Raw genomic sequence first — 60,948 nt, forward strand, 5'->3', positions numbered from 1 at the left:
TCGGATTGTTACTCAGCAGCTGGTCCTCCTTGATAATATTGACACAAGGAGAATTATCCATATGTATAATAAGTCTTCGTATCCCAAGTGTTCTTGCCCGTTTCAAACCAGTAAGAAGAGCTAGAAGCCCGACTTTCATGGACGTACATGACCCACAGGAAAAATAGAATGCATTAATAAAATTACATGTTTCATCTCAGAAGATTCCACCACCTCCAACTGGACCCGGATTACCTTTAGAAGCCCCATCTGTATTTAGAAGAACCCAACTATGAGGCGGGGGCAGCCATCTAACAAAAATTTCCACATTTGAGGGTCGTGGTTGCGGTATAAAAATATCGAATCTATCAAACGCCTTCTTACTCGATTCGAATCGAAGAAATAAAAAAGCTCGGGGTTCAATAGGATTCTCATTAGCGCACCTAAATACCACATTGTTTCGCCATTTCCATATCCACCAACAAGTGATAGCGAATAGCATCGGCCAATCCGTCTCGTTAGTAATTACATCATTACTAGCACTCTTTGATAACCAAGCAACAAAAGGAGAGTTATAAAACGATATATTGGAGGAATCAATACCAACCAATTCCAAATTTGTTTCGAAACAGGGCACGAGCGAAGATGTTCTATGGTTTCTTCAGCTCTTTCACAACGCGGGCAATGAGGATCATCACCCATATTTCTTTATCACCCGATTTACATTTACCATGAGCCTACCATGGGCAGCTAACCAAAGTAACATTCGAATTCGCTGCTGAACTGGAAGGCGCCAAATCGTCCTCCACACAAGGGACTCGGGTTCTGTAGATGGGTCATTCCCTCGAAGAAAACCGAGAGTTGACTTGAGGATAAATTTTCCAGAAGACGTTAGCGAGTCTTCCAAATCCGGGTCAATTATTAATGAAATGGATGCTTTTTTTTTGGAGAATTTCTTGTGGTACAAAATTAGAGAAAATATGAAAATGTGCATCGTGGGATGCCGTTTACAGGATAAAATATATCCATTTCTTATAATATAAGCTTTCCCTTATGAGCAAGCCTATATACATCTGTTTATATCAATGGTGTATGCATCAAACAGCATGAATTGTTTGTTCATCTACACTTTCTTCTCCATCTGAATCTGGATCTCCTGATGAATCATTGATGGGTTCTATTACCATTGCAAGAATAGTATCATCCGTAGGTTCATCATCAAGAGAAATTATCAAGCAAATTATACTGTCAAGGAAAAATGGATGATAACACAGTTGAAAATGGATTTACAGTAACGTGGAAATTTCCTTGTGGACATCAAAGAATCGCTGATTTTTCCAGTTTCTAGAGCCAAATACACACTCCCTACACATTTACCTTTTTCTATTCGATTTTTGTGTAGAAATTTACAGTACATAACCAATTCTTCAACAAAAAAATTACAACAAAAAAAAGAAAAAAAGAAAAACAGGCAGCTCGTGAATTGTCCCATACTCCTTTTGAAGGAGGCCTTCATTTCTTTTCAACAAACAATAAAGAATATAGTCAGCATCGAAGTTAGCGTGTCTATTTTGTGCTTTTAAAGATATTCCAATCTCTACGACGAAAAAAGCCATCCATAATATTGCCTGTAGAGTTTTTCACGACGGTCAATGTAGCTTTTGTACCGTCACCCGGGTCTAGACCCGACGACTTGACAGCCCTAACATGTTTATCATCAGCAGAATCGTTTTCACTGCATGATTCTTGTGAAGATTTTCTGTCATATGGAGATTCAGAAGAAGAGCCATTGGTATTGGGGGTGAAGGTCAGAGATTCAACATCATTAGCACTTGTGGCTAAGCGGGAAGTTGAATCGGTCTTTGATGATTCACACCTATTTTCATCAGCAAAAATATCAGATTTATGATTTTGTTGGCTATGATCGGGAGTGTTTGCGTCAGCATGAGATGGTGACTCTTCTGGCGGTTGAGGCAATTGCACGTCCTTTAAGGACTCCATTATGGCTTCCATGACCATCTGCAGATACAGATAAGATCATTAAGAAACAAGTGAAACCAGACATGATTTTTTTTTCTCCACGGGAAATAACATCACAAATACGTTTAGCTTGCACGAGAGGTCTTACATGTTACACCAACTGATCAACCATATGTTTTAAATAAGGAATATAATATATAATCTGGGTTGGTGCATGAGAGACCGTCTCCTACAAGACACTGACAAAAAAGAGCATGTGCACATAAACATTAATAAGTAGTTGGCGCACCCTTTCTTCGTCCTCAAAATCACGAGGAAAGTCAGTTGATGAGTCAAGAGAATATTCGATGTAGTGATTATCATCAATGGATATAGGAACATGAGGACCATAGGGCTGACCGTTGGCCAGCTCAAAGTTGATCATTCTGGAACTTGATGAAGGAGATTCATTTCTGACAGCCTCAACCTCGGCCTGTGGCAGATCATTGTGTTAGCTTAATGCAATTAGATTCCAAAATTTCAATATCATAATGCATTACAAATGAGAAATGACCATTTCAGATTTGAACAAAACCAGAGTTTTGCAATAAGATAACAATGTTTACGAGGACCGTGGATGTGAGAATCTTTGCAGGAACAACTGGTGGTGACGTAAGAAATAAAGTGACTGAAGGGAAGGAAAAGAAAAATGGGGCAGAGTTAGCCTATATTTTATTGAGCGAGTAAGCTACCTTTTATAATCTATTATGCATTTCTTCCTTTCATATTACTCTCATCCCTCCCTCCCTCCAAATGTGCCGTTTCACACAGAGCCTCAGATTTCCAGTTGACCCCACCAAATATTATTTATTAACGATCGGTGAAGTTGTGAGAAAAAATTACTCCCACTGTTTCAGTCAATAAGCCACATCTGCCTCCTTGTGCCTTTTTTGTGAGGAGGATTTTGAACAATTGGGCTTAGTAACTGAAATGGAGGCAGTAACTACAATTATATATCCCTTAAAAGTCAGAAACCATATACCTTTTCTTCGAGTAGTTCATCTCCCTCGGTGACAGTAGCTGGAACCTGATAAATTGATAATCGAGCCATACATCAACAATTCAACATAACATACATTTACCACATAAAAAAAAGTATGTTAAAATTCAGCTGTGTTTCATATCATCACACATATTTTCCACTCTATATGAGAACATGAAAGCCTATGACTAATTCAATTAGTATGGAGAGCGCAGATGTTTCCTTCAGCTACTATTAGAATTTATACGCAAGGCCTGTCAAGTGTCAATCGTCACTCACCTCCATACGGCTCATAGGCCGTTTGGAACGAAGTTGCTCTATAGCATCCCCGGAGCCACTTGCGGTAGGAACTGTAGAAAACATAAGCGATAAACAGTGAGCGTCAGAAATTTTGATAAATATGTGGATCAGAAGATTAGCATTCAAACACATGCAAGGAAGAAAATACAAAATCACGCCTTTAAATGCACCTGAAGATTTCCTTCCCATATAACCTAGTCCATGCAATGCATTCCAAGTGGCCTAAAGATGCAGTAAAAAGAAATTTATTTGCTTGTCATCATACCATAGATTAATAAATACAAAACTGTTGTCTACCTTGTCAATGTACTCCTGCACTGGGTCATATAAGCTTACAGGAGCTTCGTCCTGTGGGGGTTGCAAAACATTGTTGAAAAAAATGCTTATGGAATCAAAGTAGAATTGAGGCCTTGGAGAGTTATGGTCGCCCTCAAATTTGATGATATTTTTGTCTCCCTGTCAGTCATCATCATTTAAGAATATAGGAGTGACATTCAAAGACCATTTTTAGCACAAAGCAAAGATGACAATAAATAGGTCACAGTAGTAGTCAGCACTAGAGCTGGCAAAATTGACCGTCCGAATGACCCGATCCGAATAACCTGACCTGACACCCAAACTGAGAACCTGAGATTGACTTGTAACCCAAATTGACCCGATCAATAAGACCCAACCTGAATGTTAATTGTTGCACAGTCCATTATCCTTAAATTGCTTGATAATAACATACCCAAAAATAACCCGAACCCGAATTCTGCAAACCCGAAAATAACCCAACCCCAACTGACCTACCCTCACCCGACCCGGTTGACTCATTTGCAAGGTATTGTCAGCACATATTGTGCGACAACTGAGATCTGAACTTAATTGGATGAAACCTCTTGATAGGACTTCACTTAGACTACCACACACAGCATTGTTCCAAACTTCCGATATCTTTGCGCCTCTATGGGCAAGTGAAATTTGTCCTTTTTTGAAAATTCAAATTGATTCGCTCCATATGCACAGTGATAACAATGACCCACAATAACACTCCAATATGAGTGCTGACCCTATTCTTTTCTCAAATATTTTCTCTGTAAAAACTTTGGTCCAAAAGCAAATGTTGTGTATTACAAGTGAATGAAGTTTGGATTTTCAAACTGGCACTGAACCACACTACGTATACATGAAGTTTCCAGCTCAGTCAACCAATGCTCAAGAACTTAAGCTAATAATTAGACTATTAAAGCACGTACTAAGACAATTAAATAGAACTAAACCTTACAACTTATGATGCATTCAAATTAGTAAATAATACATATTAGTGTATCTCGAGAAAGGGATGGAGGGATAACAAAGACGACCGAGGACTCACCATGTACACATCAATTATACGTTCAGAATGGTGAGGCTGTATAAAATCATCATCAATCGCATGGCCAAATAATACAGGTACGAAGCTATACTTTGCCACCTGCACTCATGAAAAGATGAGAAGAAGCAATTATAGAAACTCGTCTAAAAATTATGAACACGAAAATTAAGAACAAATGACAACATATTTTGCAACAAGCGGGCATCACAAATGAAAATTTGTATATTTCTATCACAAGGCATAGAATACTACCCCACAAAAGAGCGAAAAAGTACAAATTACTGCTAGATGGGAAGTAATATACAGGAACTGAAATTAGGCATTAAAAGAAATGGCGTCACTAAGCCACAAGCATGCATCCAGATTATTAAAACAAATAACAACAAACCCCAATGCATCAACGGCTTCAGCAAATTGTGAGTAAGAGGATCCGATGTAAAAACCTTACCCTACGCTAACAACACAAAGACGGTAACGACTTAATTAACTTTATTTCATCATGAATCAAAACCAAATAATAATGATTCTATGGCTCCATTGAAAATTTGTAGATACAATGATCTAAATTCTGAACCACCTTCTTCCATGATAATTTTTATTAATTTTTAGATACAGTAAGTCCAAAATCAATTTAATTTTGAAACAGTTTCGAGATATAAGACACTGACAAGAGGCATGTAACTTTAGCAGGGAGACAAAAAATACACACATAAACATGACTTGGTAAACAATTGGTCCATAGCGTTCAACCACTGCAAAGTCCACTAGCATATAATTCAGAAATGAAAGGGAAGGACATATAACCTTGATGGTGTTCAGGTCCATTATGTCAAATTTTGCCTTCTTCAAGATTGCTCTTCTCATGTATTGAATGGCAAACTTGATCTACAATAGAGTATAATGTTAGTTCTTACCATCTCATTACTATCAAAACTCTAAGACCATCAAAACTCATAATTAAAAGTAAATAAACAAAGCATTCGACAAGAGAGATATTTATGGCTCAAGTATAAAACAAGATTACAAAGGTTCAAAATACCCAAAAAAAGGTAATAAAAACGAAACAGTACACAAAAATAGAGATGAGCTCTTGCATATAAACATACGAAAGACACTCAAAGATATTGGTAAATAGAAGTCTTTTTTTTTTTCAATACTAATGAAGTGGTGACTTCTACTAGCTAGGACTATAAGCACTTGCTTACCATAAACTTACGAGTTTGGGCTTTACAGGTATCTGAAATACTATAGGTATAGATTTGCTCTAGCATATACATATAAGAAAGCCATTCATAGATCTTTTTGTATTTAATTGTCACTATATGAGATGAGCTTAGACACTTTAATTTTGGCAAATAGATATTTGTTCAATAAGTGGTGACTTCTTATAACCAGGACGATGAGATGTTACTTACTGTAAACTTGGGAATTCGCACTTTATAGGTATCAACAAGCTCCATCATCAAATCAACCAAGTCCGAGAAGGGACTGTCGAGCACCATACCAGCAATCGATGGATCCTCAGCTCCATACATTAAGCTACAGGAGCGACAGATAATAGACAAATTTAAAAGAGAAAAAATAGAAAAATAAAATAAAATAGTGAAGTATTTTGACTACAAAAGATCACGGCAAACTAGCACAAGCTTCCCAACACCGCCAAGAATTAGCGAATAAAATACCAAAAGGAACTATATGAGATGCAAAAGAAACCTGGTAACTGCACCCATAGAACGGCCCCACAGGCCAATCGTAGATATATTCCCGTCAGATCTTAGATGCTCCACAACCGCCTTCAGATCATCCTTCTGCGAAAATTAAAGGAAGATATATCACTCCAACCTACAATGACAATGGTGCGTGCGTATACCCACACACAGACGCGCACATAAAAACGGAAAAAATTGCTAGGAAGGAGAGAGTTGATTGGTTAAAAAGTGCAGGAATGAAACAGCCAATAAATCATGAATGAATCAAGGTTTACAGATGTCGTAGACGAACAAACCACGATGGTGTATAAATTAAAGGTCAGAAACTTCTATTTATTGTAGAAATAAATAAGTCCCATGAAGCATGCATAACTCACCTCATTCCACCCTAGAGTAACATGCTCTCCTCCAGAGAGTCCAGAACCCGAAAAATCCAAGGTAAAAACTGATATATTCAACGGCAGCAATATAATTGCAGCTTCACTGGCATCTGCCCTACATCCACTGGCATACCAATTGATATGAGCAGGTTGCTAGCAAAGTTGATTACTCAATAAATAAAAAATGCAACTTAGACGAATATAAGAAGTTGCATTTGTATTCTACAAAGCCACAAGGTATGGGAAGATGAAGACACACAGCCTCACCACAAAAGGCATATACTGATGCAAAAAAAAGGGCATATATACATAAGATTACACGGAGAAATTGGATGGCAGGCGGAACAAGTAGCTTTGCTAAATACATACAAGATTACAATCTTTACATAACTGATCCATAAATTAAGTGATGGGACTTCCACAACATATTTGTGCACCATACAAGATTTCATATGCCGCCATCCGACATTAGCCTCTCTAAATAATATAGGGTAAGCAGGCGTATATTTGACACCCCCTAACTCACCATATCTAAAAGCCCTTAGACAATGGGATGACGACATTGTTATAAAAGATTACCCATGAAAACTTTGAGATCTGCACTAAGTAGATGGAAACACGTTTAGCCCTTTCACATTCTCAATCCAAGTACCTTTCTAATTGGGCTACCTTTTCGGATGTCATATACTTGAAAAATTACTATAGACTTGTGTTCTAATGTTTGTTGCTTCAGGAATGAATTTAAGAAAAGAAGGGCATTGCGCAACGTCTCCACCCTGCTTCTACCCAGGCTCTTATAGCATGAGTAAAGCCCATCAATAATCTGGGGGGCAGAAAGAATCAAAACGTAGGAGAGAGAGAGAGAGAGAGAGAGAGAGAGAGAGAGCAAAATGAGCTCCAAATTCATAGTTGTGACAACACATGATATATGATCCAGGTAAATGCGCGACAGGCACACCAAAATACTTGGCTCTTGATAGTTTACCCATAAATATTGAATATACGATAAAGAAAACACATCTACCATTCCAAACCTTCGCCTAGAGTTATATATGAATAAGCAAAGAAGGTCCATTTTTTCAGTGACGTTGCGTAATAAGTTAACAATGACTGGACAAGAATACAAACAAAAGCACATCTCCACAAGAAGTCCATTTAAGTCAGTCCACAAAAAAAATTACACTACATAGAATTTCCAAGTAAGGAAAAAAAAAAAAAAAAAAAAAAAAAAAAAAAAAAAAAAAAAGTTTAATGATATGCATTGAAACTTCCTGCCAATCAGTTACTTAGACAAAAGAATCAGATCATTGAAAGAGAACTCTTGATTCGCATAAAACAAATGTTAACTAACCTGTTACCGTGGCAGTATATTACACAAGGTAAGGCCTTCCCATCAGGATTCGCAAGAGTTATATAGTGACTACATTGTAGGACATCCCCTCGGCTATTCTTAATCTGAAAGGTAGATAAACACTACTTTAGCCTGGCTCGAAATTTAAAAAGCAGCCATTACTAAACATATGCAGTGAACATTGAGGTATAAAGTAAAGACACTGTTTAAAAGGGGAAGAAAACAGGACATAGAAAAAATAATGATCAACGTCCCTGAAAATCAAATGAACTCGACTTTGGTGGTAAGACATCTTGACCTTAAACAAGAATTTTTTAAAAAGGAACTCAAACAGCAATTATCAAAGAAACACGGCCAGAGTTTTAAAAGCACTGGCTCCTAGGAGCAGTGCAATTAATATATACGCGAGTATTACAAGGTGATAGATAAACGAAGTTCTTTGAATTCATTGATAGCAGCAAAGCGCCAAATGCAGGATTAACAACGTACTACACTACTACCTCAGTAAGGAACCTGAAAAAACATACTACCCCTAAAACAATTTAGTTTCTCATGTAAGAAATGTACTGGGAATTCTGCCTTCTCCATTAGCAATGGAAGTAATTTGAAAAAAAGTATGCTGTTTTGGATTTTTACAGGTCTAATTTTAACCAAAATCACAAATTACGAAATGCAGACAAATAACAGAGCTCCCACAATTTCACTAATTAACAGTGAACTAGACTTAAACAAGCACCTATCATTAATTCATATCCTACAAAGTTTACAGTCTTCAAAGAATAAATGACTAACTTATTGAAACTAATAGGTTACCTCGATGTCCTTCCTTTGGTACCATTTTCCTTTTAACAAGAATTCTTGATCCAAAAGGTCATGTTCTGGGCTATATTCTGCTCTGCAGGCCATGCAAAAGATAAATCTTTAATCAAGTCATGTTCATGCATTCATATAGACTTATAGAGGTGCAGTAAAGAGTTCTCAAAATGATTAGGCTATTTCAATATCCTTAGATCGAGTAAGTCGTTACTCTTCAGCAAAGCCTAAATCTGTGGACTGATGCAGCTATGGTAGTTATCAGAAAAGGGATGTTGCGGGCGTAAAACTGGTCACGCACTCACGCCTAATGGAGCTGTAATTGCAAAACCGTTTACTAGATGTGTTTAATCTTCACTTTGCCTTAAGATCTCCAATTTAATTGATTTTCCCTACTCAAATATTGTCTTCTCTTATGACTTCTTTTTTCACAAATGCATCCAAAAAGTGCAAATACTTATATTTCCCCATGCTCTTCAAAAAGAGCAGCGGTTTATAAAAATTAAGTCGTGGTACAGCAGTAACAGCAATATTTTCAAATATCGTTTCATACGGGCAAAAATTTGCTTTATTTCCTCAGGTGGGATATGACGAGAAATAACGTTACTACAGCCTGGAATAGGGAATCATTACATAACGTGTGTTACATAACATAACGGCAGCATTTTAAACCGTGGTTGCAGCTTTATCTGCTAATTGAAGTATTTTAATACCACGGTTAACATTTTAAATCCCTTCATTTTCCTCCAACCCAATTTGTTAACCAATGAAAGAAACTTGTCCACCTCCTCTCCCTCCATTGCCTTATCCCAAGTTGTTGATCAAACAAAGGATGTAATGGTAAGAAGATGCAAGTGACATTGGTAGTAGCAGTAGTAGTGACAGCTGAACAATCAGGACGTGGAAGACGGTTTAAACGTGTGGAAAGATCGGAGGCGTGAATATTTCTGGTGTTGGAAAATTCATATCTTTGAGTAAATCAAATACCATTTAAAGTGTTTCTAGTTATTCTCCCCTTCGCCTTCACAAAAAAGGTGAGGGATGGGATTCTTAAAACTTTTTCAACTTTCCATTCCTTCACTTCTTCTGAACCAAGCGGTCCCTGATGCTTTCTTATCAAAGTAACCATGTCTTTGTAACCTCATCTGAAAAGGTCTACACCCCACTCACCCCTCTCGTCTCTCGGCTGTCACCACACTATTCTATCATATGTGCTATTCTTGGATAACTACTCCAAATTCATGGCTAGTTTGCTTGTTTCTACCTTACTTTTGCCTTATTGCCAATCGTGCAACAGAATTAGCATAAAGAGAATTCATACTTTAAGCAAGTCAATCTAAAATTGAAAACTAGAGTCCTACAACACCGAAAATCTCATTTCCGAAATAACTGAAAATGGAATCTTGGGAGACATGAACAAGTAAGTAATTTGAATGAAAAATTGAAGATGGCATGATACCTGGGAGGTCGAATAATGAAATTGATAAGCTGCTCCATTCAATTCAATTAAAGGGCAATTGAATTAGGGGAGATGCATAGAGGTGTAACTGAAATTACATATAAAACAGTAGGAATTTAGAGACGTTTTGCAATTGAACTTGTTACAGAATAGAGAGCGATGAAATACCTGATCTTGATAAGCTGATTTTGCGATCTAATTAACTGAGTTTGTGTTCAGTTTTCTAGGGTTTTGCTGCTATTTGTCTTGCCATTTTTGGATACGGAGAGAAATTAGGAGGGAAGACCGTCGATCGTGATTAAGAGTCAGCTCTAGATTGGAGCTTTTAACACACTTCCGTACTCTTTCCGTTACTTTCCTCATTCTCAAATTGTTGTTTTAGATGACCATTTCCGTCTAAACATCGGACGGACATATTTGACAATTTTATGGTTAAATGTAACAATAGTATAGTCAGTGATGTATCTTATGATAACTTGTTTTTCAATAGTGATCACATTTGAGCAAATAGTTACAAAATCCCGTCTTATTGCTTCAAACTAAAATAGCCCGTCTGAAGCAAGACCAACTATTCCTCATTAACTTTGTCCTGTTATTATTGGATTTTATTTCTCGTATCTCAATTCTCAAATTTTATTTCATTTTCGTATCACATCTTACATTCTACGAGTTCTCGTGTCTTCCATAAATATCTTGCTCTCTTCTATTCACTTGTTTGTTTCCCTCCTTTTTTATTAGGTTAGTTCGATTTTCTTTCTGCTTTCCTTTTTCTGCATGTGGGGCTGTATTAGGGATGCTAGTGGGTCCAAGTGATAAGTAGAATTTTAGTCGCTTTTTACCCCTTATTTATACATTATTCCTACACGATTTTGCGTGCTTAATTATTTAATAAGCTCATTTATTTACTAATTTATAATAATTATTCCTCGTAGTTATATTTAAATTTAGTCGGGTTTTATATAAGATTAGTATTATTTTATTATTATATTAATTATTTTATTAATTATGATTTGTAGGTGAGACGGAATAATGAAACAGAGTCAAATAGAAAGAAAAGAAGACCAAGTCAATCAAGTTGACTTAATAATTTTGTGAAATTCACTAACCACCTGCTACATCACAATTCTCATCTCCTTCCACCATTGACGGCATCAACCACCACGACCTCAGTTGCTCCTCCTTCATCTATCCTCCCATCAACCCAATCCAACCACCTGCTCTTCCCATTTCCTTCAACTCAACCACCATGCACCAGTGCAACATCAGGTTCCTCTCATTCACACCTGCTACTTCTCCCCTGCTTCTCCTCTGAACCCAGCCTCGACAACCACCGCGCCACAGCTGCTCCAACCTCAATTCGTGTGCCAACCAGCAGATCCGTCTTCAACAACCAAGCTTCTCAATTCCCACCACCAATTCAACCCACCATCAAACCCGACACCAACCACTTCACCGTGTCTCCTCCTTGAGCCCAGTTCAGACCTGCTCTCGCTAACCACTACACCAACCACCGTCAATCCCGACTCCGTTTTCGCCCAATTTAACCTTCAATCACCTTGTCACCTGCAACTCCTTCGTGCTCCACCATCATCGCCGTTTGACACCAGCAGCGACGGGGCATCAAAACCCGCATCAATCTAATCACTAATCTCGCAAATAAGACGCTCTGAGCCGGTCCACCGGCTGCCGCCTCACCGGCTCCCAACCCGCAACAATTCTCAAAATAGCTCTCAGCCGGTCAACCGTCCGCCGATCTCCTCACCGGCTCTAAATCCTATTATTTCAACTCTTTTTTCCAGGAGGTTTCCGGCCGGTGCACAGCCGGCGGCCGGTGAGCCGGCTGAGCACCCCCTTTTGGCGTATCTCGTTCTTTTTACCTTTCTGTTTTGCTCTTTTGTGTTTTACACGATCCTCATCCCTTTTGTTTGTGTTTTGAGTCGTGTATATGTGTATGTAGGTTAGGTGAGATTATTATTATTATTATTATTATTATTATTATTATTATTATTACTATTATTATTATTATTATTTAGTGATATTATTATTAGACTAGTATAAAAGAACACCACCTTACCTTAGTTTAGGCTACCCATCAATTAGTTTAGAATAAACCCTCTCTCAATTAGATTAGAAAATTAATCTCTCCATTATTGTAACAAGAACCCTAATATTTCTCCCTTTAATTTCCTTCAATAAAATTGTAATCTCTCTTTAATCATTAATTTAATTCCTCTTTAGTTTATTCAAGTTCTTCAATTCTCATTAGTTTACACTTGTTATTGGGTTGTGATTGGAAGACAAGAAGAGATTCATCTTCCTTATTTCAACCAAGTTTCCTCCTTTATTCATTATTGGTATAATCCTTCTCTTAATTTACTTTGGTTCCATTGTTTACATGCTTATTGTTTGCTTAATCACTTGTCTTTATATCATGCTTCCTCTTATTATTTACTTGTTGGATTGTTCATCTTTTACTCGCAATTTTAGTAATATGTTTGAGTAGTTTAATACGAGGATGAAGGGGGATCCTTTGTAGTGTTATGTAAATGATTTTGGCATAAATTAATGATAATTCTTGGGTCATTTACATTTATAATTTGTTATGCACATGAGTTGTTCGAGGAATTGCTTGAATGAGTAAGTTGAGTCAATTTCTCTAATTAATCCACTTGTTGAGTGAGTAACTTAGCTAGTGATTATGATTTGATAACAAATTACGGTTTTGGGTTAATTGAATGAGTAAGTCGATTAAATCTTGACCTAGAGTAGGATTTGCATCGAGAGATGAAGTCTTGCCTTTGTATCGACCTAGCTAATTGTTAGTCTATGCCAATCTTCCTTCTCTAGTTACATTGGTGAACCCAACATCCTAATTTTTCCTAATTATTGTTTTAGACCATTTTAGTATTACTTTCCTTTACTTGCATTAGTTTAGATTCTAGTAGTTAGTAGTTAGTCTTGGTAGTTAGTTATCAATCACTCAATACTTTGCTAGAACTAAACTAGGGATAAAACAATCAATCTAAGAACCACAACCACCGTCTCTTGGGTCCGACCCCCGCAATACTACAACGGGCAACCGTACACTTGCGGGGTTATAAATAAAAGACAAGAAGTTTTTGGCGCTGTTGCCGGGGACGGTGATATTGGATTAGATAAATTGTTTGTTTCTAGGCTTAGTTTACTTTGCTTGCTTGTTTTTCCACCCTTGTCCTAGTGCATTCATTGCATTAGGACCATTTGATCTCTTTTTGAGTGTTTGTATAGGTGTAATACCGACTCTCTTGTCCATCTTGATCGATAGATTGAGAAGTCTTTTCGGGTAAGAAGATGGTTAGCACTATCGGCTCAAATGAGATCTCCACCCTTACCAAACAAACTACAAAATACACCCACTCCCACAATTGATTCCTTAACCATTTCACCCTTTACTTCCACCCAAAATTCGACCGAAGAAATCCCTTTCTATCAACAAAATCCTTCACCCAACCACTCTCCAAATCACTCACACACCCATTCACAACATTCAAACTCACCGAGCCCACCAAATATACCAAGAACCAACTTCATTGACAAAGATATGACGGACCAACCAATGGGTTACTACCAAAGACCGGATCCTAATCGGTCTTACTCGGCAATTAATTATGGAGTTCTTGCTCCTAATACTTTTGAGCTCCGTTATCATACACTCTCTTTTATTCAACAAGATATTTTTCATGGCTTGAAGAGTGAAGATGCTCATGAACATCTTGTCTTATTCAAAGAAAAAGTGGGTATGATCAAGTATGATGGCATCACGGAAGAACAAATTCTTCTTATGCTCTTTCCTCTTTCCTTGAAGGATAATGCTAGAAAATGGTTGAATTCACATGAACCGGGTACTTTCACTACTTGGGAAAGCTTGTCAAGGGCTTTTATCAACAAATTTTACCCTCCTTCAAGAACCGCTAGAATAAGGCATGAAATCCAAACCTTCAAGCAAAAGCCTCTTGAAACTTTGAGTGAAGCATGGGAAAGATTTAGAGACCTTCTTACTTCTTGCCCACATCATGGAATCCCCAAATGGATGACAACTCAAATCTTCTTCAAAACCCTTGAGCAAAGGTTTAGGGATATGATTGTGGCGGCCTCCGGTGGCAACTTTGACAATATGAAAAATGCCCAAATCACGGAGATGATCCAAAATATTTCCGACATGGAAATTAGCTATGGAGGTAGAGAAGGTGACTATAGAAGAGAAAATGAGCCCAAGAGTAGGACCTTCAAAATTAGAGTTAGAAAACAAGGCCAAGTTGGATGAATTCTCAAAGAAATTTGATAGCTTTTTGGGAGAGATGAAGCATGAAAATGCTTATCATGAAGAAAGACCAAGTTATTCCAAGGTCTACTATGTTCAAGAGCCTAGGTCACCACCAAGGACCTACTCTCAACCAAGTTCTCCTCCAAGGAACTATCATCAATATGCTCTTACTTGTGAGAATTGTGGTGGTATTGGGCATTCTTATAACACTTGCTCATCCTTTTCACAACAAGACCCGTACCCACAAGAACCTTATGTTTTACAAGACCAACAACCTCACCATTCCCAACAATAACAAAATCCCTACCAACCTCCACAAAATCAAGAACAATACATAGAACCACCCAACCCCACCTCTTCTCTTGAGAAATTGTTAAGGGAAATGGATGCCAAGGTTGACAATCAATTCAAAAGTTTGAAGACCGAACTCTTAAATGTCCAAGCATACCAAAGGACACTTGACTCTTACATGGCCAACCAAGGGGCCACTAATCCTCAAAGAAGGCAACACTCCCTTCCAATTCAAGGCTCTAATCCCAAAGATGGACTACCACTTCATCAACAAGTCCACTTGGCCACCTTGAGAAGTGGGAAGGAATTAGGAAGATTGATGGAGATAGTGAGTGAACAAATTGAGGAAGATGAAAATTTCGTCTTAGAAGAAATTTTGGTTGGCAAAGTGGTTGATCGGGAATTCTTGATTGGTCTTGAACCAAATGATGAAGATGAACTTGGCCCTTCCATATGGGACACTTATGAAGATTCCTTGCAAAATGATAAGTGTGGGGAGGGAAGTTATGAAGGGCTTGGTGCCCCTATTTAGGATGTCTATGATAATGAGGAAGACTCCCCACTACCACCTCCTTAAGAAATCTTTGAAGAAGAAGTGCTTGTCAATGTAACACCCCCATATACCAAGGAGCCTTAACAAGACCTTCCCTAGCATATAAGGGAATTACCATCTCGGTTGCCCGAGGACAGTAATAAACAAACGTCGATAAAAGAACGATTGAAGTTTATTACAAGTGATTAAACAAACTAAGATAACAAAGATACAACTCAGACTACTACCAACTAGGTGATCTACACTTCTATCAAAACTCGTGAAGGACTCATCCCGCCAAGTATCCAGCTATCATCCAAGACATCACCTGGTAAGACTGACTGCTCACCATAAGGGATCACAGCAGACACAACAGAAGCAAACAAGAAGACAAAACCATACAAGGTCAGTAACTGAAGAGACACACCAACCACTGACACAACAAAGCAAACACAATAGCACATACACACCAGCCACATTTCCGCCAATCAATCATCCTCACCAAGTGTCCACTGGACCAGCCCTGCTAGTGGGGGGACCGCAGCCGTTCCCACCTAAGCCCCGCTCATAATACCGAGCGATAACCCTATCCCATTAATGTGCACATCCCCTCCCGTGGCGGGTTCCACGGAGGGCAAAACTAGGGCGTGAAGCCACTCCCTCAATTGACTCCACTCAACCGAGGACGCACCTCGAGAACCAGAGACAACAACCACAGACAGCCGTATCACAACAACGATAATCAACATAATACAAACCAACTAATTACAACAACCAATCAACCATATCGACACCACAACAATCAACCCACAACAAAAGACTCACTAGACAATCTACAGTACTGAGTAGGCGAACCTACCTTTAGCGCACCGCAGCGATTCCGCTTCCGATCACAAGATGGCAAACAACCACGCAACAACCTATATAAACAGTACAAACCTCTATCACGACCACCATAACCCTAACTGAGAACAACAACGACAATGATGATTATGATGACATACCTACGCATAGCTATCCGGCATCAAGACCGCTACCCGACTCAAGCCACCTACCCCCATGGCATAAGCATCTTCAAGGACCTCAAGGAAGGAACTATGGTGAAGGAGAAGGAAGAGTGACGGCATCTCGGTTTAGGAAAAGAATGGCAGAAATGATTTGCGGTTTCTCAAAACACGATATATAAATCCTCGCTGTAAAGACGCTACTCGATCGAGTAACTAACTTACTTGATCGAGTGGCCCCTACTCGATCGAGCCTCAAGACTACTCGATCGAGTGGCCTCGACTAGATCGAGTACCACACACCCAAAGCTTGCTACGTCACAAGTCATCGCTCGTAAGGTTTCCTTAAAGACTAATACATGTCACTAAGGTCGGTCAACGTCACTCAACGGGTCCTTAAAAGGACGGGTATTACAGTCAATGACAAGTGTAGGGAAGAAGGAAAAAGTTGGGAAATAGAGGTTGATGAAATCGAACTTGCCATATTGGGAGAGTTGAGGAGTCATGATAAAAACTACGACATTTGTAGTTTTAACTCTAGCTTGGAAGAAATTGAAGCTCTCATCTTTGGTAGTGATTCGGTTCAATTGAAGAGTCAAGAGAATTTGGATAAAAATGGTGATAGTATGAACCTCAATGTTGAGAGGTTGACTCCTCCACCTCTTATTCTTCACCACTCTCCTTGTCTTGATGACCATGAGGAGGTTTCCTCATTCTATGAAGTTCATGAGTTGCCGTCCCTGTCTCCCTCTCGCTACTACATGGAAATGGAGGATCCTAGTCACCAAGAGGATCCTAGAAACAATACCGAGAGGAGTAAGAGGAAGAACGGGAAGAAGCGTTGGAAAAGAAGTCGGGTGCGGTTCACGATAGCTTGGCACTACTTGTGTCTAATTGAGGGTTTTGCTAAAGCTTTTGACCGGTTACTCCGTGCCTTGAGTGACATGGATCATGCTACTTGGAGATTCAAGCAACAAATTTTGATGAGAGGTTTGGTGGAGTCCCTCAAGAACCACTAAATTGTATATATTCTCTTCCCTTACTTACTAATACTTTACTTGCATTTTAGTTCCCTCCTTACATTTGTTCCATTGAGGACAATGTCACGTTTTAAGTGTGGGGAGGGGATTCATTATATAAAAACCATAAAAAATTGAAAAAATTCAACAACATGTTATTTATTTTATTGCACCTTCCTTTAAAAAAAAACAAAAAATATTGAATATATCAAAAATACAAAAACATGTCTTTAATTTTGAAAAAAATTGAAAAATACAAAAATATGTTCTTTAATTTTTCATTCTCTCTCTATACTTTGTTCCATTGAGGACAATGTAAATTTCAAATGTGGGGAGGGAAATATCCACTTTGTGCATATTATTTATATTTATATATATTTGCTTGTTAATTTGAGAAAATTACAAAAATGCCTAAAATTTGAAAAATTCAAAAATTTCAAAAATATTGCATTGTTTATATTATATATATTGCATTTGTCCTAACCTTTTGATTGACAACACATGCGAGCATCGGAGAAGACGTTTGGTAAAATTCTTCCAATCTTTTCTCTTTTCTCCTTCCTTTCCTTTTTGTATATATAAGCATGGAGGAGGACGGGATATGTGATGTGGGTGTTCCCTTTGGGAACCGTTTTGGATATGCTTGTATTGTTGGTGTGCTGTTAGGACTAGAACTTGTATGCATTTAGATTAGACATGTATATATGTGTTCACTCTTGCATTCACATAGCTTGTTCATATGTGTAGTTAGCATCCATACACGTTGCATCTTGTTTGTAAATATTTGCATAGGGAGTCTAAATGTGGAGGGCATATGTTGCCAATGATGATAATTTGTTTTGCCCGTGTCATTTCCCTCTTAATAGCTTGTGCCTTTTGATGACAAATGGTTAGGGTTTTTGCTTGCAAAAACCCGGAAGTCTAGCTTAACAACCAAGTTGCGACCACCTTGTGAGACCGTATTAGGCCCGAGACTCGACCTAGGACCGACATAGCTACTCAAATGTGAGGATAGAGCCTTCATATGGCTGGTCTATCAAACCGGTCCCGTTAGGTATTTGTGAGTAGTTCTCCTTGCATGGTGTGTCATGTCAAAATGCATAATTATGGAGCTCATTCCTTGATTCCGTAGAAGTGTCGATGTGCATATTGAGACAATTTTGTTCAAATAAAGTAGCCTCTCATAGCCAAATAAGCTTATTTTTCACCCATTTGATCATCTTTCCCTTTTGTTTACCCAATTTGTGCCTAAGCCTTGTCATTTCATTTGCCAATAAAATAACTACATTCCATAAACACCTCACCTTTGTTGAGTAGTTCGTCCTTGTAGTTGTTTTGAGGAGTATAATCGGGTAGGGAATTTGATTTTTATTGAGGTGAACGGTCTAAAACATCACAAAAGTGAAATGAAGCTTGATGGTTGACCAATTTTTGCATATTTAAGAGGTTTACAAGAAAAAGAAGAAAATCAAAAAATGAAGAAGAAAAAAAAATCAAATAGAAAAGAGAAAAAAATGAAATTGAAAACAAAAAGAAAAGAATGTTGTATTTGTGTTCAATAAAGGGTTGATGGACTCGCAATTTATCTTCCCTCAAAATGAAATGAATGATTTTTGGAAATGACAATCTTTGCCAAATTTTGTGGAAGAATTCTTTTGCATTGGTACGGTTTAGTGGATTGGTTAGATGTGGCGACTACTCGATCCTTTAGCCTCACATTTCCTAAAAACGGTGCTTGACCAACCCCTTTTTCACCTAACCCAAGCCCCGTTACAACCCGGTTGTCTCTCTTGTATGTGCATCAATTTGACATTTTTCTTGCGGATATTGGATGGAGTACCATATTAGAATGCGGGCATGCTTCGCAAGTTGAGTTAGGGGAGTGATTTTGGTTACTTGTTGTCACAAAAATCACCCGGTTCTTCAATGAGTGTCTAGTGAAACCTGTAAGAGTCGGTCTTTGGTCTCCTTTTGGTCAAGGGTTTGATATTAGGTCAAATCTTGCGTGTGTTGTGTCATTCTTGGGAGTATAGCAACGTATTTCCCCTTTCCCACCTAGAATTTGTTTCTTAGGCACTCCGTGTTGTCAATGAAGGCTACTTGAGCTAGAATTAGGGGATAGACACCTTGGTATGACCCAGAGACGACATCCTCCACTAATGACTCTCTTTGTTCGATTTTTGAAAGCAAAACGGCCACTTAGATGAGGAAAGCGGATTAATTTTTTGTGATGCATCTTATATGTTGACTTGTGCTTAATTGAATGATTGCATCAAAATTTTCCGCAAGCCCCCACTTGCCTTGCAAAGAAGCACATACTTCATTGTGTTTCGTTGTGAATTGAAGGGACGGAGAAGACCCGTTAATTGCCTTTCATCGGATAATATTAGTGTGGACATGGGCCACAAGCCGGTCTGCGGGCGTGAGCCGCCTACCGGTCCGTACTCACGGGCCACCTGCACGCCACGTCAATATGTGGACATGCAGCGGTATTTTGAAAGCCACGCTCGGTGACGTAAAAATGCTTTCGACCGGATCGCTTTAGATCGGTCGGTTTCGTCTCGGCAAAGGTCTCGAAACGATGTTAGAGATGTTCGGAGTCGCCACCAAGCATTTGTGGGATGCTTGGAACCCGTTCGAATCCACTTATACCTAGGTCAATCAAGGCAAAAAGCGGTGTTTGACATAGGTACCAAAGATAAGGACTCGTCCCCCTTTTAGCATTCTATGCCTAAAATGACTCTCGTACGCCCTGGATAAGGCCATCCACTATCCAAAGGTTCTGAGTAAGGGGTGAGGGTACGTATTGGGAAGCCCTTTAATCGGACACCCAATCCCGCCCGTGTTAGCGGCCTCTACTGATCGATCGTGGTTGTTTAAGTGTAAAAGTTGATAAGACGGTTAAAATGCATGGATGCTCATCCAAAAGTTTAACCTAACATGTGAGAATTTCCTAAGTCGGTTTGTTAATCCAAATATCAAGTAATTGATGTCGAAGTTGGATTTAGATTTATTTGCATGTAAAAACGGAAATTAAACATCCATTTATCAAATTCGGGTTATGATGCTTAACACGATCCATTATTTGAAAAAGGTGTTTTTAAAAGATAAAGTATAAAATGCAAACTCGTCAATCTGATCCGTCACGTATTCGGGTTAACCGTAATCAGGATCGTCCTAGACAAGTACCAAAATGAGACAGAATAGTGCCAGTCAGCCCCATTGGGGCGCGAGCCTACTGGCGAGGGAAAGGGGTCTGCCCAGGTTTTTGGAATATGAAAACAGACGGCCTCTTGCTGGTTCTTGAAAAGGTTATTTAAAACCGTATTTATGATGAAAGATTTGCAAATGTTGTTTGCATGATTGAGAATAATTACTATTGTGTTAGTAACATTCGTTGTCGGATTTGCAAGTTTGAAAAGCATATTAAAATGTGTAAAAGGAAAATGTTTGATTTGAACTAATTATGTTAAGTTCAATTATTTGTAATTAGTCAAGTTTGTCATCGTACTCGGATTAAACCGACATGGTATAAAGAACCAAGGATGATTATGAATTATGACTAATATATTTACAAATACAAAAAAATGAGAAAAATGCTAAGTAAAATAAAAGGGGGTTAAAATACCCTTTAATTTGTAATTAACCAATAATATCATCGAGTCACGGAATAAACCGTCATGGTATATGGAACCAAGGGTGATTATAATTTATGGCTAAAAGTTTGTCATAAAAATGATTTGAAACATTTGAAATGGTAAAAACCGATTGCAAATAAGAAATGAAATAAAGAGGAAAGACGAGAACAAACACGTTTGAGTCTGACACGAGAACCCACAAGAGGCGCGAGCCTCTTTGCATAGCAAAAGGCTTCTGTCTTGGGCCAAAACTCGGTTTTGGCTCGTCTAACCTATATTTGAATCGTGTTATGCATCATTCATGCTTATAAAGTTATGAAAACAGTAAAGACATGAAATAAATGAGTTGTTTACACCCTCAAACTTACGTGTATTGATGTTTGCGACGTAGACGACTTTAGAGTCGGTTTTCTCGTAGCGACTACTCACGATCAAAGAAGTTTAAAAGAGTGCCTTAAAAAAGTATTTTGTTTTGAAAATATGTTGAAAATATGTTAATTAAAACATGTTGATTGATGAATCGAGTTGGTAAAATGGGTCGGTCGAATGCACGGCGACGGTACCAAACAAAATGTGTAAGGCTTGTGTTTACGATCGGTAGGTCGTAAACACGTGTCTATTTTGTGACTTAGGAAGTCGGGTCTAGAAGTTTAAGGGAGAAGGAAGGGGCGGACTCTCGCGTGAAGATTATGGGGTGTGATGGTGGGTATTTATAGAGAAATGTGGGATGGTAGGTCGGTTGAGTTTGCTTAGAGGCTAAGCAGACACCCTAAAGAGGCGCGAGCTACCTTGTGATACAAATGGGTGTATTGTCCTTTTCAATTTGGACGTGGCCTTTGCTCTATCCCTTGTTTGGTTGGTTTGATATGTGGTACTCATATAAGATGTCGTGTAACAATATGGGAATCTAATAAGATGATTTTGGGTGTTACTTGAGGTGCGTGTTTTGTGTGCTTGACTCGGATTTGACCCGTCTGAATCGGGATTTGAATTTTGAGTCGGTTTTTGGCCCGGTGTCAGTTTTGACTCTTATTAGGGTCATTTTAATGGAAATGACATGATAAAGACATTCATGGCATTATTTTTGACATTCGGGATTTGGGTTGACTCGGGTTGACTCAGGTTGACTCGAGTTGCGGGTTTCTGAGTCAGTTTTGGGTCTGTAGACGGTTTTAACTCTAAATAGTGTTATTTTAATGCAAATGAAGTTAGAAAACCATTTATGAAATCATTTTTCATATCCGAGTAGTGCATTATACCGTCTCATGTATAGCCAATCCACGCACGCATATCAAAAACACGTTATAGTCCGATTATTATTATTATTATTATTATTATTATTATTATTATTATTATTATTATTATTATTATTATTATTATTATTATTATTATTATTATTATTGTTATTGTTATTATTATTATTATTGTTATTATTATTATTATTATTCTTATTATTCTTATTATTATTATTATTATTATTATTATTATTATTATTATTATTATTATTATTATTATTATTATTATTATTATTATTATTATTATTATTATTATTTAGTGATATTATTATTTTTATTTAGTGATATTATTATTAGACTAGTATAAAAGAACACCACCTTACCTTAGTTTTGGCTACCCATCAATTAGTTTAGAATAAACCCTCTCTCAATTAGATTAGAAAGTTAATCTCTCCATTATTGTAACAAGAACCCTAATATTTCTCCCTTTAATTTCCTTCAATAAATTTGTAATCTCTCTTTAATCATTAATTTAATTCCTCTTTAGTTTATTCAAGTTCTTCAATTCTCATTAGTTTACACTTGTTATTGGGTTGTGATTGGAAGACAAGAAGAGATTCATCTTCCTTATTTCAACCAAGTTTCCTCCTTTATTCATTATTGGTATAATCCTTCTCTTAATTTACTTTGGTTCCATTGTTTACATGCTTATTGTTTGCTTAATCACTTGTCTTTATATCATGCTTCCTCTTATTATTTACTTGTTGGATTGTTCATCTTTTACTCGCAATTTTAGTAATATGTTTGAGTAGTTTAATACTAGGATAAAGGGGGATCCTTTGTAGTGTTATGTAAATGGTTTTGGCATAAATTAATGATAATTCTTGGGTCATTTACATTTATAATTTGTTATGCACATGAGTTGTTCGAGGAATTGCTTGAATGAGTAAGTTGAGTCAATTTCTCTAATTAATCCAGTTGTTGAGTGAGTAACTTAGCTAGTGATTAGGATTTGATAACAAATTACGATTTTGAGTTAATTGAATGAGTGAGTCGATTAAATCTTGACCTAGAGTAGGATTTGCATCGAGAGATGAAGTCTTGCCTTTGTATCGACCTAGATAATTGTTAGTCTATGCCAATCTTCCTTCTCTAGTTACATTGGTGAACCCAACATCCTAGTTTTTCTAATTATTGTTTTAGACCATTTTAGTATTACTTGCCTTTACTTGCATTAGTTTAGATTCTAGTAGTTAGTAGTTAGTCTTGGTAGTTAGTTATCAATCACTGAATACTTTGCTAGAACTAAACTAGGGATAAAACAATCAATCTAAGAACCACAACCACCGTCTCTTAGGTTCGACCCCCGCAATACTACAACGGGCAACTGTACACTTGCGGGGTTATAAATAAAAGACAACACTAAGACCCAACTTATACTCACCGAGTCGGACCTAAATGGGTCGGGTATGGGTCTCATTTTTTTAAGACTCGAAGGGTATGTGTCGGGTATGGGTCCTTAAAAAATAAACCAGGGTCTGATTATGCGTGTAATATCCGGATATTATGAGACTCATATAAGAGACCTTGGGATGCGTGATAGGCCACTCGGGTTAAGGAGTGATCGTACAGTGGACCTAGTGGAGTGTTGGTTGGACCTAGTGAGTTTACACTAGACCTAGTAGGACTCGAACTAGACCTAGTGGGGGTGCAGTAGACCGAGTAAAGTGTGTACTTGATCGAGTGGCTTGCACTAGGCCGAGTGGACGAGCACTCGACCGAATGAGTGGCACTCGACCGAGTGCCACTGAATAGTACCCGATAACACCTAATTCGGGATCTTATCCAAATCATTTCATTCTTCTTTCTTTTTACTCCAAATCCTCTCCCTTCTCTCTAAAACCATCACAAATACCTCATAATAAGATTTAAGCTTGGATTAAAGGAACATACACCTTCTTCCTTCCTTCCTTTCACCTTGTAAGTTGAGATCTACCTTTCTCTCTTTTCTTTTATGAAACCCTAACTTTTGGGAGTTTTCTTTAGGTTGATTAATTAGTAATTAGTATATGTAAAATGGGTAATAATAAGGGGTTTTGTAGTGTATAATAGTGTAGGATGTATTGTTATAGTATTATGTGATTTGTATAGGATGAGACGGTTTCATGAGACGAAATCGGGTCGGATTCGAGTAGCTTATGAAGATTGCTAAAAGGTAGGTTTATCCTACTCAATTTTGATAATCTGTGTACATATTTGTGTGTCTTTTATTATCATTGCATAATATGAGTCGTGTTGCATCATATTAGTGACGAGGATTGTGGTGAATATCGCATATTATCGGAAATGCATTATAACATGATATTTGGGATTGACCTTAAGATGGATTGCTTAATCGGTGTTGTAGCTCATGTTACATATATGGTTGTTGTATCGTATTAGAGATGTCGTGGAGTAGGGGCTCGACCAGTCTACCTGACATTGACCCAGCTTTACCAGGTCTCAGGTCATGGCTTCAAACCAGCTTAGTCCAAGCTCAGTTGCTCAGCAACCCAACACAACCAGAACCAGATCAAGGGCAATAGTTTAGGGTTTATAACCTATTTTACTTGGCCTATATAAGCTAAGAAGCAGCAATGAGAAAGACAGACTAAGATTAAACCAAAACCAGATTTCTCAATAATTGTTCTGAAATAACTCTCTTGGTTGTGTGCTGGAGATTAACCTTTGCTTAGTGCTGGGTTAGTGGAGCTTGGATCTTTGCTGTGTGCTTAGTTCCTGATTCATACTCCTATCTCATTGGCTTAGTGCTTTGAGAAGGGTTTTATCTTTTTCACAATCCATTTGAATCAACTTCAGAAAGCCTGACAAGGTATCAGTCTTTGAGCAGTTGTTAAAAATACTTAGAAGTCCTTAAAAATCACCAAATTTGGCACAATTTTAGTTCACCCACTTAACAAATTTGCCACCAATTTTCATGATTTTAGGAGGTCATTTACTATTTTAACAAAATTAAACATTTAACTGCACCAGGGTAATCTTTTCTGAGTTTTAGTGCTTGTCTGTGAATTTTGGGTTAACCAGGCCCTAAATTACAGTCCAAATTGGTACCATGAGCTAGGTTATAACACAATTCTATCTTGTGTTAGTCTTGGGAAGAGTCTTGTGTGTGTGAGTTCATTATTTTTCCTAACTACAAAAAAAATACAAAAACCAACCCAATGAGTGAAGAGAGACTAGCAGGGACTGAGTAGAAAGTGAAGAAGTTTGCAGGAACTGTTAACATCATGGTGAATGCATAAAACAACATGATGGAAAACACACCAAACCCTCTTGCAGGAAGGCCACCACCCCAATAGAGGCAGGGGCAGGGGTAGAGGCTTTGTTGGAGCAGGAAGAGGCTAGTCTCTCCATAAAGAGGAGGCCAACTCCGAGTTAGATGAGTCCATGGAGGAAGCTAAGACATCTACATGGAAAGAGACAAAGACCTAAAGGTAGAAATTCCCTATTTCCATAGTAGCTTAAACCCTGAGGACTTATTAGATTGGCTTAGATATGTTAAGAGAATCTTTGAATTTAAAGGATACACTAATAGGAAGGCTTTTAAGGTGTCTATCATGAAACTTAAAGGTTATGCCTCTCTTTGGTATGAAAACATTGAAAATCAGAGGATTAGGGAAGGTAAGGAAGTAATTAAATCTTGGCTTAAGTTAAAAAAGAAACTGAAAGAGAAGTTTATAGCCAAAGATTACACCCAGGATATGTTCATTAAGCTATAACCCAGTTCAAACAAGAGCCACAACAAATTGTAGAAGCCTACCTTAGAGAGTTTGAGCAGCTCACTTTACAATGTGAAATTACTGAGAAACCTGAGCAAAAGATTTCTAGGTTCATTGAGGGTTTAAGTGAAAAAATCTCTGGTAGGATTATAATGCAGCAAGTGTGGTCCTTTGATGAAGCTGTCAACCTAGCCTTAAGAGTTAAAAAGCCGGGTAAGGGGAAAGCTGTTGTGACCAAAACCCCAACTAGACCATCATTCAATAGGCCACCTGTTGGGAAAAGGACTTGGGAACCTACCACAATTCCTAAGACACATGTTGACAAGGGGAAGGCTACTGATCTTAGTCAAAGGAAAACCATTCCCATGAAGAAATGTTTCCAATGTCAAGGATATGGTCACTTTGCCAAGGAATGTCCTACTAAGAGAGCTTTGAACACTCTTGAAGTGGTGCAATTGGGGGATGATGAGATATTGGTCTGTGATAATAAAGAGGAGCCTGAAACTGAGACAGTTGAGGAGGTGGGGGAACTGAGATGGTGGTGATGCCTGACTCAGGATTAAATCTGGTTACTTAGAGAGTCATGAATGCACAACCACAGCCACTTGAGTTGGATCAAAGGCGGCAAATCTTCAGAACGAAGGTGCACCATCAAGGAAAGGGTTTTTAATTTGATAATTAATGGGGAAAGCTGCACAAATGTTGCCTCAAAACTTTGATTGAGAAGCTAAGCTTACCTACATTAAACCACCCTCAACCTTATAAACTTAGAGGGTTGAACAAGAGAGCTGAAGTTAGGGCTAGCACATCACATATGACCTCATCTGAATACTCCTTTCCAATGGAGAAAGGAACCAAGCATTGCTTATCAACCCTAACTTTAGCTCCATTGTTCAACCTGTAACACCTGATATTTTGGGAAGCGCAAAGGAACCATGGGGTGCGTGATAAGACCTTATTCTAGACGAGAGGCCACTCAGGAGTGAATTATGACTATAAAGTGGACCGAGTATAACCTATACTAGACTTAGTGGAGTTGTTATAATGTCCGCCTATAGAAGGGTCATCTTAAAACTGTCATAACTTGCGATATAGACATGGTATTGATGTGATTATAATTGGAGGTGATAGCGTGGTCTCTTACGATTCCAATGGTCACGACCAAAATGACCAAGAAACGAATGAGATATGACTATTTTACGAAAACTTGTCATTGTTGAGAACTGCGTAGTACTCGACCGAGTGGACTGAACACTCGATCGAGTGGAGGTCACTCGATCAAGTGTGCTTAGTACTCGATCGAGTATGTGTCACTCAGTCGAGTGAACTCTCTACTCGACCGAGTGAGGCTCGTCAGAACCCGTGATAACTCGGGTAATTTCTTTCTTATCCAAAATTCCAAAGTCATTTCTATCTTCTTCCTTATCTCTCCAAACTCTCTCCCTTATCTCTAAAACCTCCATAAATACATTTCATGGGATTCAAGCATGGTTTAAGGGATTTTTCACCTTATTCTTCATTCATTCCACCTTGAATAAGACGGTCTTACGAGACGGAATCGCATGTGATTGAAATAGCTTATGGAGATTGCTAAAAGGTAGGTTAATCCTACTCGGTTTTAATAATAAGAGTCTTTCTATGTGTCATTATTGATGTGTTGCATTTAATATAATTGATGGGTAATTGATGTTGGTTTCATGACATTGGTGGGACTTTCTTGAAGCATGGTAATGAGTCATTAGCATTGGTCTTATGCTGTTAATCGAATTGCATGATAGCATGTTAATATGAAAATAGTATCATGAGGCATGTTGGTAATTGTAATCAATGAGGGAGCTTTATGCTTGACATATATGTGCATATTGTGATATATGTGTTATTGTGGACATGGGAGATTATTGGTTATGTTACTTGTTGTTGAGGAGACGTAAGATGGTTGAGAGACCATCTTACGCTTGAGTCGCCTCTTGGAGCTTCTCACTCCTAGAGGAATGTGCACATTAATGGCTTGAGTACGGAGGGACTCATGTGGTTAAGACACAACCTCTGGCAGGGGATCTGGTTGGCTTCCGGACCCGGTACGTCTGGGCGTGTCCCGGTACCTATTTGTGAGGTGTGGTGTCGTGGACTTGTTTCTGGCACCGGAGTGGTTGTGGGTACGGCCGGGCGTGTCCCGTGAAGGGTTTTATAATGATTTTCAACATATTTGAATTACAGAATTCCCAAGATCTCATGCATGTTAAGTATTAAGATTAAATAAAAGAGGTGATTAGCAAACTTACTTGGATGCGGAAGAATTTCAATAATATGCTAATAATAATAAGAAGTATAGTAAAACCCAAATCACAGTTGCTTGAATATTAGTATAATCTATGAGACCGTCTCACAATAACGCCCCAAGTGTTACGCCTCTACCGGTATCCACACAATATGAGCATGTATGCTAGTACAAATTTAAGGGTAATTTTCTTCCCTCTTTCTCCCTTGAGATTTTGTCTTTTAGAAAAACTGATCATAAAACATCTCTATATATAAGGAGTTCAAGGAGAATCCTAGACTATCTAGAATATGGAAAGTCTAATAGAATAATCTTTTATTATTCTTATTACCTTTATAACAATTAATCTATATTAATTATAATTGCCAAAAACTCATCTAGTGTGTGACCCTATAGGACCGATAATACTACTCGAATCCTAACTCATTTAGGACTCAGACTACAAGCGGCTCCTAGAAGAACATTGTAGCCACATAGAATTAATCGGTACATATGGGCACACTAACTCTTTCAGTCTCCCACTTGCACTTATGTTCTATAAGGTACCATAATCTCTTTGCTTCTATCTCTTCAGATGAGAATAGGGTAGGAGAAGTGTCATCCCTATAAATCTCTATCTCTTTTCTCGAATCTCCGAGTTGAATTGTTACAACAGACGACTGAATTTCACCTCGTTTGGGCTCGGGCATGCACTTATACAATTCTCACTCTTTGAGAGGCCGAAGATGATAAACTCCTTTCTCAAAGGAGGAGCAAATCCCATTTTGTGTAACCACATCCTATCACACATTCCATGACAAGTCCAACCATCACCTTTATAGCCACCAGTCATGGTTGACATTTGATGATGTCAAAACTAGCACTTTACATGTACAGAATAGTCAAAGAATGAGGTCTAAAGACTACCAAATGGTGAAAGAAACTTTGTTGACACTAAGAGAAACCTTAACAAAGTTCTTTGACGGGTCAGTCTAATACATATTCCAATCATGTATCCATGTGTCTGGTTTGATATCTCAATATCATGACTTACGGAATATAGTCATCAACCAACTCACATACTAATCATTATGAGGCATAAGTGTCTATTTCATTATGCCCTGATTAGAGACTTATATAAATACATTATCTTATAAAACAGAGTTCCATAACCAAGTCATGCACTTGGTAATCTGTTTAAACAATGTATTCTATTTTAGGACAAAGATTCAATCATATGATAATTAAATGCAAAATCAACCTTTTATCATATAAAAGAACATGTCATACAAACATATCAATCATATCGAACATAACCTCCCACTAAAATAAAGACCTCTTGGTAGTATCAAGACCACTCGCTAATGCGTCTTATACAAATTGCAGTGCTATGAATTTTCATATTATAATTGCGAAAGAGGTTTTCTACGGGACATGCAACCATTGCATCAATTATTATCTTACATATTCTTAATTTACCTTATCTGAATAAAGTAAAATCAATAACACACGTTTGATTCTTAAATCAAATGTACTCTTCGTTTCTTCATAAGCAACAAAGTATATAGTTGTGTATATGTTTGATTTCCAAACCACACTCTATTTGTTGCTTCATAAGCAACAAAGTACTCATTTTAGTTGTCATATTAGTCATAGTGTCATATTTGAAACTATTTCAGCACACAATTACTTTCATTTAAACAAAATGTATCCAGATTACAATCAGGAACCATACTTGTCTATTTGATATTGATAACAATGTAACCAGCTTACAATGATTATTTCTCATGTTGTCCATAATTGTTATCAAGACTAGATTGGTATCCACTCGTCATACGAGTACATAAACAACATCTTTGCAAGTCTCATTGAGACAACAAAATGTCGTTTCCTTAATATGTATGTCATTAACATACCAAAACATAAAAGCGAATTATATTCCCATAACTTTCATGTACACATAAAATTATCCTTGTCTCAAATAAATGAAAACACTTCTGAATTATTTTATTGCTAATATCGTCTTTATTATGAAAAAAGATAATGATGAAAATATAACGAAATCTATTTCTAAGACAGCTTTCTCCACTAACCCTGGATTGTGGTAAAGGTATTCTGAAGTTCAATATAACTAATTATGTAAATAGTTTAATACAACAATTAATTGATTCCTATGATGGTTTTCTAATTACAGGAATAACTATTCGTGTTTATTTTGAACATAATATAAAACAACCTATACCTATTGTAGAATACAAGTCTAGATTAGAAGGTATATATGAATGCTATTATGATAAGAGTAATGATGATGATGAAAATCTTGATATTAAGAATTTAAAGCCAAAAAGCCTTCGTTCAACTAATCGAGTCTATTCTACTCGTATAACTACCTTGAATAAGTCTAAAAGGATAACTTTAAAGCCTTTTATGGTGGCCGATACCGAAACTATCTTTATTGATAAGATTCAAGTGCCATATGCTACAGGTGTGTTGAAGGTTTACCCAGGAGAGGTCCCTCTACTTGAAAATATAGATTGTTTCTTCACTGAAGATTACAATAAAGAAATGTTCCCAAAGTTTTAATATAGGAGTGAAAAAATCTTGTTTGATTTTATATTTAGGGTTAAAACAATTGCTAGACGGAATAGTAAATATAATATGAAAACTATCTATTTCCATAACTTAGCACAATTCGATGGCATTTTTCTTATTAAGCATCTCGCCTTACATCATAAAAATTTGAAAATCAAACCCCTTATTATAAATGATAAGATCTACGAGATCGCCGTCTATTCTAAAAAGAAAGTTTTATTCCGCTTCAGAGACTCGCTTCATCTACTCCCCAATACTCTGGAATCTCTAGCGAAGAATCTATGCCCTGAGTATGGTTCTAAAGGATCTGTTGACTTTTCAAAAGTAACTCTGGAAACCATATCTTCAATGAAAGAGACCTTGGTTTCTTATATGAAACAGGATATTCGCCTATTGGGTGGTATTATGTTGAAATACCAGAAGTTGTATTTTAATGCATACCAAGCTGACATAATAGATAAGCTAACCACCCCATCACACGCTCTCTCTCTCTCTCTCTCTCTCTCTCTCTCTCTCTCTCTCTCTCTCTCTCTCTCTCTCTCTCTCTCTCTCTCTCTCTCTCTCTCTCTCCTCTCTCTCTCTCTCTCTCTCTCTCGTTCGTGGTTTTACAATGATAAAGAGCATTATATCCACATACCTGATGAAAATGCGGATAATTTTCTTCGACGTGGATACTATGGTGGGCATACCGACGCATACCTTCCATACGGGAAAGACCTTTACTTTTATGATGTAAACTCTATTTATCCTTATATTATGAGGGAATATCCAATGCTTGGGGGCAAGTCTGTTTAGCATTCTGATTTAGAAAAGATGGATTTAGATCAAATCTTTGGTTTTATTGAAGCTTATATAGAATGCCCAGAAAGCATAAAGAAACCCTTTCTACCATATAAAGATCCTAAAACTAAGACTCTTATCTTTCCAACGGGTAAATTTATTGGTGTTTACTATAGTGAGGAGCTCAAGTTTGCAAGACAGATTGGATATAAAATAATACCTCTAAATGGATACATCTTTGAAAAGATGGAAAGCCCTTTCGTAGGATACATTAACGACCTCTTTGAAAGTAGATCCAAAGCTAAGCTTGAAGGTAATGAGTCGTTATCCTTTATCTATAAACTCCTTATGAACTCATTATATGGCCGATTTGGCATCAATCCCGAATGCACCAAAACCGAAATCTGTGATGAATCTAGATATAATCTTATCCTTAGAACGAAGGGTTTAATGAGAAATATCCAGATTAAAGACGATCTTTATATGATAACATATATTAACAAACCGGGTCGTAGGGAAGGAGCTTCCTCATATTATATTCCGAAGATGGCGGCGGTTCAAATATCCGCGGCTATCACAGCATCAACTAGGATCTACATGTATCCATTTATATCAAGAGATGATTACTACTACACTGACACAGACTCTATAGTTTTAGGTAACCCTCTTCCAGATGAATTCATATCTTCAACAGAATTGGGGAAGTTTAAGTTAGAAGATAAAATAAAAGAGGGTCTCTTTTTAGCGCCAAAATCTTACTACTATAGCAGAGAATCCTCTGAGAAAGACGTCCTTAAGTATAAGGGTGCTGGCAAAGAATTTGCAACTAAAGAGTGGTTTCTAGAACAGTATCTACAACCCGACCGAACTCAGTCTGTCCCGATAATCTCTCATTTTAAAAGCGATTGGGAATCACTAGATATAAGAAAGGAAGAAAGAAAATTCACTCTTAGACTCTTAGACAATAATAAGAGGTACGCAAAATGGAAAATGGTCGCTGGGTAGGTTCTGATCCTATTAATATCAATGACTTGCGTTGTATAAATAAAATTGGAAGAGATATAAAAGAGAAAATCAAGTTAAAGAAAAGATAATTAAAGAAAAGAAGAAGGATAAGGATGATTCAATAAAGAAGACCCATATAATGGATCCTCAGAATTGTCAAAAGAATGAAGGCAATACTGTGAAGAGTCACTTTTCAAATTCAAAAGAAAATTATAAAGAAAATGAAAAACCATTAGATAAAAAGACAAAATCATCAGATACAGGTAGGAAACCATCTGATACAGACCCTCCCTGAACATAATTTTTAAAATGAAAAGATCTTTCTTATATAATTATAATTCTCAATAGATAAGATTGAATTATATAATAAGAATCTGATCTTTATATATAATAATATTCATATTAAGGGAAAGAGTTAAGAACATGAACAATACGCGGATTTAAGATGTGTCTGACACAACTTATTGCATATTTTCATTAAAGAAAATTACAATATTCACATATACCTGTCAAATCTCATCTTATGGATGTTGACATTTGCTAGGAGAATCCAAACTCTATATGGTTACAACGCCATCGGGGTATCAACCAAAGTCCATACTTTGTAATGATACATGAAATCATTATGGATTCATGGCCTCAAGCCACTTTATACCTTTTGAGTTGGAGCTCATTATTGCTTCCTTAAAAGTCAAACTTATGCGGGCTTATTCATAGATGGTACATCCATGACTCTTCATGGATCTTAGCCATCTCCATCAACATTTGATGAGAATTCCTATGAATCTTGATCTTTTCAAGAATATTCTACTCCCACTATTTCTTTAGAGACAACATTCCCATTGAGAATCATTTCAAGTAACAAACTCTTTGTACTTAAATGGGACGTAGAATTAATATCCTACCTTTGGATAATCCCTCAAAGAACATGTCAAATTTGATTCTAAATTTCAGAAAACTATTTTTTTTACTAGTTGTTGCACCGCGCCCTATCGGGTGCGGCGCCCCAATTTGGTGCAATTCTAACCGTAAGTAAGTTGGTGGAAATCAGTTGCCTTGATCGGTAAAAAAAAAACACGTCATTTGAAACACCAAGTAGATAAATATTCAAAATTGCATTTCTAATCTAAAAAGATTGAGATACAAGATCGTTATTCTATGAAATCAATTACAGAGTATATATTCAGATTGCTGAAGCCTTCGTACGAGGCTATAAACTTGTGAAATATGAACAATATGAAAAAAAAAGATTGCATGAAACATTGAAGTACAACAAAGAGCTCAAATCCTCGAATGCCGAACTCCTCGAAGACCAAGCAACGAAGATCTTAACTCAGCAAGCGAGCATTGTATGAAACGGTATTCTCAACCGTGAAACCATTCCTCTTAACTGTGAGACCATCCCAGATACAATCGACAATTAATTGCTCATCTACCTTTCATCTTCTCTAACTCCTACATCGATTGATAAATATTTTAGGAACAATTTTCGTAACATCCGCTACTCTAGTCAACATATATTAAACTGCCTTTCAATATATAAAATCTTCATAAATTAGTGTACTGCATAGAAATTCCTATTTAAAACTGAATTCGAAGGGAAAAGATGGTATTCTTATCAACTTGAAAAATATGATCAAAATTTAAAGAAAAGAAGAGATTTGAAAGGTTGGTCAGACTCACGTGCAATTCGTATAGTTCCACCCTATAATGAAGTAACCTTAACTATTCAATCCCGTCGTATAATTTGATCCATTCATTATAATATAGTAATATATAATCCCTCCATCGAAGTCGTTAGTTTAAATTGTGGCTTAAGCAAGAAACGGGTGAAAGATCAATAATTAAACGGGAGAGCTTGAGACATCCAAGGAAGAATAAAAGCAGCACAAGCTATTTAGTTGTCTCATTCAATAGATTATGTTTCTGCTTTAGACATGTTGTATAGTGGAGAATATGCAAGATAATCCTATATTAGAGCTATACCTGGCACATTGAAAGTACTAGCTCTATAGATTTCATCCCAGTTCTTTTGTCCCCTCTCTGCAACACAATTCCGTGGAACAAATAAACAGGATTTGCAATACTCTGCCAAAAAACAAGAGGCTCAAAAGGTTAACGTTAATAATATTGATATGTTAGAGTTGTGAATAAGATTTCCAAAACACAACAGATAAATTAAATTACTGTTAGTCTTGACACACCATTTCCTATAAACAGACCGTATTGCTTGTGACGGTTACAAGCTTGTGACCTCTCACAAGGAGAAAGTGGAAGGTAAGTTTATCAACGACATTGGATGTCAACATATTTTATCAACGACTTATGTACTGAACAGCTTCGTAACTATTTTATCGATCCTTCCCTACACCGAAAAAGGTAAGTTCACATTTCCCATTTCTGTTTTTAGGTTCAAAGGTATCAATCTTTGGCCATGAATAAGCTGAAATTTATAAAATATTAGAATACGAAACCTAAATATAGATTTATCTTAAAAATTCTTTCACAAAATTATTTCAAACATTATGGTTATTTGACTATTAGTCAGATTAACAGGCAGAATAATATGTATCTGGTAGAGTTTAATGGTTTATCATCGATAAACATTCCAAAGAAAGACTAAAGTAGATATATAAAGTAAGAAACTGCAGATTGCACGCATTATTTTAAAACAAAAACGGCGGTGCATTCTTCACAAGAAGCGTGTTTCACTAAGTAGTCCAGGTAGTCTTGCCTCGCAAGGTGGCATGTTTCAAAACCATCAAATTTAGCTTTGCTATGAACATGAAAAGCAGCACAACAACAAACAACTCCGATGTCCAATAACAATAATCACCCATGCCTAATCCCAATATTAAAAATAATTTAATTTTTATTAAAATCGATATTTGATAGATATAAAATTACATGCATACCCTTCAAATTTTGGCGCCAAATTAAATATAGCATTTTCTTTATTATTTTTATTTCTTTTTAATTATGGTGACACCGAGATTCGGTACCACTCGGTGACGCCCTATCGCTATCCAAAAAGAAATCTAAATTTAAACATTCATGGTGCATAAATTCTTCATAACTATTAACAACAAAGCAACAGAGTAGCTAACTATTTTACGTACTAACATTCTGGGATAAGGAAAAGGGTTCACCTCGTCAGCACAATGGCAGCCACACGGACAGACTCCATAAACTGGGGTGCTGCTGCCCCACCTCTCAATCACCTAAATTTAAAATTAACCCATGAATGCAAGTACCATAAACGGCATCATAAGACAACTTGGCTTGACTACCTTTAGTCTTTGCTCATTATTTTCTTCCTTTGGCACGGTCATCATCCCATTACACTGATTATTCATTTTTTTAAGGCTTGGGTCAAGGCAAACACAAACCAGACAATGAGGCCAGCCAAAACATGAAAGGCATTTGGCCTTATGCTCAGGCGACTCAAGAAAAAGGGAATTAGGTAATTAATGGAGAAATACATTTTAGAGATACCTAACATAAACCAGGGAAGTAACTAGAACAACAATCCTGGGAGGCTAGGTAAGTGTGTAATCTACAATTGTATCAACAGTATCACGTTAAATGGCAAACGGGGAAATTAAAAGGTAAAGCCACATAAACCTTAAGAACACAAGCAATAGTTCACACAATAAACTCCAGACTTAATGCTGGAAATCATGGTTCATTCATTTATCTTTGCATTGCCTTACAATTTGGGCGGCATTTGTAAGTACACTTCAAATTTAAAATATCAGAATTAACAGAATAAAAGGTGGCCTGATCAACTATCATCTTATGTTGGCCTCTCTAGGACAAACACTCATGTAACCCCTCATGGCGATGACCAGGTACCAATGCAAAGCGGTGAAAATAACACGGGCATGCAGTCGCATCCTATGCCGAGTTCCTGAATACGTGGGAGAAGGGAAAACAGATCACCCCTCTCACATCCAGAGCACCACCGTAGAAAAAGCTATCAAATGTCTGCCTAAGCTCAAATATTGATGCCTAAATATGGATGGCCTTTTGAATAGTCGTTGATGTTATACCCCTACCGTTAGAATTTCCCTTGCCAAAACACATCACCTTTCCCTTGCCAAACGTGTCTTTTGAAATCAAAACGACTGATACGATGGGCAGGAGCGACGGAGACTGCAAATATGTTTATGAGGAATGGTAATGGAAATGGGAATGGGATAAGATTCAATCAAACATAACACCTCACTCAATCACACAAGCACACCGAATTCTAATAAAACCGCCTCAAGATAAGCATTTTTTGTTTGATTCAGTTTATCCCAAGCACTGCCGCTAAAACATGAATGGGCCTATCATCCTAAGAAAACGAAAGGAAATGTACGAATACACTCTGCTAAACCTGACGTAGTCAAGTACTTATAATGAAACGACTCCATAAACGCCATTGAATGAATACATATTGATATTATGCTTAGTAATCTACTGCCTTATGCCACAATAAAACTGCGAGAAGGCATTGTCCCAGACTCATTTGTGAGTGCCTAATATAAACCATTCTTTGAATACATTAATAACAAAAACGCACTGTGGAAAAAATGTGTTGAGGAACTATTGGAAGCCCACCAAGAAGCGCGTGGTACTTTAATGGTGTGTAATATCATCGGTGGTTGCATCCAGTAGTTTTTATCTATAAACCACTTGCCATTCAAAGTTAGCCCTGGATACTTGTTATATTACCAAGTATCGACAATATCGTGGGTTTCCTGGTGGATTTTCAATAGTTCCTCCAAACAAACCTTAGATATTCGTTACATCGTTGAAGCTGCTTTCTGCTTCGTTTCGACCTAATGGTCTCACTCTTAAGAAAGGTGAGTCAAAACAGTTCGAGCCTTGAACTGTATGAGTGTTTAGCGGCAATAATGGGAGTAATTTTCTGCAGAAAATGGGCTTATTTGCACAGAAACTCGTATGATTTAGGTACTGGTTTGAAGGTGTAGTTGTGAAATAACCATTTTGCCTAAGTACACGACAAGTAACAGATAGCCTATACACAACATGCTCATTAGCTTAAGAGATCTTATAATACTTGTTGTGACTGCTAACTTAAGAAATCATATAATGCTTGTTATGAGCATTACCTATTATCCAGCAGCTAGTAATAGCAAAACATTCATGTCTGCAATTCGAGTTGCCTGAAATACTCAACAACTTCATCCAACATTGACGCCTTATCAGTTTTTACTCGTATAAAAAGATTAAATTCTGAAATAGAATATGAAATATTCATCAGCGTAAGAAATTAAGGGAAATAGTTCATCAAATACTCAACTCAAGAACATCTTCAAAACAAAGTAAATTCTATTGATTCTAATATCTTCAAGAAGCTGAAATCAATGGTTGAAAATTACCTTGTTAGAATTGGGAATAAAACTCTGCAATGCATTCATCTTTTCATTAATTTTGCTCCTCCTATGTTCACATTAACAAGTACTATTTAGCAATATTATTGATTGAACAGATGTTAGAGTGTGATCAACAAATAAAATGACCGGCTGATATGGTAAGATGGTCTTATCTTATAATTTATGCTTAACTTTAAATCCTGGGTTGGATGCAATCGGCAATACTGAGTGAGCTAACCTCTTCAGACAAATTATAAACGCCAGCAGCTCTAGTCCTCTTTGACTGATTTCGCGACAAACTCTATTGTTCATCCGTCGCCGCGCCTTCCACCCCTGCCTACACATTCTACAATCCACCACCTATGACATTTAATTTTAAAAAGAAAAATAAAACGCAACAGAATGAGAAAGGCAGTATTGTATTTATAACCTCGTTTTCATAATCACAGTAATCAGCACAGTGAATGTTGGATGACAAATAGGACAAAAAAACCGCAGTCAGATAAAATAGAGGACATGACAGGGAACATATAAAGCAGTCTGTTATTATTAGCTAATGTTGTTGTTTTCGCTTGCATAGGTCCCTACCTATAACAGTAGGGGAATGCAAAGAAGGGATGAATAACTTAGTTGGTTAATGGAACACATAGCATATGAATGACACGGAATAATGGGCAAGTAAAAAGGCTATCATGAACACAAAATCAATTAAGCAATATCAAAAATCAGTGCAAAAACGATTTATTTTCCTTTTTATCCGGTTAAGCACTATCATCTCTCATAGATGGTCAAACATCTGTGTCATGCTTAGCCAATTCCTTCATGCGGTTCAGCATCTCCACGAGATCTAAAGAGCTGCCCAACAGAAAGTTGAAAGAATGAAGCAAAATGCAAAGTATGAAAATACAAGACAGCACAGTCGCCCATAAGTTGCATAACTCTGGAAAGCCTAAAAGAGTGATTCTTTTTTCCAGAATGTACCCAATCACAAAGAAGAATCCACCTTATTTTCTGTTCCTTTATTGACTAACACCTTGCGAGTTAGTGACATAATTTCTTTTGAGGGATACAAAACTACTTTGGTCATTCTCCATGGGTAGAAGTTTGAATTTTTTTAGCCATACTAACATCAACTACTGCATATAAACAGAACATATGAAAAATATAAAAATAGTACCTCTCCCATAAACATGACAAAAAAGAAGGGCTCCATAGCTTTAATTGTGTGTATAAAAGATACAGCCATCTTAAATTGATATAGCTCCTGGCTTTTGAGATCCTCTTGACTAACTGCTTCAACATAGTTTACAGCAACTTCACTTTGTTTAGCTCGTTGACGAATAAGCTGGTCAGCATCGTGAAAGACCGAGATAGCGAAGAAGGCGTCCAGAGTCATCTAAGATAGGACATCTATGATACAAATAAGTTAAATAGCAAATAAAAGTAAAAGCATAACTGAAACAAAATAGAGACCATATAGTTTGTAAACGATATCACTACTCACAAGCCATACCAACTTAATGACAGAGTCAGAGTATGCTACTTAGCTAATTTATCTAACTATTTCAGTAATTCAGTTAGGCAGAGGAAAGAAAACCAAGAATTAAAAACACGGTACAATGGAGATATTGATATATAAAATACATAATATGCATTTCAGATAATACATCTGACACCTCACCTGTGAAGAGACTGTATATCTTTGGCAAGTGAAGGAAATTGATGACGAATACAGCAGGAGACGCCAAAATTGATACAATCCAAGCACATAAAAAAAAACAGCTAGTCTTGCTATAAACGGATATATCCGTCTATAGCTAAAGACGGGTCAAATAGCTTGAAAGTGGTGACATTTTTTGCCCCCATCACCCCACTTGTTGCTTGTCCTATTAGAAATGTGGTATTTTATCTGGCCCCTCTTTAGTTATAGACGGATATGTGCCGTCTATAATGAGATTTTGTGGAAAAAAAATCCAAATTATTGGGTGCAATCAATTTAAACCCAAAAACTAAACCCTAACTTAAAGCAACTTACATGATAGAATCCGTCTCACCTCATACTCAACAATTGACGACAAATTAACACCTTAATTTTTAGTTCATGTATGCTAAAAAAAACTGAAAGAAAAACAACAGAATCTACAAGACAAATTTGGTAAAATGGCAAATGACGAACAAACAAAAACACAAAAATAATACATAAATTGAAAATGAAAAAATAAAGGCTACTCTTTTGAGCCACAAATTATTACATGCAATCAATTAAAACCTACAAAAAAGCCCCAAATTATTGCATGCCATCAATTTAAACCCAAAAACTAAACCCTAACTTATTTAATTTAATTCACAATCAATAATTCACAATCAATAACATATAGTAGGAAGAAAACAACTCGAATGGATAGAACAACTTACCTGCTACGCGTTCCTATCAGTCGGCCGGATTTTATTCTTGATCGCCATTGTTGTTGCTTCGATAAGTGAGAGAGACGGACGGATTTGGGAGGCTTAATCTGATATGAGAAAGGAGACAAATAAAAGAAGAAAATCGCATCAGAGAAATAGAAAGGGAGATAGAAGAGAAATGGCAGGGATAGAATAATAAGAACAATATTAACAGGGGGAAAATGGGCAAAATTGGCCAAATTTACTGTTCTGGCTACAGTAAATGAACTTGGGACTTTTTAAAGAGTAGGAAGAAAATAACTCGAATGAATAGAACAACGTACCTGCTACGCGTTCCTATCAGTCGGCCGGATTTTATTCTTGATCGCCATTGTTGTTGCTTCGATAAGTGAGAGAGACGGACGGATTTGGGAGGCTTAATCTGATATGAGAAAGGAGGCAAATAAAAGAAAAAAATCGCATCATAGAAATAGAAAGGGAGATAGAAGAGAAATGGCAAGGATAGAATAATAAGAACAATATTAACAGGGGGAAAATGGGCAAAATTGGCCAAATGTACTGTTCTGGCTACAGTAAATGAACTTGGGACTTAATGAATAGAACAACTTACCTGCTACGCGTTCCTATCAGTCGGCCGGATTTTATTCTTGATCGCCATTGTTGTTGCTTCGATAAGTGAGAGAGACGGACGGATTTGGGAGGCTTAATCTGATATGAGAAAGGAGGTAAATAAAAGAAGAAAATCGCATCATAGAAATAGAAAGGGAGATAGAAGAGAAATGGCAAGGATAGAATAATAAGAACAATATTAACAGGGGGAAAATGGGCAAAATTGGCCAAATGTACTGTTCTGGCTACAGTAAATGAACTTGGGACTTTTTAAAGAGTATATGGATATGGATATGGAAAAGGTTTTAAAGATCTCAAATATCAAGAAGATACTATCTAGGAACAATTTCAATTACATACCTTATATGTAATGTATTTTCACTGACTTAGATGGAAACAATTTTAAATTGTGTACCTAGAGAATTTTAAGTGCATAACTCCGAAAATATTGAGATCTGCATGACTCATTATAGACAAACCATATAAAAATAGGGTTCTTCTTCTCTTATAAGACATAACATTCCACAATCATTAAGAAAAGACCACCATCAAAATAAAAATAGTATGATTTTTCCATTTGGTACGAACCCACATGGTTATATCTTTAGGATATTCCCAAAATACCACATACTAATTTTAGTTAGTGATGTTCTTTAAAGAAAACAATTTTTCCATTTGGTACGAACACTTGGTTCAAACTTCCCCATCTCGATCAAATCAAACGATGTTGATCAACTTCCTAAGTTGATCTTTACTTCAGTCTAAGCCTATTCCAAACCTTTTAAAAGAGTCAGACTTTATATTCACCGTATGAACATATGCATAATGACAAAAATAGTAATTATCTTGAAGTATTAGAGTTTCAATCCTTAGCAACATCATTTATTTAATCCACACATTTCAGAATATATGTGAACAAACTAGCCGGTTGCCCTCTTAACTAGTTAGAGGCACGTTACAGTTCTTTCACCATTTAAACAAAATCCACCTGCCCTAGTTGATCCAAATTAACAAGGCTTAGAGTTCCATCAATATGGAACTTCTATGAGTGTTTCTTGCTTCCTGGCTCATAAGACAATGTTATTGTAAGCGCGTGAAACTTGGGTCATAAGACTTGAACCTTTGTATTTCATGTCATAGATGAGATTGGACGAAACTAAATTGTCGTAACAAGAAAGTGAACAACATTTGTTCTTAATGAAATATTAATCATAAAAGAATTAATATTCTCCTAACGATAGAGGTAAGAATAACTTTTATTCAAATCTAGTTTTGAACAATATAACATTCAAATGAATAATATCTACACATAATGCAACAACGTTTGCTCATTATGTACGTAAATTTATTACATTCTTTACCATTATCCTACTACCACAGGTCCTTACATTCATAATGTAAATATCAGTTTTGGTATCTTATACCTTATAGTAGAATATCCGTAGTAACTTTTACTTTGATAAGGCTAAAGTCGTATCACCTTAATCAAAGAAATCCTATCTCATTACTAACAAAATAGCCAGTGGTAAGACAAGTATCGAATTCACAGGGAGGCGAGTTTAATTGTTCTAGTTTATTTATATTTAAGTTCGTCTTAAAGTAACCGTTTTTTTGAAGGATGATTGTTTGCTAAAACTAATTGCGATGTAAATAAAAGACAAATTCAATAATATTAAAGAGTCTAGGGATCAAGTTCACTAGGTAGTCATCCGAGTCAGATTTAATTCATTAACAGAGCTAATTACGTTGTTTAAGGTTATATGAATCTAGGAGTGTCAAATAAAGAACCCGACATGAGTACAATAGGAGGTCGGTTTTGAATGAGTAGGCGCCCTCATATCAAAACTAGTGCCTATTATCTCGGTTGGTCACTACGTGAGTGGTTATAAGTATGGGTGAATGCTATGTGGAATGTTGTGTAATTACATGTGTGTTGTAGCCGTTGATAGATTTCTTGTATGATATAATCGTTCTTTTGGGGATATGTGGAAGTTGAATGAAATAATTGATGAGTATAACATGTTTCGGGAGTGGTTTTTATGTGTCGATGTGTGAAGGCTATGTGAAATGTGGTGTGATTACATATGTACATGTGTGATATAACAAGTTAATAAGATTCTTACATGATGTAGTCATTCATGTGGTACATGATAATATATGTGAAAGTTGGTGAAAAGAGTGACGTGTATAACGTGTTTTGAGAGTGGTTATTACGTGTTGGTGTGTGAGGGGTATTAACCCCGTCCTTTGACATTTTAATATCGCTGTTTGTTTGGATTTTTCTAGTGCTATGATTAGAGTGTGACTTATAATGGTTGTTAGTAGAGTAGCCACTAGTGTAGGAATAATATTTCTTAGTCGGAACTTTGCTAGCCATAGTGAGGCACTCAACCGAGTGCGAGCCAACACTAGGCCGAGTACTAAGACACTCGTCCGAGTGGTCCATTCACTCGACCGAATGGACTACCTTCCAAAATCTGGAAGATTTCTGGAAATTGGTCACTCGACCGAGTGTGACCGTACTCGACCGAGTGGTCTCAGCACTCGACCAAGTGTAGTCTGGGCAGCTCAATTTCGCGTGAATATGTGTTCTTATCCATTCTAATATTCTCTATTCCTTCATCATAGCACGATTTGTTTAATTTATGGCACCAATTGACTTTGTTCAACACTACCTATGTCGAATATGGAAATTTCATATGGAATTATGTCCAAATTAACACTTTTAAAATCAAGGTTCTTCAGGTGAAATTTTCTACTTTGTGTTTAATACTTAGCTTAATTGTTCTGACAGACCTTAATCCTTGCGAGTAATGTCGAATATTGCCTTACATTTGAAATTTTGTCTTAAAGATTTTGTTTTAAAAGTTTTGAAACTTTGATGTTCATGTTTAAGTTTTGATTTATTTCCGTGTTTAAAACTTAGTTTAATTGACTAATAAGGTTACTATCTTTATTAGTAACGACATGTGTCATCTTGAATCAAAATTTCATCTTAAAATGTTGCCCAAAATGTATGACTAATTTTGATTTTTGCACCCATAACATGATCTAATTGTTTCTTGGTACTTAGTCCTTGCTTGTTGATGTTGCACTGTGATGTATTAGACTGGGAGTTCTGCCTTACAAATCGCCTCAAGTTTTGACATGTATGTTATCTATACCGAACAATTTGATTTTATTATACTCCATTCAATCTTATCTAATTATGTCATAAAGCTTCAAATCTTTTTTTAAATGATGTTAGGCATGGTCTTAAAACTTGAAAATCATGTCTTAAAGTTTTCCCAAAATTTTGAAATAGTGTAGAATTAATGCTAAATTTAATTATTACGTTTAATTATTCATTTAATTATGTTATAAGAGCATCTTCTTTGTTAGTAAAGCTAAGTATTGTCTTAAAACGAAAATTTGTCTTAAGATTTTAAACCAAGAATTTTGAGACTTCACGTGTACATTATTAAATTTTGAATTTGTAATTGAAACATGGTTTTATTGTCTCATAATGCCCCAACCTTGTTAATGGTGCTGTGTGTGGAAACTTATAGTGTTAATGCTCAAATTTTGGTTTTTGCGCTTAATACTTGGCTTAATTGTCCCATAAGACTACAATTTTGTTAATAATGCGTTGTATTGTCCTAAATCGGAAGTTTTATTTTATTTTATCCGAGTTTTCAGAATACCCAAAATTCATGCCAAAATTTTGATTTCATGTTTCATTATTGGTTTAATCATGTTAAAAGCCTTGGTGTTCACTAAACGTGTTGTGTATTGTCTTGAATTGGAGTCATCATGTTGTGTAATCGCATTTAAGTTCATCTTTTAAGAGCCATGTGAGGAATGAGAATGCTATTGGTTTAAACTTCATGTGAATTATTGGTAATCGAATCGAGTTTGGTTAAATAATGATGCAAGCATTGTGAATCAAGGAATATTGCATAGAGATGGGTCGTATATGAGTATATGTTGACAAGTTAAAGCATGGAGATTGAGGGATATAAAAGGTATTAGTAAGCTAATAGTTTTTTGAGAGAAACCTTTTACACTAGTAGTATTATTTTGTGATCAAGGAAGTGTTGTTTCGTGGTCTAGAGATGTTGACGCATTTAAAGGATTTAAGTGAAAGGTTGGAGTGTGGAATTATATATAGACATCAAGTTTGGGAATTTGGAAACACTAGGAGGATATGTTAGCCTATACAAAGTTGTGAGTAAGTGATTTGATTGCATGAGGTAACCTTGTGGGTGATAGGATGATGAGTGGTGTATAGTCGAGGTTAGATACTTGTCGGTCGCTTGTAATAGGCAGTGAAAGGTAGGAAAGTTCCAGTAAAGTTTGGTGAGGAAACTACTAAAGTGTGATGGTATACGCGTGAGGTGATGAATGGTGGCTATACCATTGTACCGACGTCAGTTTCGAGGGTGTGTTATTTTGTGAGACAAAGAAACGAAGTTGCCCATTGAAAGTCAGTTTTTCGAGGAGTGTTATTTTGTGAAATGGGGAGTGTGATATGCAATGCATATGAATCCAATTAGGTGTTGAAGTATTTTGATCGCTAGTGCTATATAGTATAACCGTCTAATTTAAGTGTGCATGTACGAGTGTGGAAGTGGTTATGTGAAACTCTGACCCTATAAATGGCAGCATAAATGTTGTTTGCAAAGTTGTCTTCTAATTATTCAAGTGAAAAATCCAGGTATGCATTGTGATCTTGTTGTAGTGTTTTTTTTTCTTTGAGCTGTGATGTTGTGAAACGAATTTTGAAATATCATGTTTATGTCGATTATACAACTTGGATATTTATTTTAACTGTGTTGTAATGGTGGCCATAAGACCAAGATATTGTTTTAAAGTCGTTTAATAAACGTTGTGTTGGTCACCATTGGGAGTTATTTACATTTGTGTAGTAGTATAAGAAAGCTTAGAATGATTTTTGGGAACAATTCAGTTCTGCCAGGTGACACTCGGCCGAGTGCTCCATTCACTCGACCGAGTGCCGCCTGCTCGGCCGAGTGGCCACCTCACTCGACCGAGTGGTCTACCATGGCCCTTGTTTTGTTGATACTCAACCGGATATTGGGTGTATACCCTTATTTTGCGGGTTATGTTCGTCAACTTATGCGTAGATAAGCATGATAGCCCATAGGAGTGACATTCTTGTGATTTGTTTACGTTTGGTCATATCATGTGGCATTTTCCTATTTCAGGGTGCAATTAAATGAAAATTGTTTTGACATGAGTAATTTGATGATAAAGATAGTATGATAATGTTGTGTAGTGCATGATTAATTGCCGTGATATTATTTTGCAAAAGCAAGACGATAATGATATTCATTTTAGTTAACGTTTACCAAATGCGTCATATAGTGGTTATTTACATGATTGAGTATGGTAATCTTCCTTATAACAAGAGTGTCAATGGTGGATGGAAATGAGTATGGAAACACATGTGCGATCATGTGGGGAATTTGATGCGGTACATGCGTGGCATGGCGTGAACGGACATGTAAATTTTGTTCATGGTTGAGTCACATTACAAGTAATTTTAGCAATGTTTGATTGTTTCATGGAATCCTCATATTTTGTGATTTGACGTTATATATATATATATATATATATATATATATATATATAGGGTCAGGATCCGGTGAGAACCACTAATATAATGAGAACCGTGAGAACCCTTACTAAATCATCATCAAATCTTGTTCCGAAAGTTTTGATGGATCATTTACCGTTAGTTTAGTTTATTCCAACACATATTTAGTAAGCTAAACAAAAAAATTTGATTTCATTAACAAAATATAAACTTAATGTACAAATATACAATTAGGTATACTAAAATGGCTATAGATGCATGAAAACGAATACTAGGTGCGTGAAAATTGTTACATGCATGAAAACGATTACTAGGTGCATAAAAATATCAGACTCTAGGTTTATGAAAACGAGTTCTAGGTGCGTGAAAATTGTTAGACACATGAAAAGTGAGTAGTAGGTGCATGAAAATTAATAAAATGTTTCTCGTCTCGATTAGGTCAATAATTTATACCTTTTGAACCAAAAAATATGTTATCTAGGCATAACATTCTATGCCGAATCCAAATATGTCGTTATTTTTTACAAAAATAATCCTTATGGTGGAGTTCTCACGGTTCTCACTATGTAGGTGGTTCTCACAGGATCCCAAATCTATATATATATATATATATATATATATATATATATATATATATATATATATATATATATATATATATATATATATATATATATATATATAGGGTCGGGATCCGGTGAGAACCACTAACATAATGAGAACCATGAGAACCACTTAATTTACAACCAATAGATCAGCCAATTCCCATAGCCCAACCCAAACCCCGTTATTTTACATTTTTTATTCCCAACATTTCTCCTCTCTCTCTCTCTCTCTCTCTCTCTCTCTCTCTCTCTCTCTCTCTCTCTCTCTCTCTCTCTATCTCTCTCTCTCTTTCTCTTCAAACCTCACAGTACATATTTTATTATATGCTCGAACATAATTTTCCGATTTCGCGTTGCTATGAATCTTTCTCTTTCTCTCTTCGATCACATTCAAGACATTGTGGATTCAACTTTCTCATGCTTTCTTCATCAATGGAAGCTGTATTTGGATTCTTCGAGGTAAAGATTTCAAATTGATTTTTATTTTAGTGTAATTAGGGTTTATATTTTTCTGTCTTGTTAATTTTATGATTAATCAATTACATTAGTCGAATTAGGGTTTATATTCATCAATTTAGTTTGTATTTTTTTTCGTTGATGATAATTAGCTTTTATACTCATCAATTTAATTAGATGATGATAATTCATCGTCGTCCTCTTATGGTTGTTGAATTTTGGTGTTATGACTGAATTCTAGTGTTATATCGTATCCTGAACTTAAAACTGGCTATTGTGAAGAAATTTTCTACCTTGGTTTTTTCCTGCAATATGTGATTTGGAGATTAGAAATTGTTATTACCACTGTCGAACTGAGAGCTTCCAAACACAAACATGCCTGAAAACCCTGCATACGACCATGGGATTCCCGAGCTGCAGCGGCTGTAGCTCGGACGAGTCCTAGTTAGGACGAGAACGAGAATGGGTTTGACTAAGCACAAATTTTTGTTTATTGTTGATACTCATATTATAAATGTATTACTATGTTTTTGTTTTGTGTGAATGAATTAGATAGTTGGTGTTCTGCTTTTATAATGAAAGTATCCTGTAATTTGAAGCAACTAATATGAAATCTGACAAATGAATTTGAGTTTTACAATTTTAGCTAATTTACTGTCTTTATTTGCTCGAAATAATGCGTACCTGACTCCGGCCTTAGAAATTAAACCTTAAAATGAGGAAACTGGTATATCTTAAAATTTAAATGAGTCATTTTTACGATATGAAACCATCCTAATTCCGGAATATAACAAGTCTCTTAGGTAGTTATATGTCATGTACGATATACAACAATCTCAATATATACCTGTCATACACAGTCGTACAAGGTCCTAAACAAGATCAATTGTGTATATTTGGTCTTATCTCTTCGATATAGCTGCGAGATTGAACCACCTGATGACACTCTACCATTGCCCGTGCTGTAATGATATCGTCTTAATTCTATTTCAACCTGACAGAATACCTTGTTGGACAAAACCTTATTTCTATATACTGTGGATTAGACTCTGTATTCTCTTATGATACATTAGCCAGCCCATGGGATTGATTGGCGTCTTATGAGTTACTGTGACAGTGGCTATTGTTAGAACTGCCACCTATGTTAAGTAGTTTGATCCTTTGTTTGGATTAAGTAGTCTTATTGCTTGTTTGATTGTCTTCTCCGTAATTTCAAGTTTTCACTGAAATTTTAATCGAGGGTTACCTTGTGCCCTTCTTTTGAAGGTTTATGTATCCTTAATTTGAGTCTGAAACTCTAGATATCAGTTGTAAGCTAATCAAACGCGTATCGATTCCTACTATACTGATGCTTAGACTTTAGATAATAAAGGTAATTGTACTAGCAACTTTCAAGGTTACAGATTAAAGGACCTGTTGTGAGGTGTGTACAATATATGTACATATTGGATATGTTGCAGAACCTTTAAAGGATGGAGCAGAAGCAGTAGCCGAAGCACGAGCAACAATGCATCCCCTCCTGAAAACCTTGAGCTTCTAACATGTTCTACTGGACATCCTGATTACTGGAATCATCTTATGTATCAACTATATGTTTTCCGGCTAAAACATGCCTCTTTTCCATCTCATGCATCCTACTATATATTTTGCTTTGACCTTTCTTGTGCGACTCTTTACACACTGCTGGAATTGAACCCTTATGTCAGGTGCTATATTTCTACCTTGTTTTTATTCAAGACCTATAGTGTATCTTGGACTCTTGGTGGCGGTAGTTTAACTACCAGCCACTGTAATGAATGGTTGCTATAATTGCAAGCTCTGATTGATGAAGTTAATATGTGGTACTTGTCGGCAGATGGTTTTGGGTAGAAGCTACATTATCATTTATAATATCTTTGATATAGTCATTACCGTTTAAACGTTACGAATATATACATTTTACTTATTCGAAAGCCAATTAGCTCAAATGGTAAAGCATTGTGCTATGCACAAAATGAGGGTTTGACTCCCATATTGGCTATGAAATACACCATTCTTACTTTTACTGAAAAATCATGTATGTAATTGGTAATACTATTTCAAGTATGACATGTATGATAATAGTTTTGGTACATATGCTAGTATGTGAAATGCTTGTAGGCTTGTCTTAAACTTCTAATCGCTGCGAAGCTAATAAAGCTATTACACTCGCTCATCATTCTCCTTGTTGCTTGATTTTCCCTTGAGTCTGATCATGGTTTGCACGTTATTGCCCGAATATGATTATGGCCTCTTTAATCATAGTTGTATTGTAGTGCTCGCATCATGAGTTCATGACACGTTCCTATCATGAGATTTTGCGATTTAATAGGCTATATGGGACTCGAACCCATGCCTTTGTGCAAAATTTGCACATTGCTCTACCATTGAGCTAATAGCCTTTAAAGTACGCTAAACAAATACAAGTACAAAATAACTGAAATAAGTACACTGAAATGTTTCTCACATACTAGTAAGATATGTAATAGATACACTAAAATGCCTTGTAGTTACATAAAAAGGCACGTAAATACATTAAATCTCCTCTGCAGCCATTTCCCTTATTTCATGTACATAGAACCTTATTTCATGCACATAGAACCTTATTTCATGCACATATAATCTTATTTCATGCCCATATAAAATTAACGCGTCATTAGCCAACAGTAAATAGTATCATAATATAACCAACTAATGCAACTGAAGAAATTTTTAATGCACATAGAACCTTATTTCATGCACATAGAACTTTATTTCATGCACATATAATCTTATTTCATGCCCATATAAAATTAACGCGTCCTTAGCCAACAGTAATTAGTATCATAATATAACCAACTGATGCAACTGAAGAAATTTTTAATGCACATAGAACCTTATTTCATGCACATATAATCTTATATCATGCCCATATAAAATTAACGCATCCTTAGCCAACAGTAATTAGTATAATAATATAATCAACTGATGCAACTGAAGAACTTTTTAATGCACATAGAACCTTATTTTATGCACATTTAACACATATTTCATGCATTTACACAGTTGTTTAATGCACATATATTGTTTTTCATACATCTACAAGGCTACTTCATGTATGCATTGATAAAGCTATTGCACTCAAAAATATTGCCATTCTTTTAAGACGGGAAAAGGTTTAGGGTTGGATTAAGGTAGGATTAGCCTAATCCTACCCTAAACCCTTTTACGGAAAAGTCATTCGAACGCCTCAAGACCAAAAGACACCCCAGAGGGGCAGAGTGAAGCCTTTACAAGGGGAATGGATCAAATTAGGTGGAATCCGGTTAATTGTAAATTTGGAAATAACTGTGATTAAATAAAGCCAAGGTTGTGTAATGCACATATATTGCTTATTTCATCCTTATTTCATGCATGCACAAGGTTGTTTAATGCACATATATTCCTTTTCATGCATCTACAAGGCTACTTCATACACTGATAAAACTATTCCACTCAAACCTCTTGCCATTATTTTAGCACGAGAAAGGGTTCGGGGTTAGATTAGGTAGCCCGTGTCGCCTAATTCTAGAAACTAGCAATCCTATTAAATTGATTCATCAATTTGATTTGGAAGAACATACTAACCCGTGACCAGGATTCAAAATCGTTTGCATTAAAATTGCAGCTGTGCCTTTTTTATGGCAGAAAAAACATGTAGAAAAGATCCTGCTTCTAAATCGGAATCAAGGAGCAAGGAGCTTACAGTATGCATTTCCCATCTTTTCTGTAGTTCTAAAAGCCAAACTGACGAGAACACTAGCAATCATGATGACTTAGTTCATTTCCAAGATATAAACCAGGCCTTCAAAAGTGGCTGAAGTGTGGACGATACTGACCCGAGGGAAGCATCTGAGTGCCAGTGACTGTTGAATGATGGAGAAAGTACTAGAAATCATAGCTTGGCTCACTATAATTGCTGCGATAACCGCTATCACAAACATCCGTCGGTAGAATGGACCTGTAGAAACAAGAGTCGATTGAGCATGGAGTAGCAGAAAAATGCATTTTGAACAGATAAAAAACAGGAAAACAATATCTATCTAGTATCAACCTGGTATAGCCTTGGAAAAAGTATTGGCGACGTCATCTTGGTGCAACCAGAGGAAAAACACTTGTCCGGAGTAAGTTAGTATAAGCGCGGGGTATACGACTGCGGACATACTTATTTGGATAGACCTTACAGAAAAGTGTCCTACATCAGCAAATAATGCTTCAGTCCCTCCAACATTCAAATAATTGTCATTAATAAGCTCAACAAACAGTCGAACAAGATTGAATATTCAGAATTGACCTGATCAAAACAGGATCATATCCCAATTGATACAACCAGATAAAAACGTTGAACCCATAACCACCTAACACGAAATAGCTGGACTCATAAGTAATCCAGCCTGAAAGTGGAACGACAGACTCAAACATGATCTGAAATGACCCATCCTGATCAAGTTAGACTGTTTTACGAGTCTACTTTAGTGTAGAGACAGTTAGAAGGATAAGGAAGGATAACATATGGTGATATAAAGGACAACGCCACCAAGGGAGATCCAAGCATCCTTTCCATTTCTTCTGAAGTACTCAATGATAAGCCACAGACTAACTGCCTTAATAACGGTAGGATTACATGCATTTAATGAAATTGTAGAGACCAATTCCGGCATTCATTATGAACCAAACAGTCACAATTGGTGGGAAACTGTATCCCACTTTGTCTGTCCCAAATTAACAATACACTAGATACACAATCGTCATTAATTACATATAAGCATGAATTTGTATCCTCTTCTTACTAAGCTTAGAGGCAAACATAATTCTCAAGTATTACATTAAAATAAGAATTTGTCATAAAGTAACAATCAATTAGCTTAAATTAAAGAAACTACTACAAATTAGGGTTAAGCGCACAATATATCCGAAAATAATTACAAGCATGGACAAATTAGGGAAAAAATGGACTATAATTATTATTAATTTGATAAGAATATTACCTGAATTTGCAGGAATAACACTCAGTTATGGCAATGGAAGCGAATATGAAGAGCGAAATTGTTAGCTGTCGGATTTTGATGAATGAGACTAGTCGACATTCAGAAGCGTCGAGAATGTGAAGATCGAAAGGAGAGAAAGAAAGAAAGATATCGGTGTGATTAAAAAGAGGAGTGAGATTGGGAAATTTATAAAATGGCGGGGTAACAGGGTTTAGGGGGTTGAATTTTGTTGACTTAATCTCAACCCTTCTGTTCATTGAGATCTAACGGATGTTATTGGTTCTCATGGTTCTCATTATATTAGTGATTCTGATAGGATCCCAAATCTATCTATATATATATATATATATATATATATATATATATATAGAATTAGGATCACATGAGTCCACCCTATCTTTTTGAGTCCCGTGAGTCCACTTAAGTATCACACGTTGTACACACAAATATCACGTTTTTTTTTACCAAAAAAAAAAAAATTTTTTTAAAAAAAAAAGTTAATATTTTTTTTTAAAAAAATAAAAAAACCTAAGCTGTGATATTGTTTAGTATAACCTGTGATATTGTATTTGAGTTTGTGAGTCTAGTAGAAGAGTATCACAAGTTATACAAAACAATATCACGCCTTACCATAAATAATACCACTGGTTGTACTAAGCAATATCACGGGTTCTACTATACAATATCACACCACGGAACCTTAACTCCGCCTTTCACCATTTCATTGTCACTCATCTTGTCCATCATTGTAATCCACCCTATCTATTTATTTCTCCTCTGTTACATAGCTCAACCCCATTTAAGAATAGAGAGAGTTAAGAAGAGAAGAGGATTATCATAGTATATACTAACAAATGTATTTATATAATAAAATTTGGTAAATTTCATGGGAAGGGTCGTTCATAAATCATAACAATTGTTGAAACAAGATAAAGACGCCCATTGTTGAAACAATTGAAGGCGTAGTCAATTGTTTAGTACAACTAGTTGACTAAAGCGTGACCCCATTGTCATCCTTCGCATTGACGGTGAAGACCTACAAGAATTCATCAACACCCCTGGTTTTGAGATTGATGCATTGTCTATATTCTCTGAGGTTGAATCAACTAATATCACTTTCCATGATCACATCGTCAAGGCGCTTCAAAAGCTGGGTGTTGATCAAGGCTTACCCCCCATTTCCGATCCTTGGGTATGTAATTGCTATATCCCACTTCTTTTTCATCACACGACATTAGTTTTACCTATAATTGTTTGTAAGATGGAAATGTTATGACTTGCGTAATCATATCTTCGCTTATGATTTTGTAGGTTAAGAGCAACATAGTGGAGCCGGCTCTAAACTCTTTAGTAGAATGTACAAGTAATGAAATTCCTGTATCCCAGGAGACCTTCTTGAAGGCATTTAAGGAAAAGATTTGGAACGGAGGATAAGGAAATCGAGAGAAGCATTGAAGTGACGGTCGATTCATTAATGGAGGTTAATGAAACTGGTTATTGACACTATCGTACGATGCAACTTGCAGTTTCTAGCTAACTTTGCTGAGAGAATGGGATCAACTACTTCCTCTTCCTCATCTGTTGTCACGTCTTCTACATCATGTAAAGTTTTATGAGAGTTTTTAATATTTGAATCATTCAATTAATCATTAATTACATGACGTTTATACGTTCTTTCATTTTACTTTTCTAGAAATTTTTCTTTTACGTGTTTATTAATTACGACGGGCCGTCCATTAATTAAAACGATGTAATTAATTACGACAGACGTAGATTAATTTCATGTAAGTTTTGTTTGTGTTGAACATAGGAACAACGAAAGAAGCTGAACATGCTTGAATTATAAATAAAAGGATACAATTGAATGTTGATTTAGATGGTTTTACGCAATACATTAGTTTATTTGTCAACCATTAATATTATAATTATTATTGTCCATCATTAATTGAGATAAGTTAATCAATGTATCTATAATAATTTATACTAAGTTGGTTTTCAGTTTCATTAGATGATACTAAAAACGTTGATGTCACATGTGAGTAGAATCGTAGTCTCAACCCCATTGTATTCAATTCGTGATATTCTTATGTTTAGCGTGTGATACATAAGTGGACTCATGGGACTCAAAAATATAGGTGGACTCACCGGATCTTGCCTCTATATATATATATATATATATATATATATATATATATATATATATATATATATATATATATATATATATATAACTTCAGATTATTTACGAATGTAACTTTAGTCCTTTACTAGTATAACTTTGTATGTTATGAGTGTAACTTTAGTCCGGCCACTTTTACGAGTGTAACATTAGTCACTCATTTGAATTTTTGTAATTTTTAACAGTCTATTTAACTTCAATAATTAATAAGTGTAATTTTAATGTTTTACAAATATAAATTTAGTACATTAAGGGTGTAATTTTAGTTTTTTAACGTGGTAGTTTTATATGTAAAAATTTTAATTTATACAACTTTATTACATGTTGAATTTATGTAATTTTAACACAAGTTTATGTAACTTCAGTACTTTACGAATGTAACTTTTGTCCTTTAACAGTGTAATTTTAGTTTGACAACACTGTAACTTTAGTCCTTTAACGGTGTAACTTTAGTCCGACAACAGTGTAACTTTAGTCCTTTAACAATGTAACTTTAGTCCGCCAACAGTGCAACTTTAGTCCGACAATAGTCCTTTAACAATGTAACTTTAGTCCGCCAACAATGCAACTTTAGTCCGATAACAGTGTAACTTTAGTCCTTTAACAATGTAACCGTTGCCCCACCATATCCACCGCACCAACTACCACCTCTTACATCCATCTCCTTTCTCGTACTGTCTCGCTCTCCGCCACCTCTCCTTTGTCTCCAAAACCCTCACCCCCACCACGGCACCACCACCTAAAAAAAAAAATCAAAATCTGAAAAAAAAACCACCAACACGACACCAACTCACATATCAAGAACAACCTCCACCCAAAAAAAAACAAAATTTGAAAAAATAACCACCACCAACACGACACCAACTCACCCTAAAAAATCAAAATCTGAAAAAACAACCACCAGCACAACACCAACTCACCCATCAACAATCCCATCACCGGAAAAAAAAAGAAAGAGATCTGAAAAAAATCTCACCAAAAACGAGATTTGAAAAGAAGGAGCAGCCCTGGTATGGTGGCGGTGGTGGGGGCGTGGGCAGTAGGTGAGGACGACATCAGCGTGGTGGAAGAGGGAGAAGAGGCAGTGGTGGTGAGAACCGCGGGAGAAGAAGGAGAATAGGCGGTGGTGGTGCGTGGTGGCGACGGCTCAAATCTGAAAAAAAATGAATGGTGAAATGAGAGAGAAGGAGAAAGAGAGAGAGTGAGTTTGAGTAGATGAAATAAATCCGAATTTTAAAAATTTGATTTCATAAGATGAGGAGAAGAAAATTATGGGAGAGAAAATTATTATTGTATAGGGAATTGAGTTAGGTGAGAGAAGAGTTAATTAGTGAATAAGGAAGGTAAAATTATTATTTTTTTGCTTTTGATATCAACCACCCATTTTATAAGAATCAAGGGCTTAGATGAGGACTCAACCAAAAAAGGAGGACTTACATGATCTCATCTCTATATATACATATATAGACACACACACACACACACACACACACACACACACACACACACACACACACACACACACACACACACACACACACACACACACACACACACACACACACACATATATATATATATATACACACACACACACACACACACATATATATAGAAATAGGATCCTGTACGAACTTAATGTTCAGAGCGAACTTACGAACCAACTTAGATTGACCTTATCACACATACTCGCATACCCGTACAAAACAAAACAAAGACCAACATTCATTATCTCCTATATCCTCCCATTTTCACTTAACAACCATTCATCACCCAACAATATCCCGATGTCAGCTACCGGTGGTCGGACCTTTCACCGATGAACCATCTCCGACAAGAGGCCCACCTGCTCGTCGACGACCGTGCTTTTAGAAACACGACACCACTCAGCCACTTCACAGACGAACTACCCTCTCTTCGCCGCCTTCGCCGGTGACAATAACAAAGCAAATTCCATTTTCCGGCTCCAAAATCCCCGATGAAGTTGCTAGCTTAGCTGGATTTTTGAAATTTTAGTTCGTTTTTGGTAGATCTAACATTTAGATCGAACTTTGAGATGAAAAAACCGAAACTTAAATAATTTTGACTTTATGGTTGTCATTAGTGAGTGGAGTCGGTCGCCAGAGTGTCATGTGAGTGCGGATGAGGTGTGTTGTGTGGAGGTGTTTCGCGTCGAGGAAGCCATGGGAGCAATAACGAAGAGAGTGTCGAACTGTGTGGTCGTTGTGGTGATGGGCCATCGACGGTAAGGGGATTCGCGTGGAAGAAAGGCTGTTGGAAGGAGTTCGCCGCCGAAGATCTGGTGGTGTTGGGGTGCTGGTAGTGGGGTCGGTGTTGGTATTAGTTATGGTGGTTGTATGTAGTTAATGTGGTCGATTATATCGCTGGAACAGTTATTTTTATTGAAACATTACTTTATTGTTTGCAGATCTAATTATTAAATCGGGTAAGAAAACTAAATTGTGCTTGCGTTTCGATTTCGAGTTCGAGCTCGGAACCGTGGTGTTTAACCTTGGTGCTGAAGGAGGTATATTAAAGGAGTGTGTTGGCAAGTTGGGCTAGGTGATGTACGACGGAGACGAGTTCGTCTTGGTGGTTGTGTAGCTACACACGGTTGTTGGTTGAGGTGTTGATGGCGAGAGCGGTGCCTTCGAGCCTAGTGTCGTGCGTGGCAGAGGAGGTGGTTGGAGGTGGGTACATAAAGCAATTCCCCTAGGTAATGGGAAATCTGAGTGCTCAGATTTGGTTGATTTTTCTCGACTGTTAGTGGTGTGGTGACTGTTTCGGCAGCGTGATGGTGGTGGGGGGCAGTGGTGGTGCTTGTGGCGTTCACGGTGGTGGGGGTGATTTAGCCGGTGTTGTTTATGGGATGGTGATGTTAGTCGGGTCAGCTTGGTAGTGGTGGTGGTGGTGGTGGGGGGGGGGGGGGGGGCTGTGATGATGGTGGTAGAAGTGGATACACAAAATACCACCCCAGATACACATGGTATTGATACGGGATACACTAGGTATTAATACGGGATACATGTGTATCTCGTATTAATATCATGTGTATCTAGAGGTACTAGCTAGTGTATCTGAAAATGCGTATCTGACTTTTAATGACATGTGTATCTGGGTTTGATAAGATGTGTATCTATCTTTAATGTCATGTGTATCCGCAAAAAATATAAAATATATCCGCAAAAAATATAAAACATATCCGAGAGTTAGTGTTAAAACTTGTAACAATTTCCACAAAGTGTATCCGCTAATAATATAAAATGTATCCGCAAATAGTATAAAATGTATCTCGGAGTTAGTCTTAAAACTCCCAAAAAAATTAGTGTTAAAAAAGTGTAAAAGTGCATCTAGAATTTTAGGGTGGAAAAAGTGTATCTACATATGTTATAAAATGTATCGGAATAAGAGGTGTATGTGGTAAGGAGATAAAGTGTATCTGAAAAAAAAAATAAAAAAATTCTGGGTTAAAGCTAGTTCGTACGGTTCGCACCGTACTTTAGTTCGCACCTGACCCATAAGAAAAAAAAACAATAACAATAATAATAATAATAATAATAATAATAATAATAATAATAATAATAATAATAATAATAATAATAATAATAATAATAATAATAATAATAATAATAATATATAAATAACGTGATATGTATACGTATTAATTGTTGAGTCGTGATAGATAGATATTTAGAGCCAACGTGCGTTGGGAGTAGCTCAGGGAGGTAGAGTGTAAACCCTCGGTTGACCTCACGCTATGAGCTCTTTGGGAACCTAAGGTGATAGGAGTATAAAGATTTTTACAATTGAACTTCAGGACGAAGTTCTCTTTTAGGAAGAGTGAATGTAATAATTCTGAAATTAAGGAAAGAGAAAGTACGGAATGAGAGGAAGTAATGAGAGTTGAGCAAAGAACTTTGGGATAAGTACGATAAACATGTGTGGTTAATAAGAGTGATGATGACAATAAGAATCTTGACGAAATTTACGATAAAGTAAAGGACAACGGTAATGGCAAGAGAGTACTTGAGAATGGTAATGACACTTAGGGAAGCTTGAAGAATAATTGTGAAAAGAGAGAGTGTGGCGAATTTCGGGGACGAAATTCATTTTAAGGGGGGAAGATTGTAACACCTGGATATTTTGGGAACCGCAAAGGAACCTTAGGGTGCATGATAAGACCTTATTCTAGACGAGAGGCCACTCGGGAGTGAATTATGACTATCAAGTGGACCGAGTATAACCTATACTAGATTTAGTGGAGTTGTTATAATGTCCGCCTATAGAAGGGTCGTCTTAAAACTGTCATAAATTGAGATCAAGACATGATATTTATGTGATTCCAATTGGAGGTGATAGAGTGTTCTCTTATGATTCCAACGGTAGGTCACACGCCCAAAATGACCAAGAAACGAATGAGATATGACTGTTTTACGAAAACTGGTCATTGCTGAGAACTGTGTAGTACTCGACCAAGTGGACTAAACATTCGATCGAGTGGGGGTCACTCGATCGAGTGTGCTCAGTACTTGATCGAGTATGTGTCACTCGATTGATTGAACTCTCTACTCGACCGAGTGAGGCTCGTCAGAACCCGTGATAACTCGAGTAATTTCCTTCTTATCCAAAATTCAAAAATCATTTCTATCTTCTTCCTTATCTCTTCAAATCTCTCCCTTCTCTCTAAAACCTCCATAAAAACATTTCATGGAATTCAAGCATGGTTTAAGGCATTGCTCACCTTATTCTTCATTCATTCCACCTTGAATAAGACGGTCTTAGGAGAAGGAATCATATGGGATTGAAATAGCTTATGGAGATTGCTAAAAGGTAGGTTAATCCTACTCGATTTCAATAATAAGAGTCTTTGTATGTGCCATTATTGATGTGTTGCATTTAATATAATTGATGGGTAATTGATGTTGGTTTCATGACCTTGGTGGGACTTTCTTGAACCATGGTAACAAGTCATTAGCATTGGTCTTATGCTGTTAATCGAATTGCATGATATCATGTTAATATGGAAATAGTATTATGAGGCATGTTGGTAATTGTAATTAATGAGGAAGCTTTATGCTTGACATATATGTGCATATTGTGATATATGTGTTATTGTGGACATTGGAGATTATTGCTGGTGTTACTTCTTGTTGAGAAGACGTAAGACGGCTGGGAGACCGTCTTACGCTTGAGTGGCCTCTTGGAGCTTCCCACTTCAAGAGGGATGCACGTTAATGGCTTAAGTACGGAGGGACTCGTTAGGTTGAGACACGACGTCTGGCAGGGGATCCGGTTGGCTTCCGAACCCGGTACGTTTGGGCATGTCCCGGTACCTATTTGTGAGGTGTGGTGTCGTGGACTTGTTCCTGGCACCGGTGTGGTTTTGGGTACGGTTGGGCGTGTCCCGGTGTAGGCGTGAGGTTGTATAGTCACGAGTTATGCATTTCATTAGCATATTGCATATTTACTTATTGTATTATATGTCATGTTTATTTATTTAAACTGATGTGTTTGGGGTTGTGATGTAAATTGTCACCTATTTTCGGGGTGGCCCGTGTCGATCCATATGATATTTTCGATCATATGGGGAGCAAGTTGAGTACAGGTTGATTTGGTGTCACGTGGGAGACGGAACAAGCCTTGGACTTGGGGCCGAGTGTTATCTCATTCGAAGAGTATAGTAGTGATGTGTTGTATCATTTATTTCATTTATTTATTTAGGGTTATGAAATCCACTAAACTCTTTATTTATATAAGATGTTTTTTAATTGTATTTCCGATTTCACTGCCTAAGGAAACCGAGACGGTAACATCTCCCGATTACCCTGGCCGGGTATGGACTTTGAGCGGGTATGAGTTTGAAATTTAAAATTTTGAATATGAATCGGGTATGGATATGGAT

At 36.7% G+C, this 60,948-nt stretch overlaps 1 protein-coding gene, 1 long non-coding RNA gene, 1 other non-coding gene and 1 pseudogene across 3 annotated transcripts; 1 reads left to right on the forward strand and 3 right to left on the reverse strand.

Annotated features, from left to right (window-relative positions):
- Positions 1-1,264: 1,264 nt before the first annotated feature.
- LOC141623884 (uncharacterized) lies at positions 1,265-10,701 on the reverse strand. The gene is made up of 15 exons (XM_074440045.1): positions 10,518-10,701; positions 10,350-10,437; positions 8,891-8,972; positions 8,078-8,181; positions 6,724-6,850; positions 6,351-6,445; positions 6,053-6,176; positions 5,442-5,522; positions 4,638-4,736; positions 3,578-3,736; positions 3,451-3,502; positions 3,260-3,330; positions 2,981-3,025; positions 2,249-2,431; positions 1,265-1,998 (listed from the first exon to the last, which is right to left on the reverse strand). Exons 2-15 carry the CDS (start codon positions 10,385-10,387, stop codon positions 1,546-1,548), a joined length of 1,713 nt encoding a protein of 570 aa, XP_074296146.1. The 5' UTR covers positions 10,388-10,437; positions 10,518-10,701; the 3' UTR covers positions 1,265-1,545.
- A 3,600-nt stretch (positions 10,702-14,301) lies between these two features.
- Positions 14,302-14,408, reverse strand: LOC141625172 (small nucleolar RNA R71). The gene has a single exon (XR_012534966.1). It is a non-coding gene; the product is annotated as a small nucleolar RNA R71 (small nucleolar RNA).
- Positions 14,409-30,392: 15,984 nt separating this feature from the next.
- On the forward strand, positions 30,393-33,079 carry LOC141619890 (DNA polymerase-like; annotated as a pseudogene).
- Positions 33,080-33,940: 861 nt separating this feature from the next.
- LOC141621762 (uncharacterized) lies at positions 33,941-38,519 on the reverse strand. Its single transcript, XR_012532651.1, has 4 exons — positions 37,905-38,519; positions 35,934-36,005; positions 34,771-34,872; positions 33,941-34,239 (listed from the first exon to the last, which is right to left on the reverse strand). It is a non-coding gene; the product is annotated as an uncharacterized LOC141621762 (long non-coding RNA).
- Between the last annotated feature and the right edge of the window lie 22,429 nt (positions 38,520-60,948).

This window comes from Silene latifolia, chromosome X (genome assembly GCF_048544455.1).
Source record: "Silene latifolia isolate original U9 population chromosome X, ASM4854445v1, whole genome shotgun sequence".
NCBI classification, from domain to species: Eukaryota; Viridiplantae; Streptophyta; class Magnoliopsida; order Caryophyllales; family Caryophyllaceae; genus Silene; species Silene latifolia.

What these genes read in the sequence shown, in the direction of transcription:
- LOC141623884 (XM_074440045.1), bottom strand. Translation starts at nt 10,387, where the DNA reads ATGGAGCAGCTTATCAATTTCATTATTCGACCTCCCAG. An exon ending in TGCAGGAGTACATTGACAAG is followed by an intron (nt 3,503 to 3,577) that starts GTAGACAACAGT and finishes CTGCATCTTTAG; the next exon opens with GCCACTTGGAATGCATTGCA. An exon ending in TATGGGAAGGAAATCTTCAG is followed by an intron (nt 3,331 to 3,450) that starts GTGCATTTAAAG and finishes TGTTTTCTACAG; the next exon opens with TTCCTACCGCAAGTGGCTCC.